Genomic DNA, 70,521 nt, shown 5'->3' with positions numbered 1-70,521 from the left:
TGGAACGTGACAGGGGGGGGGGGGGGTTATGTTCATTAATGTTAAATGTAGAAGTAATGAGGACCTCATGCATTATGTGTGTTCATGCATCTAGGGGGATACCCCTATCCCATCACGAGGGTACGGACGCGTACATCCAATGGTAGGACAACAACCGTTATGTTTTGCATAACGCTCTCGTGACAATTACTAGTTCTAACGGGTTCTGGCATAAGGGGCTCCCAGGTTATGCCCACCACATAAGGAAAGTGGCCTAGCGGTATGCGAACTAGCTAGTGAGCCCATACTCGCATGTATGGGCTGTGTGTAGAGTATATGGTACATGTCCAAAGTTACCCGTTAAGATAGCACCGTAGGAAAAACGAAACGAAAAGATAGGTCCCATCACATCATTGCATGTGTTTTTTGCATAACCCCGATAGGGGGGCACTTACTAAGTATTCTAGAAATACTCAAGCCTTGTGCTACTTTATTTTTTCAGATAAGGGCAAGGCACCCATGTGACATCGAGGTGGCGTCGAACACCCGGGGACCATGGCACATGCATAGAGTAGTTTTTCCATTTCGTAGTCTAGGTTGAATTCGGTTTGCATCATTAGTATAGGTTAGCATAGGTTGAATTGTATTTGCATAATAAACCTTAGGGTAGAGTAAGGCATTCATTTCAGTTTTGTTCCTCTTCCTTTATTTCAATATTGTTCCTTTTCCCTTCTTTCATTATATCCAGTTTCTCTTTCACGAGGTAATAAAGGCGAGTGTAAATCGCATTTATGATCAGGGCCCATTTAATGTAAATTTCGCATTTCAAGGTATAGTAATGACTTAGATTAAATAGGAAAAATTTAGGGTCGTTACCGTTCGAGACCATTCCGGTAAGTTAATTTCCAAATTTACTTTTTGTGAGAATTCATCAATTTTCTTACATATCTCTTGAATTGTGCCGTAAAAGAAATAACAAAATGATGGCTATGTCCTAGAAAAATCATAGTAAATTATATCTTAGATTTTCTTTTAGTTTATCCAAATTTTGTTACAATTATTTAGATTTTAGTTAGAAATTAAATATCAACATATTGGCGAAACCAAGTCCCAGAAGGGGAATTGGACTTTTTTTTATAGGGAATCAGGGTGGTTTTCCTTGGAGGTGGAAAATTCGCCAGCCCGTATTTATCAAGTTGCAAATTCTTCCAGTAAGTTAAAAGAATGAAATTGGCTGATATTACAACAATTCTAGATTGCATGAATATCATTATGGGAGAAGTTGATCTTTAAAATGATAATTGATACATTATAAGTCTAAGATATCAATTTTTTAAAAGCCATTAAAAATAATGGTAAAGAGAGAGGAAAATTCTCTATTTATAATCAAATATCTCTATTTATAATCAAATAAATTACAAGGATATGTTAATAATAATAGAGGGAAAGAACCATATATAGAAAGATACCCCCAGTAATAAGGAAAATATCTAAATAATTGCCTTGAATAAAATATCAAATATGATATAATATGATAAATTATAATTTAGTATTAAATATCCTTAACACCCCCTTGCAAGCTGAGCGTCGGATTTGAACGAACGTGAAACTTGGATCTAAAAAATTCAAAGAGAGGTCAAGAACCACTTTTCGTGAAGATGTCAACAACCTGGTTCGGAGGAGGCACAGAGAAACACTTTCTTGACCATAAAAAACTACAGAGGGATCGCCGCTCAGCGGCGATGCTGCCTTGGCTTCGGCAAGAATATGTCTAATCCATGAAGAGGAATCATCGCTCAGCGACGATGCTACCTTGGCTCCAGTGATAATATTTCTAATCCAAGAAGTAGAAGGGGGAAACTTAGAGTAAGAGCAAGGGACAAAGACAATGTTGAAGCCGATAGAGTCGCCACAGTGGGCAAAGAAGCCAATTTTAGCGAGAAGGGAAGCGGCGACTTGGTTGGCAAAGAGGCCAGTGCGGCGCCCAGATTTCAAAGGTAAATCTCTGCAAAAGATCGATAGGTTTAGGTTAAGATTTCTGTGAAGGATGAAGGGAAGATTGGGAAGAAAATGAGAGAGATTATGTTGGTTGAGGGAAAATTGATTGTGTTGGAGAAGGTGAGATTGTATGTATAGAGTATGATCAAGGGTGATTTGGAGGTCAAAAGGGTGGAGCCGAAGAGTAATCAATCGGCTCCGCTTGCGGCCGCCATGGAGACTGCCCCTGCGGCATCAAAGTCAGCAGAAGTGGTGGAGAAGAAGATGAGTAGGGGATTCAAAAGCCATTGAAAATAAGGGATTATGGTTAAACTGAAAGGCTCTTTTATACCATGCAAATGCTTGCTTAATCCACCCCCACCTAAATGATGTGGGGAAGTTCTTTATTGATAATCAAATAAATTATAAGGATATGGAAATAGTAATAAGGGAAAGAACAATATATATAGAAAGATACTCGTGGTAATAAGACAAATATCTAGATATTTGTCTTTAATAAAATATGAAATATGATATATATGGTAAACTATAATTTATTATTAAATATTCTTTAAAGAAATTATTATTATTTCTACTTACTCAATATAATATTATAACCAACAATATTTGGATTAAATGATTAAGCCTCATCAAATAATATTGACATATTTTTAATTTAAGTTTTACTGTCAAACACAATTTATAAACAATGAAAACGTGGAATTCAATTTTTACTGAGGCCGTTTAGAGCCATATTTCCCATTTTTAGTTGGATTGTTAATAAAATGTGAAATACTAAAAAAAAAAAAAAAAATGTGACGAACGATGCGATAGGAAGCAAACTCCGGCAACCTTTGAAACAGCTCTCGAGGAACGGGAGCTTACGTTTATTAAATTAGGGAGTACTTCGGCTAAGGTCAACCAAGTAAGTGGCCTTACTATAGGATAGACTAGAAATTGTATGAGTTATGATGACGTATGAGCTATATTGTATGATGTCATTTACTAGTATATGATAATCATGAATTGTATTGTATGATGTCGTATACTAGTATATGATGATGTATGAGTTATGATGCTTGATAAATGTGCGTAATCTCCTGCCTTAGAACGATATTGTGGAATCGGTTGAGTGACTAAACGAAAAAAATTTAGTATATGTGAAGAGATAGTTTTTTAGGAATTTTCTCAAAGTTTTTTCAAGAAAAATTCTAGGTTCCTCGATTACTCTATTTATAGAGTCATATTTGTATGCTCGTGCAAATTAAAGATTACCAAATTTTGACACTCAAATCTGTAAGATTATGTGCAAGCATGCAAGTAGAGTTAACTAAATTTTGACACTCAAAATTTCGTTCAAATTTTTTTAGGTTATATGGCAAACATGCAAGATTGGTTAAACCATATATTAACCATCAATATTCCAATTACTCAAATGTGGATTTTTCCTCAAGATTTTGACTTTCTCTATTTTAATTCAACAAATAATTTAAATAATTAATTTTAAATTAAAATAATATTAAATGATTAATTAAACAATTTAATTAATATTTAACATTAAATCAAACGTCAATCTCAATTAATTCCGGCACATATTGATTATGAATCTCTATTCATAATTACAATATTTAAATCTTATTTAAATATTTCCAATTCTCTCTTCTTGTTTAATTCATAATTAAAACAAATGTAGTTAATTACATCGTATATATTTAGCTTATATTCACTAATTTTAATTCGAACATTTCGAATTCACTCATCATGCTATTGTAAGGTTTAGTCCGATATGAGCTAGTAGGGAGACCTAATGGACCTATAGATCATGGGCTCCAAAGATCCGATATTAACCGGCTAAACTCATTAACCTTGTTAACCAACATTCGTTAACTACCGGAACATTCCACTATAGACTAGTAGTTGCACTCCTCTCACTCTAGATCTATTTCTGTTCTTTTGATATAACCATGATTAGTAAGTCGATCCTTCACAGGTTGTTCGTAACCACACCTGGGTCAATTTATCGTTTTACCCCTAAAGTTACTTCTTGTTCCTTAAGTCCCACTGATCCTGTAATGAAAAATTGGTTTGTGGTCCAACCACTAAATTAAATCCCTCTCCGACCAATGAGAGGATGGGGTCCCTTATTCAGGACCTGGTATCAGTACTTAAGGAAACAACCTCTCTACTATCCCCAACTATTCACCTAGTCGTACCCCCTGAAATGGGAGGCTTATTGAGTCTGCGAACTTGGGCCACTCTCACCCATGCAAATCTAAGGATAATCCTAAATAAATAGAAGTTCATAGTTAGCTCAGGATTAAGATCAAATTACCTAGGTTATCGATTGAAAAAATCGGTCTCAATAGTAAATGGCATGCTAAAAGTGAGAGTGACTTTCTTCATGGTCCGATCTTATGCAATACTCATTGCATAGGATGCCCCCACTCACATGTCTCCACATGTACGATTTAGTGATCACATTGTTTATATCATATACAAAAGTGGATCGCATTCATAGTGTCCCTAGAATAAGGCACTCAGCCTTATCCCTGTACTACAGATTCTTTTGACTATATACTTGAATTTGATCCACTCTTATGTTTTCACATATAGTTCAAGTACCCATACTATAGCAAGAGTATTCTTAGTTTATTGGATTTAGATTAATGATCATAAAATTCACTTTATTCAAGAAAAAGTTTTACTGAATAAACGTCAATAATAACTTTGTTGCAAATAGAATATGTTTTTGTTTACAAACTATGAGTTTTAGGACATAAAACCAAACAAACTCCAACTTGGATTAAAACTCTAGTGGGGTTCTTATAATGTTAAGTAGAGATAAAGACGCGAATTGATAACTCTCCAAAAGTAAGGTTATATCAAAGTCTTTTTATAGTTAATTTTGCACTCATACTCACTATTTTCTGATTAATTGCTCCATTTATTCTAATTAGTATACATGAAATAGTCAATTGTGGTTTAATATGAAAAGAAGATTAATTTGCATAAATCGAGCTTAATTGTATACTTAATTGAGTTATTTGGTAAAATTCCAGAACCTTCATGCTAAACCATGATGCTGTAGCAAATCTAGGAACAACACTACTTGCATCTGGAAATAAATTGCTGACTCTAATGCTGAAGCAATTCGAAACGCAAACTTTTCGGGGATGACTTGGAAATTTTAATCCACATCAGCAGTCCACATGGATCATTGGCTACCAAATTAGAAACATCCTAGGTGGACGATTTTATCCTTTCTCAACCCTAAATGAGGAGAAACAAGCATTATAAATGGAAAAGAATACCTAAAATAGGGGGAGCCACACTTTGGGAGAGAAATCAGATTCGTGAGAGCTCAAGGGAAGGGAACTTCCATTGACGAACGACAACAAACCGGGATAACTCTATTTCCTTATTCTCTTTTCTCATTCCATCAATTTTACATTACTGAGATGCGAATTCCTCGGTTTAATTCAGTTTGTATGGAGAGCTAAACTTTATAGGGGAGGCGAGAGAGTTTTATATAGTTTAAGTATGTTGACGGTATAATTTTAGTTTATTAAAGAGTTGTTGTTAATGATTTACATGTATGTTTAATTAGCTACTTTACCTACATAGTTGTTCTTTTATACGGGAGAAGAGAGGGAGCAATGAAATCATCTTTAATACTCTAGTTCCATAGCAAGGAGACTTGAAGGGTAATAGAAAGGTTATGAATAATTCTTCTTCTAGAGCCTTGTTAATAGAAATTAAACGATTATGGAAATAATCACCATTCGTGACCCTCGTAAATGGGCTTGGGAATCTATTAGAAGGAGATAAAATCTACCACAAAACTCAACAACTTATCTATTTAAAATTTCTCTTAGCCGAACCTTCCAACTTATAGTTGATTTTCTCATCATTTTTTTTTTTTTGTTATTCGACATCAGTGGCACTCTATTTAGTTTTATTTAATTAGACAAAATCACCAACCCCCATTTGAATGTTACCCAAAAACTCACTTAATTTCCAGTGATAAAATTAACTAGAGAGATAGGTTCTTTGTGGAATCAATAATTTATTTATTACTTGCTACTTGTGATAGTGTGTACTTGCACTTATTCTTGTAAATTTTACATTGTTTTAATATATACATCCACAAGCGATCATAACTACAATAAACAAGGGCATCACATAATACCCATGTCTTTTCTCCCACTTGACCTGAATTACATAACTTATAATCCTAGACTCACTAGGTGCCCTTCAAACGCTTTAGTCATGAGGGGTTTTTTAAGTGGATAAAAAATGTTGTGCTCTGGAGCTATCTGTGTGACGATCACATCTACTCGTTCCACAATCTCCCTTATGAGATAATATTTGCGCTCAATATGTTTTCCTCGATTATGGCTTCTAGGTTCTTTATAATTTGCAACTGTTCCACTGTTATCACAGTAAAGAGTGATAGGCAGATGCATATTTGGAATAACTTCCAAAGCAGTTAAGAACTTCCTAAGCCATACAGATTCTTTAGCTGCTTCACAAGTAGCAACATACTCAGCCTTCATGATGGAATTAGCAATACAACCTTCCTTTATGCTTCTCCATATTATTGCTCCTCCGTTCAGAGTGAAGACAGATCCCGATGTCGATTTCCTTGAATCTATATTGGTCTGAAAATCTAAGTCAGTGTACCTTGTAAGGATCAGATGAAAATCTAAGTTAGTGTACCCGGTAAGGATCAGATCCTTAGCGCCGTACATTAGCATATAGCCCCTCGTTCTCCCAAGATACTTAAGGAGATTCTTAACGGTAGTCCAATGAGCATGTCATGGATTGGATTGATATCTGCTGACAATTCCCACGACATAGCATATGTCGGGTCGGGTACACAGCATGGTATACATCAAACTACTGACTACTAATGCATAGGGAATATGTCACATATCCTCAAGTTTTTGAGGTGTTTTAGGACTTTTTTCCTTCGACAAATGAACTTCGTGCCTGAAAGGTAATAAACCTTTCTTGGAGTTCTTGCAATTCCGAAAAATTTGGCTTCCAAGAACAAGCTGAGCCTCTCCCAAATCATTCATTTGGAATTGTGTCACTAGCCAATGCTTAATGTCATTCAGAAATCCTACATCATTCTCAATGAGTAGGATATCGTCAACGTATAACACTAGGAAAACTACTGTAGAGTTAACTATCTTCTTGTAAACACAAGATTAGTCAACATTGTTGGGATTTATGCCCTAAAGCCTCGTAATTAATTATTTAGTTTTTAACAATAATTTTTATTATTATATTTGTAATTTAATTTTATCCATCGTATGAAAATCCAAGGTTATTAATGTAATCTTGAACTGTATGTGGTTGACATAAAAGAGAATCATGTTCAAGTAATAACCTAAAGTATCTATAGTATATGGATAAGGTTGGGTGTCTTATCCTGGTAAAACTTTACGAGGGACAGAATTTAACATGAGTACAGCTTTCCACCCCCAGACCGAGGTGGTTAACCTATTGATACTAGGGGTGTACACCCTGTAACGACCCTAAATTTCCACATATCTAGAGTCGCCACTAACGTCTCATGCTCATCTCTAATGCAGAATATAAATCTAAGACTGCTCATCTTTATTAGCCAAAAAATTTAAAGCTTCAAAATACGTTCAAACATTAGAAAACACTGCCGGTCTAACGTGTTTCAAACATCATGCTGGAGTTCAAAAAGATAAAAACAATTACAAATTAAATAATTTAAATGAATGAAATGCAAACGCCTTATCCTAACCAAGACTAAGAATTTTAAATATGCAACTATCCTATGCACGCGCCACAATCTCTAATCACGATGCGATCGTCAACCGTACATGGGAGCCTTGGCTTTACCTGAAAAACAATATGGCACACGGCCTGAGTATTTCGAAGAAATATTCAGTAAGTGACCCCACTATAAGGGCCATGCTAATGCAAACACATGCAATCATGAATTAGGGAACTATCTCTAATCATCTTAGGGGTGGCCTCCAGTCTCAGACAAATTGGATGTATAGTACTTCCCTACACACGACTCATACGTGCGAGTGTGAATCCCCAGGGTGCTCGCACAACCCCATAGTGTGAATCCCCTTGACCCTCTGGTCAAGCTAATCTGTAGCGACGTCTAGAGGTCAGCAGAACCCCATAGTGTCATGTGCCTCATGAACACACTCATCTGTGTGCATTCGCACCTATGCGCATTCGCGCTCATCATATGGTGCTCGTCAGCACTCATCATCTCTAGGGGAAGTAGCCCTATGCTTATGAACATACAAAATGCATGAGGTCTCTCTAAATCCATCATAATGTCTCTTCTGACACAACCCTCTAGTCTCATCTCTTTGTTACTCTAGGTAACACATACTCGTGGATATTTATATTAATATCATTTTCACGTTCTTAGGATTGTGTCCTATGTCGATCTAACGACATGATGCAATATGGCACTCATCATCATATAGCATGCTCAATATGGAAAACATCATCATATTAAGGTAAACGTCATGCAATCATCATACTCATCATATTGCCACAAAGTGCATCAAACATATCAAGTACGTCATTCATCAAAATATATATATACTGCACACAACATCAAGTATCGTAACCCACACATCATCATAACTCATATACCGCATCGTACGACATAGTTCATACATCATCATAACTCATACAATTTTGTAGCCTATCCTATAGTAAGGCCACTTACTTGGTTGGCCTTGGCCGAATTGCTCCCTAAATAGCTAAACGTAAGCTCCCGTTCCGTGAGAGCTGCTTCCTACGTTGCCGGGGTTTGTTTCCTATCACACCGTTCACCATTTTCCGTTAGTATTTCACAATTGATTTACCTATAATTCAATAAATGTGAAATATGGCTCTAAAACGGCCTTGGATACCTTAATCGAGGCTGAAAATAGATTTGGAAGGGTCGAAACAGTGGAAACTGAGCTGAAAATAGGTGAGCCGAGCCGAACAGCCGCTGGGAGCCGCTGAGCGTCACCGGAGGGAGCCCAAGCCGAGGGACCGCCTCCGCCGCTGTGTGACACATGGCAGCAGTAGAGCGAGCCACGTCATGCGGTAGCGTCGGGTCGAAGCGCGGGTCGCAGTCCGGTTTGGGTCATGGTCCGGGTCACGGGCTGCGGAAGGCTACTGGACCACAAGTGTTTGGGTTGCAAGCCGGCTCGATTGGACCGTGGGTCTGGTCTCGGGTTGGTTCAACTGAACCGTAGCTTCTGGGCTGGTTTGAGGTTTGGGCCACTGTAGTTGGGCTAGGCCGAAGGTAGAGGCCGAGGGAAAGAATGGGCTGGCTCTCTCGGGTTTTGGGTTTGGGTTGACCTGGATCCGTGGATCTTGTCTTCCTTACCCGACTTCGGCCGATTTTTTGGCGAGTTTTCTCTCTCCTTCCCGCGGCGTTTCCGTTGCCGATTTCGATCCTCTTTCTTCCTTTTCCTCTTTATTTGTCGTCCTTCTTTCTTTTCTAGGAGTTTTGCGGCCTAAAAGTTCTTAAAACCACAGATCTAAGAACGATTAGGAAAACCCAATTTTCCGACCTCGGTTATCGACGACGGCGCTTACGAAAAAGCACAAAACGCACCTTGAGTTATTGTGCTTTCGTTAGGGATTCTTCTCATGGTGGTAACTGATCGTTTGGTGTCGGTTTTTGGGTGGTTTGGGTGCTCGTCGGAGAAACTGGAAACTCGTCGACGTTTATCCGAAATCTCGCTCTCTCCTATTTTCTTTCTTTTATCTCTTTGCAGATATTCTGACAAGTGCTGGGAGTCGTGGGCTGAAGGCTGGACGTGGTGTGGCCGTCGTTTCGCGTGGGGTCCGCAAAACTCGGTGGTCGCCGGAAAACTCACGAGTTTTCCGACGACTGAGTTTTTTTTTTTTTATCATTTTCTTTTTCTTTTTCTTTTTCTTTCTCGTTTCGTTACACACCCAACCCGACCCAACCCGAAATATAAGGGTTGGGTTGGATTGTGTTGGATTTCGAGTTTGGGTTGGGTCCATTTTTTTGAACTCGATCTGATTTGGGTTCCAAAAGAAAATGATTAGGTCAACCCGACCCAACTCGAAAATATTGGAAAAAAAAAATTGAAGCCCAAGGCCCAAAAGTCAAAGCCAATGACCCATTGCTAACTTCAAACTTGTCTCGTCTTGTCTCTACCACATTTTACAAAGCCCAAGCCCGACCACTTTTTACAAAGCCTAATAATTACTTAAATGGCGTAAACAAATTTAAAATTGGGACAAAAAGCCTCATTTTTGTGTCAGCGGAACATTTTCTCCCCCTCATCCTCAGTCAGCAGAACCTCTCTCTCCCCGTCTCTCTCTCTCCTTTGTTATAATTTTCTCTCGTCTCTCCTCCCTCTCCGCTTTAAGTCAAAATACAAACTTTTGTCTTACTCTCTCAACTTAATCTCTCTCATAGTCAGCCTCTTCTCTCTTGCCTCGAGCCAAAATACAAACCTTTTGTCTTAGTATAATTCTCTCTCAGCCTCTTCTCTCTATCACCCTCATGCCAAAGTAAAAGCTCAGCCAAAATACAAATCTCTCTCTCGACACTTAGTATCTCACAAGAAATTTGATCTCAATAGCATTCTCTCGCATTCTTTGTCTTGTTTCTCTCTTGCGCGCCGTCTTTCTCTCTTAGTCTCCTGGAACGCCATAACAAGTAAACTTTTTCTCTTTTTGAGTTTGTATGGGTGTTGTTAAATAGTCATCTACCATGTATAAGTGTTGATAAATGATAATGAGTCTATTTTATGTGGGTGTTGTTAATAATAACTAGAGAAAGAAAAAAAAAAATAAAAGATCAAAGACAAAGATGGTTCTACCAATTTTGTTTTATTTTATCTTTATTTCATATTGATCTTCATTGCATTCAATCATGATATTATTTATTTTAACTTTGATGCATCCTACGGTAAATGTTCAAATTGGGTTGAATGTTTGAATCATAATAGTTCTATTTTACTTTTTATAGATGAAAAACAACAGTGCAACTGGATGTGCAAGTAGCTTTAGTAATTATAATGTATCGAAGCCACCATGCACAATCTGAATTTAAGAAGGAGAAGCCTGTAAATCAACCCGGTGGGATCATTTTGCTAGATTACAGAACAATAATAAGAGGTGCAAGTGCAACTATTGTTCTAAGGAGTATGCTTGTGATACTAATTCTTGTGAAACTAGCCACAGTTAAAAAATCAGTGTAGAAAGTACACATATAAGGTGGAGGACAAAAGACAAATCACCATAAGTTTTCAACATTTAATAGATGGAAAGGGTGGCAGTAATATTGTTACTTCATTATTGAGTCAAACAAGAGGTAGAGCAACATGTGCGAAGATGATAATTATGGATGAGTTGTCATTTAAATTTATACCGAATGAGGGTTTCAAACTGTTTTGTAGTATTGCATGTCCTAAGTTTGACCCTTCGTCAAGAGTAACCATTGCTAGAGATATATTTCAGCTCTATCTAGAAGAAAAAATAGTTCAAAGATTTTTTAGTTAGTCATTTCAAGAAGGTTTGTCTTACCATTGACACATGGACTTCGTTGCAAAACATTAATTACATGATAATCACCGCACATTTTATTGATTCAGAATGGAATTTGCATAAAAGAATTCTCAACTTTTGTCAAGTTGCTAACTATGAGGGAGAGACTATTGGCAAGATTATTGAGAGTTGTTTATTGGAATGGAGAATCGATAAGGTTTTCTCGTTGATAATGCAAGTTCCAATAATATACCTATTTCATATATTATGAGAGCTTAGAAGTTGGAATTCACTTGTCATAGATGGAGAAATATTACACATGAGGTGGTGTGTTCACATAATTAACTTGATTGCAAATGAAGGGTTTAAAGAAATGCACGACTCCATTTCTAATGTTCGCAATGCCGTGACGTATGTTAGATCATCCCCCAAGAGATTGATAAAATTTAAAGATCGTGTTGAACAGGAAAAAATAAATGTAAAGCATTTGTTTGTTTGGATGTGGCGACTCGATGGAATTCTACTTATTTGATGCTTGATCATGCCTTAACATTTGAAAAAGCTTTCGGAAGAAAAATAAGATTAAGTTGATTACTTCAAAGAAGGATCATGGAAACAAAAGAATAGGGCTACCAACCCTTGATGATTGGAAAAATGTTGCAGTGTTTGTAAAGCTTTTGAAAGTTTTCTATGATTTCACTACGAAGATAAGTGGTTCTTTATATGCGACTTCTAATTCTTAGTTTCATGAACTTTAGGGTATTCGAGAACTTTTAATTCAGTGGAGTACAAATGTGAACTTTGTTTTAAGTAACCTGAGTTCAAATATGAAAGTTAAGTATGACAAATGTTGGGGCTAAGTGGAAAGAATTAATAAGTTGATATTCATAGTAGTGATACTCGATTCTTGTTACAAATTGGATTACATATCACTTTGCTTTTCGAATATTTATGAAGATGCTATGGCTAAAGTGATGATGGATGGCATAAAGAATTATTTAATTCGTTTGTATGATTACTATAGTTTTTTTATAATGCTCTAGTTCATCCTCATTCTGATTCAAGACTCACTTCTAAATCCATGAGTATGGAGATTCTAAATCCATGAGCATGGAGATGGACACAATTGATGAATTGAATTTGAGTGGTTCAATATTAGTATTATCAAGATACAAACGAAGAAGAGAAGAGCAAAATTCACTCGAGTTAAAGAATGATTAAAGAATGATGTGGATTGATATTTATCCGACCCTAGTGAAGAACTTGATAATAATTTTAATGTTTTGGCATGGTGGAAAGTGAATTTAAATATAGAGTTTTATCGAAAATTTCCCAAGATGTTTTGGTCGTTCTAGTATTGACTGTATCTTCTGAATCACATTTAGTACGGGTGGGAGGATTCTCGATTCTTTTAAAAGTTATTTGACACCGAAAAGAGTGGAAGGTTTGATATGTACACAAAATTGTATCATTAGAAAATCAGTATCATTACATCTTACTCAGCAACATGAAGATATGGAGATTTGTTATAAGATTGAGATAGGTAACTTCAAATCTATTTATGATCTATTTATTAAAATGTATTGTACATTGTTATATCACAATTTATATTTTATTTTTTCATGATCTAACACCCTCAAGCTCCAGTAATGTCATGTAAGAATAATTATTTTTTAATATAAGTAAAATATTTGAAGTTAGAATATGCTTTCTCCAAACAATCTTAAAACGGTTTGTAACTAGCTTTTAAGATACTATTTTTCTTTTGCAGGAAATAAGAAGTAAGGAGGGTTGGATAGTTTTAAATTTTTAGGTATTTTGTTGAATGTTTTGTAACTTTGGAATTGATTCATTGAATATTCTTTACATGTTTATAGATGAATTTTTAGGCATTTTGTTGAATGATTATATATTGTGAACGTAGATAATTTAATTAGATGTGGTAACTTTGGAATTGATTCATTGCATATTTTTTTACATATATATAGGTGATAATATGAATGCAATAGAGAGTTTGATACTTTTAATGCAATAGAGAGTTTGATACTTTTAATCTAGAAGCTTACAGGTGGTAATTGTTTTATCATTTTAGGTCATACAAATTAAATTTTTTTAATTTTTTTTGGACCAACCCGAAAATTGAGGATCGGGTTCGGTTGGGTTGGATTGGAATCCAACCAACCCAAACTTTTGGGTTGGGTCAAAAAAATGCTTCAACCCAACCCAACCCGGACCATGTACACCCCTAATTGATACGACCCACTTTGTAATCGTTACAAATGATTTAATTCAAATCGTTCATGTGGAGACATGTAAGAGGGAATATCCTATACAATGAGTTTGTATAAGACTAGACCAAGAAATATTTAATCTCCCCTTATAAATCCGTTAATTGAGAAGATTAATATTTCACATGATAATCATATGCGACTCGATCATAATCTTGAGTGAATTATGAACTCATGCCTATGAGGGCCTGTCCTTTGATTTACATGGGTGAGAATGACTCTTTTAGCCGATTCAATATGCCTACCATTTTGAGGACTTGACCAAATGGGGAGTTGGGAACATAATATCATGAGATGAAATTCACTCCTTTCTATATAAGGAAAGAAGATGAGTTGCTCTCTCAAGTACTGATTTCGAGACTTGAACAATGGGGTCCCACCTTTTCATTGGCCCGAGAGGGACTTGGTTTATGATTGGATCGTAAACAAATTATTCATTAGTGTAACGACCCTAAATTTCCACATACTCAGAGTCGCTACTAACGTCTCGTGGTCATCTATAATGCGGAAATATAACTCTTACATGAACATCATTCATAATGTAAACTTCGAAAAACGTTTAAAAAACTTCTTCTCTGGAAAACACAATCATGGTCTTACGTGTTTAAATACGAAATACTGAAATTTAGAGAAAATAAAAACAAACACAAAATAATTTAAAACAATGAAATACAAAACCTCTTCTAACCTAATACTAGGAATTTAAATATGAGTCTACCCTATGCACGTGTCACAGTCTTTACTCGCGATGTCACCGCCCTCCGTACAAGTGCATCTTTCCTTTACCAAAAAAAATGATGTGGCACTCGGCCTGAGTATTTCGAAGAATACTCAGTAAGTGGCTTCACTATAGGGGGCCATGCAAATGCAAACACATGCAATAATGATTTAGAGACCTATCTCTAATCATCATAGGGTGGCCTCCAGTCTCAGACAAATTGGATGTGTAGTACTTCCCTACACACAATTCACATGTAGCGACACCCTGAATCTTCTGGTCAAGCTAATCTGTAGCGACGTCCGGAGGTTAGTGGAACCTCATAGTGTCATGCGCCTCATGAACACCCTCATCTGTGCGCATTGGCACTCGTACACATTCGCACTCATCATCATATTGTACGCGTTCACTGCATCATCTCGAGGAAAGTAGCCCTATGCTTATGAACATACAATATGTCTGAGGTCCCTCTAAATCCATCGTAATATCTCTTCTGACACAACCCTCTAGTCTCATCTTTTGTTACTCTAGGTAACACATACTCATAGATATTTATATTAATATCATTTTCGGGCTCTTAGGATTGTGTCCCATGTTGATCTAACGACATGATGCAATATGACATTTATCATCATATAGCATGCTCAATATGGAAAACCTCATCATATTAAGGTAAACGTCACGCAACCATCATACTCATCATATTGCCATAAAGTGTATCAAGCATATCAAGTACGTCATTCATCGAAATATATATATATTAGGCACATCATCAAGCATCATAACTCACACATCATCATAACTCGTACATACGACATTGTACGACACAGTTCATACATCATCATATACTAACATACGACATTGTATGATACAGCTCATACATCATCATATACTAACATACGGCATTGTATGACACAGTTCATACATCATCATAACTCATACAATTTTTAGTCTATCCTATAGTAAGGTCACTTACTTGGTTGGCTTTAGCCGGAGTATTCCCTAATTTAATTAATGTAAGCTCCCGTTCCTCGGTAGCTACTCCAATTGTCAAGGTTCGCTTCCTGTCACACCGTTCGTCACCTTTTATTAGTATTTCACATTTTAATTAATAACCCAACTAAACATGTGAAATACGACCCTAAAACGACCTCAATAAAAATTGAATTCTATGTTTTCATTGTTTCTAAATTGTATTAAGTAATAAAACTTAAATTATAAATAAGTCGATATTAATAATATTTCATACGGCTTGGATTATTTAATATTTAATAATTATATACTATAGGTACAAATTATAATAATTTTTCATATCTTCCATTTTCCTTCTCGGTTATATTTTAGTTATTTACAACACTTTTAGCAGTTTAATTAATTCTGATTTTCTTTCTTTTTCCTAAATGAATCATCATTTTTTTTTAATTCGGTTTACATACTTGCCATTTTCAATCATTTTAATTTTCTTTCCTTAAAAGTCTATGCAATTAACCAAAGTCATTTTAGACTAACTCTACTTTTGTTTTCTTAACAAAAAAAAAAAAAAACTTCCTCTCTTCTTTTTTTTTTATCTTCTAAATCTAATTTTTTTTAAGTAAATTAATTCTACTCTCATATCTAAATGGTTTAATTCTTTTGGACAATATTTTCTATTGATTTTATTAATTTAATTCTCCTCTCATATGGTTTAATTCTTTTTGACAGTTTAATTATATTCCCAAATTTTCTATTGGCTTTATTATTTTCAAATCTCATGTTTGGTTCAATATAATTATATTTCCAAATTTTCTTTTATTATATCCAAATCTTCCTCTCTTTAGGTGTATTGCTTTTCTTTCTTTTGATTGGAAGATCCCTCTTTTTTTCTTTATTTCTCCCTTTTTTCTTTTCCTCTTTTTTTATGTTTTTCAAATTTTTGTATTTTTTTATTTGATAGGTTTTCCCAATCTTCCTCTCTCTCTAGTATTTCTTTCTTAATCTTTGTTTCCTTTTTTTTCTCATTTGGATTTCCTCCCTTTCTTATCTATTGTTTCTTTTAGTATTTCACCCATTTTAATGAACTCTTTTGCTACAATTTCTAACTATAATTGCAACAGATTAATATCTTTGGATAAAAAAGAAAAAGTAAATCCGACTGCTAACCTTTTCAAATGACATCTCTTCCCTTATCTGTCTAATCATCTCTCTATTGTTGTCTAACCATCTCTCCATTATTTGTTTTCCTTACTTGGAAATATTTTATTTCTGGTATTTAAGAGAGGGGTGGAGAGATTAGAGGAGAGGTGGTCAGTTACTTTTTTTTTTTAATATATATTTTAATATCTATATATATTAAACCTAAAAAGAACTTTCATCCTCGCAAGTCTCCGACTCTTATACTAACTCGGAGAATTTTTCATTTATTTCGACCTTACGCTCCTACGTGGCCTCTTCGGTGTGGTGATTATGCCACAACACCTTAATGAACACAATGTTTCTGTTGCATAACGCTTTTACTTCTCTTGCTAAGATTTTTATTAGTTTTTCCTCGTAACTCAGATCTTCATTGAGTTGGAGTGATTCATAGTTTATTACGTGGATAAGGTCCGTAATGTACTTCCTCAGCATCGACATGTGAAATACATTGTAAACTCCTGAATGGTCCGATGAATCTAGGACTTTGCTTGCCCTTACGTCCGAACCTCTAGACAACTTCCATGGGTGCTACCTTTAGTAATACTAGATTCCCTATCTCGAACTCTAAGTTTTATGTCTTACATTGGAGTAGCTTTTCTGTCTACTTTGAGCGGCACGAATTCTGCTCGAATTTTCTAGACAACCTCATTGGTGACTCAGACCAGCTCGGGTCCTACTAGCTCTCTCTCACCTACTTTATCCCAACATAGTGGGGACTTGCACCGTTTCCCATACAGGGCCTCAAATGGTGTCATTCCAATAGTGGCTTGAAAGCGCAACTTCCTTAAAGTCTAATACGCAAGTGCGTAGCATGACCTCTAAGATTTGGTTTAGGTGATCCGTTTGTCCATCTGTTTTGGGGTGGAAGGTGGTACTAAAATTGAGGCAGGTACCCAGCGCTTTTTGAAGTTCACGCCAGAACGCTGACGTAAAGCGTGGATCTCGATCCGACACTATAGACACTGGAACTCCATGTAGTCTTAATATTTCTTTCACATACAGTTGTGACCAGTTATCAACTGTATATGTGGCTTTCCCATGTAAGAACTGTGTCGACTTGGTCAACCTAACGACAATTACCCAAATCATTGTATAACCTTTAACCATTTTGGGTAATCCTACTAAGAAGTCATTGTTATGTTTTCCCACTTCCACTCCGGTATAATTAGGGGTTGTAACATCCCCGTTGTCTTTTATCTAGGAGCTTTTACTTGTTGACAAACAAAGCACTTGCTCACAAACTCGGCCACATCCCTCTTCATGCTCTTCCACTAGAAATGTTATTTTAAATCTTGGTACATCTTAGTACCTCCTGGGTGCATGGCAAATGACGAGTTGTGAGCATTCGTCAATATCTCTTTCCTTAACTCCTCTATTGTCGGGACACATGGGCGTACCTAATACAATAATCCTTCATCTGAGAATTTCGAGAATCTATCTATTGGAGTTTCATCTAGCTGGTCTAAGAATTTCTGTAGGTTAGGATCCTCTCGTTGGGAGGTAATAATTCTCTGCCTAAGCGTAGGTTGCATGTGAGTTGGGCCAGTTGTGCTATGACTCTCTCGGTCGCTACAACTATGTTGGCTCACTCGAATTCTCTTTGTACCCTTACTTCCCTCGTAATGAGGGCCGACGAGTGGGTCGTCTTTCTACTAAAAGCGTCTGCGACCACGTTTGCTTTTCCATGGTAGTACTCGATATCTACATCATAATCTTTACCAATTCTAGCCACCTTCTCTGCCTCATATTTAACTCTTTCTAGGTGAAGAAATATTTTAAACTCTGGTAGTTAGTAAAAATTTGAGTTCTCTCCATACCGTTAGTGTCGCCAAATTTTTAAGTGCGAACACTACAATGGCCAACTCCAGGTCGTGGGTAGAGTAGTTCTTTTTGTATTATTTTAGTTGACGGGACGCGATGCAACAACTTTACGCGTTGCATTAATACACATCTCCCTTTTGGCCCGTTTAATTGAGTCTATTTTTTTTTTCTAAATAAATCATCATTTTTTTTAATTATGCATTTTCAATCAAATCTGATTTTCTTTTTTTTTTCTTAAAAATGTTTATGCATTGAAGTGAAGCATTTTGATCAACTCTAATTTTCTTTTCTTAACTAAAAATCTTCCTCTCTTTCGTTTTTTTCTAATTCTAATTCCTCATATCTAAAGGTTTAATAGTTTAATTATATTTTCAGATTTTATATTGGCTCTATTTTTTCCAAATCTTATATCTAAATGGTTTAATTTTATTCCGTCCTTCAATTATATTTTATTATTTCCAAATTTTACTCTCTTGTATTGCTTTTTTTTTTCTTTTGATTTGAAAATCTCCTTATTTCTCTCTCTCCCTCTTCTCTTCCTCTTTTGTTTATGTTTTTTAAATCTTTATATTTTTTTTTATTTGATCTGTTTTTCTAATCTTTCTCTCTTTCTCAGTATTTTTTTTTCTTTTGATTTAAAAATATTTGTATTTCTCTCTCTTTATTTTTTCTTTTATGTTTTCCAAATTTGATTTTTTTTATTTGATCTGGTTCCAATCTTCCTCTCTTTCTCTTGTTTTTTAATATTCTATTTGAATCTCTTTCTTATCTATCTATTTTTTTTTTCTTTTGATTTTGGTGAGAGTATTCGGATAATTTTAATTGACTCTTTTGCTATCTGATAATTTCTAACTCAGATATAAATAATTGCATCATATTAATATTTTATAAACGAAAAAGGAAAAGGTAAATCTCACTACCAACTTTCTCAAATGAGTAAATCAGACTACTAACCTTTTCAAATGACATCTCTTTATCTAACCATCTCTTGATTATCTATTTTTCTTCAATCTCTCCATTGTTGCCGAACTGTCTCTCCATTATCTGTCTTTCTTGTTTCGAGAAAATATTTTCTTCTTGTTTCGGTTTTGTTTGTAGAATTATTGATACCGAATGAAAGAGGTATCTCAAGTATCTTAGGGAATGAGAGAGTTATCTTAGGGAAGGGGTGGAGAGATGAAAGGAGAGGTGGTCAGTTGTTTTTTTTATTTTTTTCTTATATATATATATATTAAACCTAAAGGGACGTTACATTATTATGTAAAGTATGTCATATGGAATGAAACATGCTTAGCCTATGGTGGGATTTTAAATCTATATGCCATACTTTGTGCATATACATTTTCTATTTAATTAAAACATACATTCACAATGCATAATCAATTAAACACACTAAAGTGGATTGGTTTTGGCATTTTAAAGCAAGCAATTAACTAAATTATTACATTAGTAATTAAAAAATAACTTGATCCGCTCCCTGGAGCCTGTCACGAGTCGAGTTAGGTCTGGAAGCAAAAATTCTTCCTTCTTCTTCGGTTAAGCTTGTCATCTCTTCCATTTTTGATCCATTACCACCTAAAATGGACTCTAATGTCTCCATAAAAATTACAGAACTTTCTTCACTCATTAAAGCCCATATACATTAGGCCAATTACAATAATTGTTTCAAATGGAAGCATAAAAAAATGTCAAAACCATAAGCATCCACTTTAGCAACAAAAAATTTTCATTCATAAAATGGTACCCACCATGCTCAAATTAATGTAAATGAAGTGCCTAAAACTTGATCTGATACCAATTGATGGTGTTAATATAACACATCTGGAAGCAATTTGGATATTAGGCACTCTAAGTACATCAATTATAGTAAATTATCCAGCATGTTCAAAAGCATTAAAACACAAGGAGTTTGAATACTGACCTTTTGTAGTTCAAATTCCTTTATCCTCACGAACCAGTTTTGAACCACCACTAGTGTCTCCCATACTATTCTTCGGCCTTAGAACAGAATTGTGGAATACAATGAGTGACTAAACTTGGAAGGGATTTAGTATATGTGATGAGAGAGTTTGTGAGGGACTTTCTCAAAGTTTTTCCAAGAATATTTCCATGTACCTTGATTACTCCATTTATAGAGTCATTTTTGCATATTCATGCAAATTTGAGGTTACCAAATTTTAACACTTAAAATTCCACTCAAATTTGTGGGATTATGTGGCAAACATGCAAGTTTGGTTAAACCATACATTCACACTCAATATTCCACTAACTTGAACATGGATTTTTCGATTAAGTGAAGGCAACATTTTGACTTTCCCTATTTTAATTCAACAACTAATTTAAATAATTAATTTCAAATTAAAATAATATTAAATGATTAATTAATATTTAACATGAAATCAAATGTCAATCCCAATAGATTCCTGCACATACTGATTATGAATCCCTATTCATAATTAAAATATTTAAATCGTATTTAAATATCTTTAATTCTCTCTCTTTGTTTAATTCGTAATTAAAACAAAATGAGGTTAAATATATCGTATATATTTAGCGCATTTTTCTAAATTTGAATTCGAACACTTCGAACTCACTCGTCACACTATTCTAAGGTTTAGTCTGATATGAGCTAGTAGGGAGACCTAATGAACCTACAGATCATGGGCTCCAACGATCCAAGATCAATCGGCTAAATTCATTAACCTTGTTAACAAACATTCGTTAACTACCAGGACTCTCTACTATAGCCTAGTAGTTGCACTTCCTTCACTATAGATATATTTTTCTTCATTTGATATAACCATGATTAGTAAGTCGATCCTTCACAAGTTGTTCGTAACTAGAGCTAGGTCAATTTACCATTTTACCCCTAAAGTTACTTCTTGATCCTTAAGTCCCACAGATCCTCTAATGAACAATTGGTTTGTGGTCCAACCACCAAACCGAATCCCTCTCGAGCCAATGAGAGGGTGGGGCCCCTTGTTCAAGACCTCGAGTCAGTACTTAAGGGAACAACCTCTCTACTATCCTTAAAAACGGGTAGGAGTGAATTTCATTTTGCACCTTATGTCCCCAGCTATTCAACCACTCTTACCCGTGAAATAGGAGGCTTATTGAGTCGGTGAACTCGGGCCACTCTCACTCATGCAAATCTAAGGATAATTTCAAATAAATAGGAGTTCATAGTTAGCTCAGGATTAGGATCGAGTTACCTAGGTCATCGAATGAAAAAATCTGTCTCAATAGTAAACGACATTATAAAGTGAAAGTGATTTTCTTCATGGTCTGATCTTATGCAATACTCATTGCATAGGACGCCCTCACTCACATGTCTCCACATAGACAACTTAGTGATCACATTGTTTATATCATATACAAGAGTGGGTCGCATCCATAAGGTCCCCAATATAAGGTACTCAACCTTATCCATGTACTACAGATCATTTTGACTATATTGTTGAACTTGATCGACTCTTATGTCTCTACATATATTTCAAGTAATCATACTATAGCCAGAGTGTTCTTAGTTTATTGGATTTAGATTAATGATCGTAAAATTCATTTTATTCAACAACAATTTTTACTGAACAAACATCAATAATAAATTTATTGCAAATAGAATATATTTTTTGTTTACAAACTATGAGTTTTAGGACATAAAACCAAGAAATTCCCACTTGGACTAAAACTCTAGTGGAGCTTTATAATATTGAGTAGAGGGAAAGACATAAATACAATAAACTAGGGCATCACATACCCACGTCTTTTCTCCCACTTGCCCTAGATTACATAACTCATAGTCCTAGACTCACTAGGTGCCTTTCAAACACTTTAGCCGTGAGGGGCTTTATAAATAGATCAGCAATGTTGTGCTTTGAAGCTATCTGTGTGACGATCACATCTCCTCATTACACAATCTCCCTTATGAGATGATATTTGCACTCAATATGTTTTCCCGCTTATGGCTTCTTAGGTCTTTATAATTTGCAACTGCTCCACTATTATCACAATAAAGAGTGATAGACAGATGCATATTTGGAACGACTTCCAAATTAGTTAAAAACTTCCTAAGCCATACAAATTCTTTCGCTGCTTCATAAGTAGGAACATTCTAAGCCTAAAAAGTAATGATCCTTTCTTGTAGTCCTGCATCTTATATCATACCAACATTTTATCGATGTACGATGCCTGAGACGGTACTAGTGCTTTGTTCTTGCGATTCTGAACAATTTGGATTTCAAGAACAAACTGAGTCTTTCCCAAATCTTTCATTTGGAATTGTGTCACTAGTCAATGCTTAATGTTATTTAGAAATTCCACCTCATTCCCAATGAGTAGGATATCGTCAGCGTACAACACGAGGAAAACAACTATAGAGTTGACTATTTTCTTGTAAACACAAGGTTTGTCAACATTCTGTTTAAAGTCATAAGATTTGATCGTCGTATCAAACCTTACATTCCAGGATCGAGATGCTTGCTTCAACCCATAAATGGATCTTTTAAGCTTGCAAACCTTTGCTCGTGATTTTGTTCAATGAGCCCCTCTGGTTGAGCCATATAGATACTCTCCTCAAGATTGCCGTTTAGAAAGGCTGTCTTGACATCCATTTGCCAAATTTCATTATGATAAAATATGGCAACGGACAAGAGTATTCTAATTGATTTAAGCAACAGCAACAGGAGAGAAGGTTTCTTCATAGTCCACCCCTACTCTTTGGGTATAACCCTTTGCTACAAGTCAAGCTTTAAAGGTCTGTACCTTATCGGCTTGGTCTCATTTCCTCTTGTAGATCCATTTGCAACCAATAGGTTTTACCCCATCTGGTTGATCTACAAGTTCCTAGATTGAATTGAAGTACATTGACTCAATTTCAAGATTCATGGCTTTGATCCACTGATCTCTATCTTCATCATTCATTGCCTGTTTATAGGTCAATGAATCCTCAATGTCATCATCAGGTATGATGACCTATGTTTCCACCAAACGCAAGTAACGATCGGGTTGTGTTATAACCCTCCCACTACGTTGAGGCTCATGTCTTTTGACTGAGGAAATCAACGTTAGTGAGAGAAAATTGTTGATAGAGGAAAAATAGCGGAATAAAATTTGTTGGAAGAAGAATGAAAACAAAAAACTTAAGAAAATAACAGAGAGAACGAAAGCTTGGGAATGACTTTGTTGAAAAATAATTGTTTCTCATTTAATTAGACTATTTAAAACAAACTAAATCCTAAAAATGGCCGAAGTGGCCAACAAATCTTGCACCTAAAGATTCACAAATGGCCAGCTAAAAATATGCTTTTCCGGATGCGTCAATCGAGATTACCTAAAAACAAGATTCAACAAACTAATTGTTAGGAAAACGTGAATAACCTAAATAAAGAAACCACAGGCTTTTATCTAGCAATCTCCTCATAAAAGTTGTGGTATATCTACCTTATTATTTGAACTCCGATCTTTGAGGAAAGTTCCTCAAATTTTATCCATGTCAAAGACTTGGTGAAAATGTATCCAAGCTGATCCTCTGTACGGATGAAATCAATCTTGATAAGCCCCCAATTTGCACACTCTCGAATGAAATGAAACCTGATCTCTATGTGCTTGCTCTGGTCATGCAAAACTGGATTTTGTATCAAGGAGATCGTAGCTTTGTTGTCCACGTAAAGCATTGGTGGATCGCCTTCTCTTTTGATGAGTTCTTCTATCAGCCGCGCAAGCCAGACCCCCTATGTTGCCACCGTCAAAGCGGTGATCTACTCTGCTTCGCAAGAAAACAAAGTAACTACCTTTTGTTTAGTTGATTGCCAGCAGATCGCGCCGCCTGAGAGGAAGTAAATCATTTCGCTGGTGCTCTTACGATCATCAACGTTAACGGCCATGTCACTATGACTGTAGTCGACCAGCTCAAGCTTCTCCTTTCCTCTCCGTGCACAGTATATCACACCCCAGCCTCTAGTGTCAGCCACATAGCGTAGGATGCGCTTGACAGCTACAAGATGCTCCTCCCTAGGTGCTTCCATGAACCTACTTACGTATCCAACGGAATAAGTGAGGTTAGAGCATGCGTTTACTAGATAGCGTAGGCTCCCGACAATGCTGCGGTAATTGGTGGCGTCGACTGCTGTCGTAGTGCCGGCCTTCCTTAGCTAGAGTCGGGCTTCCATTGGCGTCCTTGTAGGGTTACTATTCGCTAGCCCAGCTGTATCCAGCAGCTTCTTCGCGTACGCACTTTGGCAGATAGTGATGCCGGTAATACTCTGTTGCACTTCGATGCCGAGGTAGTAGCTGAGCACGCCGAGATCGCTCATCTTGAAGTTCTTTGACATCTCCCTCTTGAATCTTTCAAGAACTTTCATATCGCCTCTAGTGATTATGAGGTTGTCGACGTACACTCCCACAATCAGCCGCTGCTCGCCATGGCCGTGCATGTACATGCCATGCTCAGAGGCACAGGGTACTGTCGAGCTTAGCGTTCCAAGCTCATGGTGCTTGCCAAAGCCCATAGAGTGCCTTGTGCAGACGCAGTACCTTACCAGAATTGTCGTTGTCAAGGAAGCCAAGTGATTGACGGACGTAGACGATCTCCTTCAGCTCTTCGTTGAAGAAAGTGGACTTCACGTCCATGTGGTGGACCTCCCAAGCGCAATGTGCGGCGATCGCCAGCAACAAGTGGACTGATTCCAACCTTGCCACCGGCGCAAATATCTCTTCGAAATCTACTCCTTGTTTCTGGACGTAGCCCTTCGCCACTAGACGGGCCTTGTGCTTTACAACTTCTCCCTCTTCATTCTGCCTTAGTTTGAACACCCATTTGAGCCCTTATGGCTTGGTGTCCTAATGACATGTCCTTCAGACTCCACGTCTTGTTCTCAGTGATGGACGCCATCTCTTCCTGCATTATCTTCAGCCAGCATGGGTTCTTTTCTGCTTCGGTGAATGAGTTGAGTTCATCCACGCTGATGGCATGCAGTTCGGCCACCTCTTCTTCAAGCTCGCGTGTCCCAGCCTCAGTGATTCACCTCCTCCTAGTAGGTCTTCAATCCTCCGGTATCTGGCTGCCAAACCATCATCGGGATCAGCATCCAGCATCGAGTCCGTAGTACGTGGTGTTGCGAACTCCACTGGTTCAGGGGGCATAGCAGGATTTGTGGTTGGTGTTGGCGTAGGCGTGCCCGGTGTAGTTGACCAGCAGAAGGAAGAGGGTCTTGCCGCTTGGGGTCGCCGACTTGATGAGCCTGTAGATATTGCCGTGCATGAGCTCCAGCAGCTCACGGCACGGTAAGATGCCTGAGATGAAAAGAGGGTACACTTCTGCTTGTCGATGAGACACCCGTCGCACAGCCTGTTAATGCCTTCATGTACTGGCAAACCGAGCACCATCTCCTCCTTGTGTAGTTTTTGTAGAATAGGAAAACTCAGATGCCCGTACCTTACGTGCCACCTCCAAGCTAATTCTTCGGTCCTGGCCAAGAGACTGACCAGCTGCTTTATCACCAACTCCAGGATGTAGAGGAAATTTGCCGTGCGCAGAACTTGCGTGAGCAGTCGTCGTTAACCATCGCAGATCTTCAGTAGCCCGTGCTCGATGAAAATATAGCAACCAGCCTCATCGAGTTGACCCAGTCTCACAAGGTTAGCCTTGAGCCTTGGGATGAAGTAGATGTCGGTTAGCTTGCAATGCTCGCCTCCCTTGCCGACGAACAGGATGGTGTCATGCCCTTTGATCTCACCGACGAAGCCGTCGCCGAACTTCACCATCCCGCGAATCCTCAAGTTGAGCTCAGAGAACGCAGACTTGGCCCCGATCATATGGTTTGTTACCCCTATGTCAAGGACCCATCGTCGGTGTTGTTGCTCCTCGCCTCTTTCGCTGATTTGAGCGAACACTCTCTCCTCCTTCAGCTAAATCATCTCCTCAGTCGGTGCTTTTGTCATGCCCAGCTGGAGCTCTTCCTCAAGATCTATCGACCCCTCACCGACGACGCTCATTCGAACAGTTACGCCATCAGTTAGTTCCATAGATTTGGAATCGAAATTGGGAACGTTGGATAAGACCAATGCGCTCACCATGAAAAGAGTCGACTCTTCCCTCCTCGAATTTGGATTATGCCACATGAGCCTTCTCCTTGTTCCTAAGCTTACTCTAGCAATGGCCATTCTTCCTGTAGTTCGAGCACTAGATTGGCCTGCCATTAAAGGCATTCTCAACTCTTGAGAAGGATGTGATTGACTAGAAGTGTCATCTCCATTAACAACTCTTGTTGAAGGACCAGCCTGATCAACAACTCTGGTTGTTTTATCAGTAGCTTCTTTAGAAATCTCACTCAATACTAGTTTGCTGCGAGGCTGATGATTTCTTACGTGGTCTTCCTCTAAGAATGTAGCGTTTGTTGATACAAACACTCTATTTTCTTGAGGGTCATAAAACAGACCACCTTTCATCTTTATGGGGTATCCTACGAATTGGCATAATTTTGAACGGCGTTCTAATTTTTTGGGGTTTTGCACCAACACATGTGTTGAGCATCTCCAAATCCTGAAGTGACATAAACTACCTTTATGCCCTCTCCATAACTCATAAGGTTTTTCTAAAACACTCTTAGAAGGAACCATGTTCAAAATATATGTCCCAGTCTTCACTGCATGTTCTCAAAACGAATCAAGTAATTGAGCGAAACTCATTATAGACCGAACCATGTCTAATAGAATTCTATTTCTCCTTTCTGATACACCGTTCTGTTGAGGAATACCAGGGGCTGAGAGTTGAGATGTAATTCCATGTTCTATCATATAGTCATGGAATCTTAAGTCCATATACTCTCCACCTCGATCTGATCGAAGAGTTTTAATAGTTTTAGCTAATAGATTCTCCACCTCAGTCTTATACTCTCTGAAGTTTTCAAGAGCTTCGAACTTTCGATGCATTAGGTAAATATAGTCATACCTTGAATAATCATCAATAAAACTGATGAAATATTCATACTCTCCTCGTGCTTTGACATTTATTGGACCACAGAGGTCCGTATGCACGAGTTCTAAGGGTTCTTTGGCTCTATAACCTTTTTCGAAAAAAGGTCGTTTAGTTATTTTACCCTTAAGAAAGGATTCACATGAGGTAAAGAGTTGTATTCTAACTCATTTAGAAGTACTCTTTTAACCAATCTCACAATCCTATTGAGATTAATGTGACCTAGTCTTAAGTGCCAAAGATAGGTATTAGGAGAAATCGTGTGTCGGTTATTTTGAGTTTCATCTGTTTTAAACATCTCGATATTTAAAATAGTTTTTGTTTCGCTTGGTTTTAACATATATAAGTTGTTTTCTAGTTTTGCAAAACAAATATGATTACCTCTTTTGCAAATGAATACTTCATTGGTTTCAAAAGATATTTTGTACAACTGTTCTAATAAACAAGAGATAGATATTAGATTTCTTTTCATTCCAGGAACAAAGAGTACATTATCTAATATAATGATTTTATCTCCAAAAAACAACTTTAAATTTCCTACGAATCTTGCTGAGACAACCTCTCCTGCTCCAACCCTGAGTGTTATCTCGTCTTCAGCAAGCATTCTCCCGGAACTAGTTTCCTGAAGGAAAAAAAAAAACAAATCTGATTAATGGCCCCTAAATTCAGTATCTAGGTTGAGTTATCAAACTCTACTAAACATATTTCTACAACTAGTAAATCACATTTACCTTGTTGTGCCTTTTCGGCTTTCTCCTCTACAAGGTATTTTGGGCAATTTCTTTTCCAGTGCCCGTTTTCGTTGCAATGGAAACATTTTCTTTATCTGCATTTTGAACCTTGTGTTTGTGGTCAGTAGGAATCTTATATTTCCTCTTACTCTTCTTCTTCTTCATCAAAATAGTTTTAGAAGTTGAAGGACCAGACTTATTTTTGGAGGACGATCTTCGTAGTAGTTTCTTAGAGACAACAACATTTGCTTCTCGTGCTTGTCCCTTGTTCATCAAGAGGGAATGATAAGTTTATAGCTCATTGAGAAGAGTAGTAAAGTTATATTTTATCTTTTTCATCATCACATTCATGCAGAATTGTAGGAAGGTCTTCGGAAGAGACTTCATGATAAAACTGACTTGGCTCTTCTCATCAATGACAACTCCATTTACCTCTGCCATATTGAAATGGACCATCATGTCCATGACATGTTCTCTAACAGAGGTCCCTTCTTTCATACAACAATTGTAAACATATTTTATGGCGTCATGCCTAAGGGAGAAGGACGGTTGTCCAAATATCCCTTCATTAATTTTCTTAAAAGCGAGTAATTGTACAATTGAGCTTGACATGCTGAGATATAAAACAAATTCTACTCGTGAATTGAAATCCTTTTTAATCCAATCAAGTTTAGCAAATGCAATAATGTACCCAATAATTATTAATTTGCAACGATACTTTAGTGAGTCAGAGCAATTGCTACCGAGGGGCAGTCAATCACTCCTTCACTAAACCAAGACATTCTTGACCTAAACACTAATCACATAACTCTTTTTCCTATAGTTTTTTAGTTATCGCTACTTTGGTCAAGAATATACTAGCTCTTAGTAATTCTTCGTAAGTGTGACCCGCCATTTTTAGACCTCAGAGGTCAGCCCCAACAATGCTATCGAATGAAAAAGTCAAAGTTGGGAATGGAACTAAGAACTCCTATCCATTTCTAGAGCTTGCGTTGTTCCGACTCCCATGTTACGACCCTCTGAATGGGTTGTTACTTTAGGGCAACATGCAGGCAGAACATGCGAATTTCAGGATGCAACCTAGTAGTGGAGACCATAGGATGTGTTGATATACTTCCTTCTCCCACTTATTATAAATACTTTCTCTTACCTTGTTAATGGAGGCCGCGCCCAAAGCGACACAAGGCCGAGTATGAATCTCAATTTTCTAGAGAGCGTAAAAAGAAAACGATGTATCACATATATCTTTTTCCTCCCACTATGTATTTTAGACGGTTGGGTATACTTTTTACTTAGGTATATCCTGGCTAATTAAATATAACCTAAGTCTAGGTGATTTTTCCTTTAACAAATCCTTATATCACTCACGCATGCTCATAAAACTGGGCTAGCTAAGCTCAAGTACTGGCCCGATCTCAAAGTATCAGGTGTTTTGTAGAGTGTCAACTTAAGTACCTCCACCCTAGACAAGATCGTGCTAGGTGAGCTTTCTTGTATCTGCAGTTTTAAAAGATATTAACCTATTTTAACTATTAAAATTGATCGTGCTTTGTTTTTAACCCTAAGTGAGCATGCAGTTATCTTTGTTATAGATTTTAACGTCTATTTCGTTTTATGACGTTGAAAATAACCTATAACATGCATCTAACATGCTTTATATAATAATTATATAATCATCCATTTCATGCAATAATATAACAATTTATATCTATCACTCATGGAACCCTAAACATGCATACTATATATTATAACACTTATAACATATTTGTAATGCATGAAACATGCTTAGTGGATGGTGGAATTTTAAATCTATATGGCATACTTTATGCATATACATTTTCTATTTAATTAAAACATATATTCACAATGCATAATTAATTAAACACACTAACGTGGACTTATTTTGGCATTTTAAAACAAGCAATTTACTAAATTATTACATTAATAATTAAAAAATAACTTGAACTGCTCCCGAGGATCACCAATCGGCCGAATCAACCCTAAAAAATGTTGAACCAGACCCTAACCAGCAGAAAAATACCCAAACTGCCACAAACTAGTTGCAGATGAACAACATGATGGTCCAATCTGGAAGAGAGAGCGCTCGGGGGTCGAGCTGGTCGAGTCGGGTCAGGTCTGGAAGCAAAAATTCTTTCTTGTTCTTCTTCGATTCAGCTTGTTATCTCTTCCATTTTTTTTATCAATTACAACCTAAAATGGACTCTAATGACTCTATAAATTATAGACCTTTCTTAAGCCGGCCAATTACAATAATTGTATCCCATGTAAGCATAAAAAAAATGTCAAAATCATAAACGTCCAGATTAGCAATCACAAATTTTCATTATGAAATGGTACCCCACCATGATCAAATTAATGTAAATGAAGTGCCTACAACTTCTCTGATACTAATTGAAAGTGTTAATATCACACCTCCGAAAACAATTTGGTTTTTAGGCACGCTAAGTACATCAATTATAGTAAATTAGCTGGCAGGTTCTAAAACATTAAAATTCAAGGAGTTTGAGTACTAACGTTTTGGTAGTTCAAATTTCCTTCTTGTTTTAATTTTGTTTTCCTCATGAACCGATTTTGAACTACCACTAGTGTCTTCCCTACTATTCTCCGGCCTTAAAATAAAATTGTGGAATCGGGTGAGTGACTAAACTTGAAGAAATTTAGTATATATGAAGAGAGAGTTTTTTAGGAATTTTCTCAAAAGTTCTTTTCCACAAAATTTCATGTACCTTGATTACTCCATTTATAAAGTCACAGTTACATGCTCATGCAAATTTGAGATACCAAATTTGGACACTCAAAATTCTACTTCAATTTCTAGGATTATGTGGCAAACATGTAGTGATAAGATAAGGAATCACTACAAGGGGAAGAAGATTCGGATTACCTTGTCGATCGAATATCTCAAGCCAAGAACACTTTGTTTGAGATTCGAATCACTCCAGAAGCAAGATCGATCATGTCTAGCTTCAATGATTCTTGTTGATCAAATATCTCAAACACTTGTTTGAGATTCGAATCACTCCACAAGCAAGATTGATCATGTCGAGCTTGAATGATTCTACATGCAATCTAAACTACATAGAATTGCAAAGAAACTTAGCCATTGGCTAAAGAAAAGCACAAATGCTTCTTTTGATATATCTTCTAAGTCTTTCTTACAAATACAACAAACATGGCTTTATATAGCCTCAAAATGAAAATTACAAAAGTTGTAACATTCACACTTTATGGCCATAATTAGCCATTATGTAAATGTAACCGAAATTAAATAAAAAGTCTTAAAATACAATAACTCTAAATTATAACCCACCCAAAATTTACAACAATCAAACTTTATTCTTCTTCAATGTAGCATGAATTGAAACATCTTTTGATTATTTTGATAACCTTTTCTCCACATCTTCATTGAAGCATATTGTATGATTGATGTCTCTTGGTTCATATCATTATTTCCTTGTCGATCGAATATCTCAAGGCAAGAATATTGTTTGAGATTCGAATCACTCCAGAAGCAAGATCGATCATGTCTAGCTTCAATGATTCTTGTTGATCAAATATCTCAAGCACTTGTTTGAGATTCGAATCACTCCACAAGCAAGATTGATCATGTCGAGCTTGAATGATTCTACATGCAATCTAAACTACATAGAATTGCAAAGAAACTTAGCCATTGGCTAAAGAAAAGCACAAATGCTTCTTTTGATATATCTTCTAAGTCTTTCTTACAAATACAACAAACATGGCTTTATATAGCCTCAAAATGAAAATTACAAAAGTTGTAACATTCACACTTTATGGCCATAATTAGCCATTATGCAAATGTAACCGAAATTAAATAAAAAGTCATAAAACACAATAACTCTAAATTATAACCCACCCAAAATTTACAACAATCAAACTTTATTCTTCTTCAATGTAGCATGAATTGAAACATCTTTTGATAATTTTGATAACCTTTTCTCCACATCTTCATTGAAGCATATTGTATGATTGATGTCTCTTGGTTCATATCATTCTCCACTTCTTCAAGAGGATTCGTCCTCGAATCTATTTGTGAAACTTTGCTGCAAAAAATAAGTTATGGAAATACGAAGGACCTCACAACACTCTCTCACGTGTATACACTCAAGGAATTTTAGGCCACTCTGTTTGCACTCATTTACACAAATGAAGCTCTCATTCTCACCTCTCGAAATTTTAAATAGAGCAAAGATTGAATTTTGAACTTTGGGTCGATTAAAAACTAAAAAGATAAAAAAAAAAAAAAACAAATTGAAAAGAAACGCAAAGGAAACATATATCCGATCTTGAGCCTGAAGCTCTGATACCAAATGATAAGATAAGGAATCACTACAAGGGGAAGAAGATTCGGATTACCTTGTCGATCGAATATCTCAAGCCAAGAACACTTTGTTTGAGATTCGAATCACTCCAGAAGCAAGATCGATCATGTCTAGCTTCAATGATTCTTGTTGATCAAATATCTCAAACACTTGTTTGAGATTCGAATCACTCCACAAGCAAGATTGATCATGTCGAGCTTGAATGATTCTACATGCAATCTAAACTACATAGAATTGCAAAGAAACTTAGCCATTGGCTAAAGAAAAGCACAAATGCTTCTTTTGATATATCTTCTAAGTCTTATTACAAATACAACATAGATGGCTTTATATAGCCTCAAAATGAAACTATTAAAGGCATTCCAAAAGTTGTAACATTCACACTTTATGGCCATAATTAGCCATTATGCAAATGTAACCGAAATTAAATAAAAAGTCATAAAACACAATAACTCTAAATTATAACCCACCCAAAATTTACAACAATCAAACTTTATTCTTCTTCAATGTAGCATGAATTGAAACATCTTTTGATTATTTTGATAACCTTTTCTCCACATCTTCATTGAAGCATATTGTATGATTGATGTCTCTTGGTTCATATCATGTAGTTAAACCATATATTAACAATCAATATTCCATTCACTCAACACATGGATTTTTCTATGAAGTAAAGTCAACATTTTGACTTTTTCTATTTTAATTCAACAATTAATTTTAAATTAAAATAATATTAAAGGATTAATTAAACAATTTAATTAATATTTAACGTTAAATCAGATGCTAATCTCAATCAATTCTGGCACATATTGATTATGAATCCCTATTCATAATTACAATATTTAAATCTTACTCGTCGAATTCATAATTAAAACAAAATGCGGTTAAATATATTGTATATATTTAGCTCATATTTTCTAATTTTAATTCAAACATTTGAACTCACTCATCGTGCTATTCTAAGGTTTAGTCCGATATGAGCTAGGAGAGGAACTTAATAAACCTAGATCATGGGATCCAACGATCTGAGATTAATAGGCTAAACTCATTAACCTTGTTAACCAACATTCGTTAACTACCAGGACACTCCACTATAGTCTAGTAGTTGCACTCCCCTCACTATAGATCTGTTTATGTCAATTTAATATAACCATGATTACTAAGTCGATCCTTCACAGGTTGTTCGTAACTAGAGCTGGGTCAATTTACTGTTTTACCCTTGAAGTTACTTCTTGTTTCTGAAGTCCCACCAATCCTCTAATGAACAATTGGTTTGTGGTTCAACCACTAAACCAAATCCTCTCGGGCCAATGAGAGGGCGGTGTCACTTTTTCAAGACTTGGAGTCAATACTTAAGGGAACAACCTCTCTACTATTCTTAAAAGCGGGTATGAGAGAATTCCATCTTGCACCGCAAGTCCCCAGTTATTCAACCAGTCTTATCCTGGAATGTGAGGCTTATTGAGTTGGCGAACTTGGGCCACTCTCACCTGTGCAAATCTAAGGATAATTCTGAATAAACAGAAGTTCATAGTTAGCTGAGAATTAAGATCAGTTACCTAGGTCATTGATTGAAAAAATCAATCTCAATAGTAAACGCATGCTAAAGTGAGAGTAACTTTCTTCATGGTCCAATCTTATGCAATACTCATTGCATAGGATGCCCCCACTCACATGTCTCCACATGTACGATTAGTGATCACATTTTTTATATCATATAAAAAAGTGGGTCGCATCCATAGTGTCCCCAGAATAAGGTACTCAGTGTCACAAACTAACTATGAAGAGAGTAGGTTGTGACCCTCACGTTGTGACAAGAGAAGCAGCGACCCTCAAGTGGCGCCCATCAAGCGGCCTAAGTGAGCTACCCTGTGGCACATATGTGTGTCACAGCGTGGGAAAGCGTGCTGAGACAAGTGTCTTGGGCGACTTCCTTTGAAATGAGTTTTTTAAGGACAGTATCGGGCGGCGCGGGTGTGTCGGTATTGTGCCCCAGCCCGCATGTTGGAGGTTGCTACATACATCTGCTATTCGGCACGGTATACGTAAATGACATGGCATGGGCACAAGAAGGCCAATGCCTCGATGGAACTCAAATTGATGAATGTTCGGGAAGTCACGATGAGATGAGCGACACGTGGGCCCATTCTCAATGGCATGACCGAGCGAGTTGTGATGGCCGATGACACCTTAAGACTCGGGATGGCGTCAAGACATATGGGCCATGTCGATGGAGATTGAGATGACAAGATGAGACTCGATGGTGCATTGGGAGACCTTGGCCCTAAGCAGAGGCAAGGTCGAGCCGAATGACTTGGCCTAGTGTAGAGGCAAGTCGGTTATGTCGCAGACGATTGAATATGCATGCGCAGGTGGCATGTGTGGTCGAACAAGCTTGGATTCCGTACAAGCAATGTTCAATTGGCGAAGACAAATCTTGCCTAAGGTCGAAAAAAAAAATATATATATATATAGGGCTTAATTCCCCTTAAGGCTGGTCGTGAACGTGTCAAGATCACGATGTCGCGCGATCACAAAAGTAGGATTGTGACAGTTGGTATCAGAGTCAAGCGTCTAGTCGGACAAGATAGTCAAGAGAAATGATCCCGAGAGTACCAGAGTAGACAGGACAGTTGTATGTCAAAATGAGAAGCCAAGACTACTCGAAGTTCATTAGTGTCGTGTGCTGACACTTCAATGTGGGGAGATTACTCATCTAAAACCAAGCTCATTTGACAAGAGCTTGTAGTTCCAAATTGGACAGACAAAACAGAAAGTGCACTCGACAACCTCTTATATAGATTTTGATGAACTTTTGTACCAAACTAACTTTGTACAAAATTATTAGGTTTAATTTAAACTTAATTGTGACCTCTCGAGAGAATTGATGACTGTATCAAAGATGCACTTGCTAGTACGAGTACATTTGAGAATTCTTAATTGGTTAGTTGTAAATAGACCCAGACGTGGAACAAAGGATTATCCCGGACCTACACCGAGGTATTGACGGTGATAGAATGCAATAGAAACAAAGACACAAGAAACGGAACAGGAAAACCGTCTTTCCATTGGATTGTTTGGTGTTTTGACGATCCCTTATTGACACTTCCGTATTTATTATTGTCTTCGTTGCTGCTTTTTTTTTTCTAGCTTTTTATGATCCTGACCTCCCCGGACCTCCCACTGCAGTAGAGTTTAACCACCTACAATATCGTCACGTGGTAAGTTTAACCACCAAATTCGGGATGGATTGGTGTGGTTCCTCTATGCGAACACTAAATACCGAACCATGAACGAAGAAAGGCATGAGAGAAAAGCATATTGGCTAGTGATTGTGAGGTCCCAATTCTTGACGAGAGGGGACACCAAAGGTAGGCCCTTTAGCAAGTTGATGATCATTACCCTTTGTGCAGTGCATACGACTCCACAATGGATTGACAAGCTTTCGATAAGATTTTTAATAACTAGTTATAAGATCAGATCATACACCTGGAGTGAATAATGGTGTATATAACATCACATATGTCATCCAAGTCAATTTTTATTTAATTCTAATGATTTCTAAACACATCGATCTTAAAATTGAAGAAGAACAACGAAAATCTGAAAACTAATAAATAAAAATTAAAAAAAAAAAAAAGGCGAAATCCAAAATTAAACCTAAGAAATGAAATCTAAGATTTATTGTGCGGAGGAAAAAAAATAATTAATTGGAGGGAGGGAAGAAGATTGCATCAGAAGCCCTTTTGGAAGAGAATCGCTTCACCAAATCAGCATCCACGTTGAACGCGGCCTCCATCACTTCCGGCGACAGAGCTTTCCACACCCCAATGCTTCCGGCCAAGTGAGTGAACACAGGATTGGGAGTGCTGATAATGGAGAACCACTCCATCCCTTCCGGATCTCCGATCTTCGACACCACGAAGAATCTCGGCACTATGAACAGATTCCCCGCCTTCACTCTCGTCTCCAATACCTTCTTCCCGTCCACTCCCACAACCTCTGCTCTTCCGCTCCCTTTCACTATGTACGTCACTTGCAGAGCAGAGTCGCACGAGAATCCTGGCGAGCACATCGCGCTCCCGTCCAATCGCACCAGATCCGCCCCTAGGCCTACCTCCCCTACTAGCGGCAGGTTTTTCGTGTTCAGAACCACCACTCGTCCCCCGTTCTTCACGTCCACGTCTAGCGGCGCCTCCTCGCAGTTCAGCGCCATTCCGTCTCGGTGCTCCTTTTTCGGCTCTGCCATTTTTGCTCCCTCCTTCAATTTTACGATTCCGGTTCCGGTTTGGCTTTTTACCAGAGATTTCACGGACGCTTCATCCAGATCCCAGGCTCGGCAAACGAACTCGGTGCAGAATCCGTTGAAGATTCCGTTGGCGCCGGTTAGGAAGAGATCGGTGAACTCGCCGGATTTGTGAGCTTTGGAAGTGTCGCCTAAGAAGAGAACCACCAGATCGGTGGCTTCCTTGTTGAACCACCATGTGACGACGCCGAATGGAAGAGCGATTGCATCTCCTTTCCTGATTGCTATGACTTTCTCCTCTTTCTCTGGTAGAACGATTCCGGCGACTCCATTGCCTGAAACAGAGCAAGAACAAGAGAAACGTTGGGTACCGAAATTTGAGTTTGAAACAGAGTAGAAAAGAAGAATGAAAATGTACCTTGAAGAACGTAAGCGACCTTGGCGGAATCGGAGTAGCGAGGGAGAGCGAAGCCATTCTTCTCGAGGGCAAGCTTGGCAGCGCCGATGTTTCCATGACGGAGCATGGGAAGCTCGGCGGGAGACCAGGAGTAATAGGAGCCTCCATCGCCGCCGTAGAGCTTCTTGGGCAATTGAGGGGTCAAATCGATATCCATAGCAAACAAATGAAATAAAAAAAAAAGAAATAAAGAGGAGATTGAAGAGAGTAGAGAGGAGATTGAGGAGAGCAGAGAATTGAAGAAGACTGGGAGGAGTTTGTGAAGAGTGAGCAAAGCGTGATGAATTTATAGAGAAGAGAATGGGAAGATTATTAGGAAATCTGTTGAATCGGTTGAGATTCATTTTTATGTGAGCGAATATTACGAATCAGTTTTAAAAATTTTAAAAAAAAAAAAAAAAAATCTAATAGCAAATCCTTCCAATTTAGAAGTTTAAAAATTTTCATCTAATTTAAAAAAAAGCGTTTAAAAAGAATAGTTTTATCCTAAATCTATACGGAAAAGTTTGAGTTTTATTAATATTCGCATTTTCAATATAATTTAATCCTACCTATAATATTAGGTTGTGACCAGAAATCAGACCGGCAAATAATAAAGAAAGTTCAACAATTAACAACAATCCAGCAAATAATAAAGAAAGTTCAACAATTAACAACAATTAGACGCGCAAACATAATTAAATTACACATTTTATAATATATAAGGAGTAAAACTCACTGTATCATATATGAGATTTGTATTTTTTTTTATTATAGCATAAATAATTTCTAGTATGGTTAATCATTTGATCAACCTATTTACCCAATTAATCAACGTATAATCATCATATTAAGTTAATATTAAGTGCCTTAGGTTAGATCATCCAACTTGTACTCAACACAATTATTAGGATTTATGTAATTAATTAATTATTTTTTATAATAATTTTATTATTTTATTTTTAGATTAAGACTCTTCATATTATTTTATTTTCAAATTAATCATATCCATATAATAGTATGTATTAACATAAATAAAAAATAAATAAAAAAAAATAAAAAAAATTATTTTTAAATAATAATCTAAAGGTTTGTATGAATAAGGATGGATGTATTATGTTGTTAATATGACCCACTTGTTATTCTTTATTAAGGATATCTATATATATATATATTTAGCTTTCTCAATATAACTCACCCTATAATTCTTTGTAATTTTGTCTAACTCTTGTACGAGAATTTGTTTTTTTTTACTAGCTTATCTTTCTTTGCTTGATTCAATAGGAATATTTTTTACTCGATTCAATATCGATTTTTTTTTACTTGATTCAATATCGATTGACTTAGTCGATTCAATATCGATTATCTCTCTTACTTAATTTAAGATGGATTATTTTTATTTATTCATTTTGAGACCTGACCGACCATAATTTGGAACCTAACTAAATATAGAAAACATAATCATATACGATTGAATTTGTTCATTCTAGTAGTTCCTTAAATAATAGTTTTGATGGTGGATGATAGTTCCTTAAATAATAGTTTTGAGAGACCGTCCCTCAAAACTATTAAAGGAACCGACGTCCCACATCCCCTTAATTATTCATAGGTGATAATATAGTTTAGAGGAGGAATGAATTTATAGAGAGGAGGGAAGGATTAATAGGAAATCTGTTGAATCTGTTGGATTCATTTGATTGGGAGTATCCTTCCCATTCTAACGAATATAAAAATACCTAATAACCTTTAAAAATAATAATTATTTTGGACCAAAAAACAAGTTTTAAAATTCAAAAGTTTAAAATGCCATCCAATTTTAAAAAATTAAAAAAAATACTTCTTCTATTAAATTTTTAATAAAAATGGTAAATTCATGACATTTTAAATACATCTCTATTTCAATTTATAAATGCAAACCCTACCATACACCGTATAGTTACAACAATTAGCCAGTTAATTTGTAACCAAACTAAATAAAATCACATATTTTATAAAAGGAACCATAAATAATTTTAGGGTACTAAGGTATGATATGTATTTTTTTTATTCGAGCACAAATCGAGTGTGTAACAACGTACCACTTTGTGCCTATTTATCAAATCAACCAACTCGAAAAAAAAGGAGAAGGTTGTCTGTCTTTATTGAGGAAAGAGTCAGTCGCAACTAGGTTTTTTTAAAGGAAGAATCCACAACGAAACCCATTCAACAGATTTCGTGACTGAGTCTATCCTATATAATGGGTTTGTATAAAACATATTTAGCTCTCTAACTAAATTTGTTAATATAGAAGATGAATACTTCAAAAGCCTATTTTATACTTCCCAATCAAAATGATTTTTTTTATTTGCAGGGGTGAAAATACTTTTACTTCTATTATTTTGGCCTATTATTTTATTTTGGTTTTTTTATTTGCATGGGTGAGAATACTTTTACTTTGCCTATTATTTTGGGGAAAGCAATGATGTCTCACCCTCTAAGAAATTTGTAGAATCGTTAACAAATTAACAAATTATTTAGTAAAGAAGGATTCGAGGACAATTTCAAACTTGCAGTTACTTTTATTTATTTTGTTTGTTCATGTAATTATTTCTTTACTTCCAAAATTTGGGTTACACAAGTGTACGAAGAGAAGACGAAGTGATGATGGTGATCCAAGATCTATTTCCTCCCAATCTTCATCAATCATTTTGGACTTTCTACTATTCTGTGTTTCTATGATTGCGTTTGTTTCAAGCCTGGGATATGTTGTTCCTTTGACAAACCACTTAAAAACGAATTATTTGGAAGAAAATCACTACTTAATCTATCTACCTCGCGTCAAAATTGCATTCTGCTATTATTGCTCAATAACATGTCCTTAACCACACGGTTTAAACTAGTTTAAGCAGAAACTAAATAGACATGGCATTCAAAGTACCCACACCTTGAGAAGAATGGTCAAACGAACAGAGAAAGGTCTGTCTGCTAATATACTTGAAATGCTCAATCAATCAGAGATGCCCACTGTCAAACCTTCATGCTGCCATTGTGTTACATTTCTGGCACACCTTCCCAATTTCAGCATCGAATTCCTGAGACTAATCAATTCCAGAAAACCAGAGATGGGGTGGAAAAACAAAACAAAACCAAACAAATTAATGATAACCCAAGTAGATGCTACAACTTTCTAACTTCGCATTCCGAGTACCTACCTATTCATTAGAGCCCTATAAGCTTCTCATCCGTTTCGAGTTCATACTTCTTAGTGGCTCTAAACCTGCAAATTAGTCATCTAAAATGGTGAACACATAATTGTCAAATCAAGGTGGGCGTATACCAAAAATAAGAATTCTCACTAAATCTGTTGACACTCTCTGATAGATCAGAACAATCTATCTGCAATACTGTACTGTACTTGGAGTTGGTACAAATCCAAGAGAGAACAAGCCCATGCTGCCTTTTTATCTTCATTTGCAAGTCTATGCCACCCCTCCTATCATAGAAGATTGACCTGATTCCATTCTATCAATGATGCCTATGGCGTTCTTTATCGCGGGAAGAATATGATGAGCCATGGTAATCAAGATCTGAAAAGGATCAAAGGATTGCCATCTTGTTAATAATAGTGACGAACAAAGTATTTTTCTTTTCATTCACTACCATTCAGGAAGCAGTAAATTTTCATTAACATGGAAAGGAAGCACCCTAACGATGTATCAAGGAAAAATAAACTAACCAATACCTCGCGATGAGTGGTGCCTTGATTTCTCCAAATGCCCTCCTGCATTTATTATTGCAAATACTATTATTTAAATTCAACTCCATGTATTCTGTTTGTCTCGAAGTGCAGCAAATAATCATATTCAGAACTTACCCAATTCCTTGCTCCTATCCTTCGAGCGATGAGCTCGATCCTTGACTTTCTCTCTGTCTGCATCCTCTCTCTCACGTTCTCTGTCAGATTCTCGTCCCCTATCCCGATCTCGAGACTTGGTTCTGTCTCTTTCCCTCTCTCTTTCCCTATCCCTATCTCTTTCTCTCTCCTTGTTCTTTTCACCATTCTCAGCTCTTCGGTCAGGTTTCGATCTAGGCACAAGCTCCTCCCTAGTAGTGGCTTCAAGCAGAACGCTCTTGGACTCATCATCACACTTCTTAGATTCCTTGAGCTTGTGTAAGGATGACTTAACCATCTCATCTTTGGATCCACCTGATTCAGGATTAGTTCCTGGGATGGATTTTGCAATAGAAGCATCATCGATAGCTGTCGGGCTGCTCCGTGGAACTTCCTGAAAAATGAAAGATGCAAAATTCAACTTATACAGCCATAAAAGATCAGACAGCAAGGCTAGACAATGAAATATATATAAAATAAGCATAGCAATAAATTAAAACACCTTGGAGACCGGAAGGGATTGTGAATCCAGTGACTTATTAGAAAATGTAAATGTGTCTCCATCCTTGCAGACTGGGATATATTGTGCCTTAGGAAGGGTATACAAGTGGGCCAAAACTCGACAGACTTCATCAATTCCCAACTTCTCTGCATCAAATGCCTTCCACCAAGGTGGATTTTCAGGAAGGGGGACTTGAAATCTTCGAGCAGCAGCATATACAACCCCACAAGCAACAACCTCACTCTTGAATCGAACGCACAATGTTGTACGTAAACTGCTCCATAAAAAAAAAAAATTAACAAATTCTCAGAATATGTAAGAAGATTTACATAAAATCTAGACATTTTGTTAACAGTGCTATCCATGTAACAGCATCAGGTACATACAGTACATGTATGCCATATTACCTAACCTAGGTCCTATTCCAATGGTTAAATGATGGGATCAATAATCAACTGAACGGCTGATAGAAGCAAGCCAAATAAAGCTAAAATAAGAAATCACATCTCACAGAAAGGTGGATGAAAAAGGGACTCCCATCACACAAAATTATCGATCTACAACCTGGAAGCGGATCTCCTAAAAGAAACTGACCAACATCGAACTAGCAAAAATACAGCTCCCATATAGATGGTCAAAATCCTCAGTCGCGCCTCTGCAAAGAACAAACACTGCAGACTGATCAAGTAGGCAAAAACCTCATAACACGATCTAGCGTATTAATTTTTCCGTGCAAGACTTGCACCATCTTTAGAATTTTAACCCTCCACAACAGGGAGAAAACCGAAGCGAGACAACAGAGGGGTTCACCAAATGCTCAAAAGAATTTTACAAGAGAATCCTCAGAAATGCTAGGACTCCAAAGTCAAAGATCCCCTCTCCCAAGATTAACAGAAGCCCCCTACAGGGACAATAATACAATATAGAATTTTTGTTTTTAAGTATTAAAAGAACTTCAATTTTCTAGACGTTCATATTTTTTTTTATATATCCATCCTAGAATTAAGCATAGGAAAACCTCCAAAGTTAAATGCCATCCAATGCTACCTTTGCAAAGAAAATTAAGAATCTCATCGCCATGTCTTCTTCACACCTCTTTCATCTTGGAATTTCGCAAGCCTATATCTACCACCTTTGAATGGGCTACTCCTCTTCAAGGCAACAACAAAGATATGCTTACTCCTATTCTGTAGGTTTCTCTTCAAAAAAAAGTCAAAACCCTCTAGCTCATGAGAAATTTGAAGTTATCAGAAAGAGTGAAGAGAAGACCGAGATTTAATTGATTGATGCCAAATCCAATTCAGGCTCTATTTCTACACAAGATTTGAGTCTTCCATCTTTGGAGGAAGGAGAATTAATGAAACTTTACTTAGTCCAAGAAAGAAATATGATTAAAAAAGAAGTATATACTTCAATGCCTTTGTGAGGGGGATGAGAATACTTATGTTTCACAGAGTTTTTGCTGCAAAAAGGAGAACTTTTCTTTGTTCTTCTTCCATCGTGATTATATACAGTAACTTCTAGTAGGTCCTTTGTTGGCGTTCAAGTCGAATCGTTGTGGTTAAATGGGGCTAAAACTATAATTTCGAAATTTCAGTTGGAAAGGAATCTGAAAATCTTTGAAGATAAGCATTCACTTGGTAGAATCGGTTCGAATTAGCAAGACTTGAGGCTTCTTCACTCCAAACCTTTCGTCAACTTTTCTTTTAGTGATTTATGTTTAAATAGGGATGCCTTTCGATTTCCTTTGTAATACTTCCTTTTCTTTTTTCACTCTTCCGTGGGGTTCGTCTCTTTTGACCATTAGTTTTTTTTCCATTTTTTATTTTAAAAAAAAAAAAAAAAGCTTATCTAGAATACAATAATGATCTCGCAAATCTATCTGACTTTGTCTTGAAGCTACTAAGAAAAAGAAATTCATGAACATACTTTTCTATCTTGAACAAGATAAAAAACCCTCAAACGTGAAATCTGAGAAGAGAATCATTCGGGAGTTGTTAAAGGAAATGTTAAAAAGTTCATCCAAGGACCCTGATGGTTGGTCACAAGAGACTTAATCGAAATTAGGTTCTCAAGGAAAAAACTTGGTGGAAGACAATGAAATGGCAGGGTTCTACTTACTCCTGCAACATGTTCATAATAGACATGAAATTTTTTTAAGCTCTGGAGGACCTAAAAGTCACGGGCAACTTTGGTCACGTAGCAACTTGCCTAAAAGATTGATGGAGAACTGTAGGAAGGTTGGACAATTGTCCATTTAATGTGGATTGGATACAAGGCATAAAACAAAGTTTTGTTAGTTATGGGTTTGTATGAATAAGTGAATGCACCAGCTACATTGTATGTTCATTTATCATAATGGAAGAAGGATTTTCACCAAAAACAAAAAGCTTTCCTGATCAAGGAAACAACTGGCAACAAGAGAGTCCCCGTGTATTAATCCCTTTTGGCTTATGTTTCTAAGGCTTTTTAAATTATCCTTTAGGCTTTATTCCTCATGGATTGAACCCCTTTTCATATAGCTAGTTGCGGGTTTGAGCATTCCTTCTTGGGCCTTCTTTTTTTCTTTTTTTTTTTCTGTATGTCCTATATGAAAGCAAGTGTTCTTGTTGGGATTAAAATAGGTGGCCAATGGTCCAGAAGTAGGTTCAAAGTTAAAAAAATACCTGTTTCCACCATGACCCAATTGAAGACCTAAAAAATTCAACAAGAAAATTATATTTCAGTTCACCAAATTACTACCTCCCAGTGTAATGTATCTATGTAGATAGACAACATGTACACGAACATATAAAAGCATTTGAAATAAACAAGGCAGTCATTAAGATACAATCCAGACGATAAGATTCAAAAGTCAAGGCAACAAAACTTTTGATTATTAAACCTGTCATTGGCTAGATTCCAAGCTTCTTGCCTCAGTTCTGGAGGTGTTCCAAGCGTTGCAAGGTAGTTAGATATGAATTTATGCGGATGTTCAACATGACAAATGAAACCCATCTCTTTCAATATATGTCTCTCTGTTCTACTTAACTCCGTTTTCAAGTCTGCATATTTCTGCAAAATATTACAAAAAATAAACTAGGAGGTCATTTCCGTGAAAAAATATAAAGAGTAATGAAATAGCTAGAACATAGCCCAGAAGGGGACAGAATCAATACATTACATTAGCAAAGCTAGACTGCAAATTATTTCTATGACGAAAGATCAATGATTGAAAACCTTTTTTACTTGGCAACTGATAAACAACCCTCTGCTTAACAAAAGAAGAAAGTAAGGATCCTAAGATTCAAAACTGGAACCTGAAGTTCAAACCTTGAGAGTAGGGTCCAAGAACTCAATGGGTAAGTTCTCTCTCCTACATTCCATTCTATGAAAAACAATAATTACTTGTCTGGCTTTCCTAGGGTTTTCCTCCAACTTCGAGGCAAGCCACACGCAACTAGCAGCAACTTTCTGCAGGAATTATCATAGCCAAAAAAGCATCACATCAGAAAAAAAAAATCAAAAGAAATTTTAAGAAGAAGAGCAATCAAATTGTAGAAACTTATCATTTTTTTGTAATGAAAAAACCAAAAGACCATACTTTCATAGGTGAAATCCTTAGCTTTTTTATGAGCTTATTACAACAAGTAGAGTTAATTAAGTTGCAAGTATTCTAAAAAAATTAAAGATCATAAACAAGCACAACAAATGATTTTTTTTAGACGATTGACCCATTCTTGAACAAATGGAAGGTTTAGAGAGAAAGGAAGAGAGAGGTATAAGAAGGAAACAACCAAAGGATGACCAAAAAAAGAGACATCAAGCAGGCTAGAATAGCTATGAGAGACCGTCCAAGTAGAATTTAAATTTTTAAGATAGCATTTCTTTGCCATTCAATTTAGAAAAATAAATTGATGTGCTCACAGAAAAACTAATAATTGTAACAACAATAACCTTGACATTGAAGCGGGCAAATGATTTCTTGCTATAGAAACGATGGAATAGAACTTGCCCAGTAGCCATGACTGCTTGAGGCCTGAAAGAAGAAATGTATTATATATATATATACATACAGTCTTGCTCGCATGTGGTAAATGAAACCCATGAAATAGTTATGAAATTACAATTTAAGCAATATGCCAGCCTCCTGGATGAGATCGCAACCATAGATTCTCAGGGAGGTTTCAGTAGCTTCATCAATCCCATCCTTTCTCGAAGGTGAGTTCGTTAACTGCTCATCAGTGAGATAAAAGGTGTCGATGGCTGTGTAAATCATCAGACCTGTGAATAAAGAAATAACTAACAGACATCAAGACAACCTCAATAAGAAATCACCAGGTACGACTGATGGAGAACAACATTTTTTCAGATTAGTTTTCATAATTAAACTATTCACAGAAGGTCACTAAGCTAATAATATTAATTGATTTTGAAAGGTTCTAAGCAGATCTTTACCACCTATATCTTACCGAAACGAACTGGAACGCTTGCCTCGATTCTGCCAATGCAAACCTAACAGGATTTGGGTGAACCGATTTGAAGATGTCCGGCCTGTGGGTGTTCGAATCTGACGTCGATTAGAGCATGGAGATTGTCTAACTCCCAAGAAGCACTCAACTGTTGTGCAGATGAACACGCCGCCACGAATCACGTCGCTCGCTGGGTCGTGGGTCAGAACCACCGGAGGCTGAATACGGCGGCGCTACTAGAGCAGTTTCCGTAGCGCGAAGGACGGGAAGAAGAAGAGAGCGAACGGAAACCAGCGTTTTTGTCTCACTTTCAGTAAGAGGGAACGCAAAATGATACCAAATTTAGCGCCAATTAAAACCACGGTTTGAGTTCTACAGAGCCCGTTCGGTCGGTTCGGTTTGGTTCGATTTAGTTTGGTTTGGTTTGAGGAATATAATTTAAAACTCGTGCTTGGTATTAAGTTTTGTAAATATGACAATCTAATTTTGTATCACTAACCCAACCAGATCAAGCCCAATAATTGTATGAGCACATATTCATTTTAGTAAAATGATTTAAGTATTTTAGAAATAGATATTTTAGAAAAAAATATTGAGATATTTTTAAAATAGATTGTCATAGTTTTTATTATAAATACCTTTCCACCCTCCCTAACTTTTCATCCCAAAAAAATACAAAGCACAAAGTGAAGTAGTTTCTATAGAGTATTTTGTAATTTCTTCTCGATTGGTGTTAATAAAAAGTGATAATGTTTTTCACAAAATGTTGTGTTCAACAATCTCGTATTAGAGCGAGGTCAGTGTAGGTTGTCTGATCTCTTGTAATTTATAGTATGCTCTATAGTTGGTGCTATGTTTGATACTCCAAATTAGAAACAATTTCTTGAAATTATGAGTGAGTGAGTTTCTTTGTGTCATGAGTAGTCTGTGACTCTACAAGTTTTCATCGAAAGAACTTGTTTAGCATTACTGAGGTATAGCCAACACGATGGGTGATTTTCAAATCATTGGAAGGAATAAAAAAGCTTAACAACAACTACTACACGTGGACAATATGCATGATGTCCTATTTACAAGAACATGACCTTTGGGAGGTCGTTGGCGGGAGTGAAACTACACCGCCATAGAGAATTTTAACGGTGTCTTGCGCAAATGGTGAATCAAAGGCAGGTAAATCAATGTTTGCCTTGAAGACCACAACCAGATAAGAGCATTTTTGGGGTGACAAGGCACCAAAAGAAGCATGGGATACGTTCGTGATGTTGTTCTCAAAGAAGAACAATGCGAGGCTACAACTTCTAGAGAACGAATTGTTATCAAATTCACAATGTAACATGACAATTGCTCAATACTTTCACAAGGTTAAGTCGATCTGCTAAGAGATTACTAAACTATACTCAAAGTCCGCCATTGAAGAAGCTTGAATGAAGAGAATCATTATCCACAAATTGTTAGGATCGTTCAACAACGCACACACTCGATCAATATGAACACAAAGAACAGGAGAGAGAAATTTAAAGGAGAAATATTGACTAAAAGTTTTATTGATGACTTTAGGTATGTACAACATAAGAGAGTATAGAAGGAAGGAAAGTATATTTTGGAAGCACTACATAATTGGGATACATAGGTTTCAATTTACTAAATATAGCTTTTAAAGATTTAACCAATATGTACCAAATATATCTCTATCAGATCTTTTACTTGAAGACTCGTCCAGTCAATCCAACAATCTCCCTCTAGAGACTGATCCAATCAACCAAAGATTTCATTTTCAATCTGTACCATACCACTTGAGGCATTGCATAACCTCAATGTTCCAACACCAACACAAAATGTTTGCTGGATTCCATACACCCTCTATCTTCTCCAAATACATTACCATCTTCCACTATTATCCGAGTGAAATGGTATCACTTTTTGTGTTCCTCGCCAACCCTAATTCTTCTAGATAGTTTGTCATCCAATATCATCTCCTTTCCAGCTGCAGCTATTGCCACGTACTCAGCCTCAACAGATGAAAGAGTAACGCATTTTTGAAGCCTAGACATCCCATCATTCATGACTTGCTCCCACTTAGTTGTATCCTAACTGTAGGGCCTCATCAAGGGGCTCTTGTTCACCTTCATCAGTCACCAACCGATAGTGTAAAGAAGGTACGTACCTATCTGGTACTTTGATAGCTTTGAATGATATTTTCAACACCTGCTTAGGTGTCACTTGCTTCGCTTCTGGTTCCTCAGCAACAGTCTCAAGAGTTTCTTGAGTATCCGCTACAACATCATTAGGTGAATCTTTCAGCAACTCAACCTCAACTCCCACTTGCTTCCTTGTCCCAGTACTTTTCTTCAATTCTCTAATCGTCTTTGTAAAGCTAACTCGTTTCTGTTTACTCATAACGTAGTTCTCACAAGGACTCATGTCAACAGATTTCAGACCTTCCAAAACTTCTTCCGCAACCGACATCTTCATTCCTTTAATGCTCATATGTCCAAGTCTATTGTGTCATATACTTGAATTTGAAGTACTCTCAACAACAACAGTCATGTTCATACACCCTGCGATGGTGTATATAGTCCCAGATTTTGTGCCACGTGCTATCACCATAGCACTCTTCACAATTTTCTACGAACTCTTCCCAAACTCTGTTGCATAACCTATGCTATCCCACTGACCAATAGAGATTAGGTTCTTCTTAAGACTAGGAATGTATCTGACATCCTTTAATGTCCACTGATTTTCTATCGGAGTTTTTATGCAGACATCCCCTTTTCCTTTGATCTCCAAATCTTTATTGTTGGCAAGATACAGACTTGAAGTTTTGAAACAACTCTTTATTTGGAGACAAATGAAAAGATGCACCTAAATCTAAAATCCAGGATTCAATTGGACTGTTCACATTGAGGATTAAAGCATCTCCAATGTCTTCTGTTGAATTTACTGAATCATCGTTATCCTTTGATTTGTGATTATGCTTCCGCTTTGTACGATCTGTCCGAAAGTGACATTTTTCTCCACAACTCCAACACTTTGCATTTTGTTTGTTTGGAGATTTTCCTCAGTTCCTTGATTTTGATCGCCCATTGTTTGAGCCCTTCAATTTACTTCTTCCCCTTCGATCAACACTGAGAGCATTTCCTAATGAATCTATGATTTCCCGTTTGCGAATACTTTCACTAAGAACTACATCTCGAATTTCATCGAACTTTAGTTTATCAGATCTTCGTGAACTGTTGATTGCGGCAACAACAATATCCCACGACTCGGATAAAGATGACATCAAAATCAATGCTTTAATTTCATCTTCGAAATTAATTTCCACCGAACTTAGTTGACTTACATCTTATTGAATTCGTTTATATGATCAGCAACATATCCACCTTCAAACATTTGTAGATTGAATAACCTACGCATCAAATACACCTTGTTCATAGCCGATGATTTCTCGTACATATTTGACAGTGCCTTCAATAGATCTGATGTTGTCTTCTCCTTGATGATATTGAATGTCACCTTTCTGGATAGCGTTAATCGGATCAACCCTATGGCCTGACAATCCTTGAGCTTCCACTGCTCCGTGGTCATAATATTTGGCTTCACCCTCAGCAAGGGTTTGTGAAGATCTTTCTAGTACAGATAATTTTCAATCTGCATATTCCAGAAACTGAAATCGAATCCATCAAACTTTTCAATTCCAATCTTTGAAATTTCTATCTTCATAGATTGTGATGAATTTTGCCTCGCTCTGATACCAGCTGTTAGGATCGCTCAACAATGCACACACTCGATCAAGATGAACATAAAGAACAGGAGAGAGAAAATTCAAGGAATAATATTGGCTAAAAGGACTTTAGTACGTACAACAAAAAAGGAATAAAAGTACATTCTAGAGAGTACTGTCTAATGGACATATATAGGGTTTCAATTTACTACATACTTTCAAAGATTTAACCGAGATAATCTACCAAATATATCTCTATCATCTTTACCAAATATCTATTGTATATATCTTATTCAGTGTGATGTCCCACATTGGTTGGGGAGGAGAACAAACCACAATTTATAAGGGTGTGGAAACCTTCCCCTAGCAGACGTGTTTTAAAGCCTTGAGGGGAAGCCCGAAAGGGAAAGCCCAAAGAGGACAATATCTACTAACGATAGATCTAGGCCGTTACAGTTGGTGTCAGATCTCTAGGTTATAGATCTTGTAGGCTTGACATGTTCCACGGTCCAATTGTCGATGCTCCGTCGTTGTCAGGTACAACTTGCGTTGGATGAGGGAAGGACGAATATTTTTTTTTTGTAATATATTTAATGTGATTGACTTTAAAAATTGAATGTCATGATACTATATGATTTTATGCTATGATGTGATTTTGTATCAATGCATGTCTTTATGTTACGACATTTATATTTTCTTTTCCTTGAATTATATAGTAGAATGTAAGTAATATTATAAGTAAATCATAGACTTAGATAGAATCATTTTCTTGGTTTCTAGAACCATGCCGCACAGTGGGCGTAGAAGAGGTAGGAGAGGGAGAGGACGACATCCCATTAGAAGATGGGGAAGAAGAGAAGCCGAAAGAAGCTCTTCCCAAGAAGGGTCAACTACTGAACCCTATGTGTTCGAACTACCTCCTGAATACAAACCTCCCCCATAAGCTACATCCCCTCCTAAATACGCACCTCCCCCACAATCTGCACCCCCTCCGAAAAACACACTGCCCCCTCAAGTTGCACCACAGGCTAGGTTAGACCCTACCACAAGATTGATGTTGGAGTCACTCTAAACGACAATGCAAACAATGCTGGCCACACAACAGACCACATTGTTAGCTACCCAACAAGTCGCAGCAATGGCCACGCAACCAGCCAACGCGATGACCACGCAACCGTAGCCACACAACCGACCAAAAACCCACAACCAGACAGGGGGGCGAGTTGGTTAAAAGACTTCAAACGATATAACCCCCGTCCATTCGTCGGTTCAAAGGAAGATCCCACAGTGGCTCAAATGTGGATCACAACCATGGAAACGACCTTTGAATCAATGAGATGCCCTGATGACCATAAAGTAGCATGCACGGCATATGTACTGCAAAAAGACACAGAAGTGTGGTGGGCAGATAATAAACCGAATATGAACCTAGGAGAGGGGATCACAACATGGGAAACCTTTAAGGAAGCCTTCCTGAAATATTACTATCCAAAGAAAACCCGTATAAAGAAACAACAAGAATTTAACCACCTGACCCAAGACAAACGCACGGTGGATCAGTATGATCAGGAATTCATGAGATTAAGAAGGTTCGCACCGTCACTAGCAGACACTAAAGAGAAACAGACGGAGAAATTTGTGTTGGGGTTGAACCCGAAGGTCCGCTGCATGTTGGAGGCATTTAACCCAAAAACTTACAAAGAGACCTTGAGAATAGCCAAAGCTCTGGAGGAACCTCTGGAGGAATAAAACCCGGAGCCAACGGTTGTCATAGGAAAGAAACACCCTGTCGAGGTCGGACCCACGGAATTCCAACCGCCTCTCCAGAGACCTCGACATCAGAATAGGCCACCTACTCCGCCCCCAATAGCCCGATACCTAGTACCGGAAAAACCCCTGTGCCGCAATTGTGGAAAACAACATGGTGGTAGATGTTTGGTAGGCTCCAGTGTGTGTTATAAATGCAGTCGTGCAAGTCACGTGCCCAGAGCTTGCCCTACAAGGGACACGGGAAATCCAAGGGAACCCCTTAGGGGTCTAGTCATTCGAGAACTCACCATGCAAACCTGTGCATAGACCAGGGCATATGAAACGACCAGTAAAGAGGCAGGAACGTCTAGCACCGTGGTGACAGGTAAGCTTTCTATACTAGACACTTTGCATTGACATTGTTTGATTCGGGTTCTACCCATTCGTTTGTTTCTTTGCCATTTGTTAGTCAAGTAGGGTTCGTAGTAGAACCCTTAATGAATGTATTGTCGGTCGGTACCCCAGCAGGGGTAGACCTAGTTACAAAAAATAGAGTAAAAAACGGACAAGTGGTAATAGCTGGACGAACCATCATGTAGACCTAAAAGTAGTAGATATGACGGATTTTGACGTCATACTAGGAATGGACTGGCTAGCCGAAAACTTTGCTAGCATAGACTGCCATAAGAAAGAAGTGGTATTCACACCTCCAAATGGACTTACCTTTAAGTTTAAAGGAACCTTCATAGGCACCACCCAAAAATAATATCGATGATGAAAGTTAGACGCCTGGTACAACAAGGGGGTTGGCGATTCTAGCCTGTGCAGTAAACACAAAAGGAAAGGAGAAAACAATAGATACGGTACCCATAGTAAACGAATTCACAGATGTCTTCCTGGAGGACCTCCCGAGAATCCATCCATCACGAGCGGTAGACTTTGGAATAGAACTGGAACCAGGAACGGGACCCATCTCTAAAGCCCCATACTGCATGGCCCCAGCAGAACTAAAAGAACTTAAATCACAACTACAAAATCTATTAGATAAAGACTTCATTCGACCTAGCATACCCCCTTGGGGTGCGCTAGTGTTGTTTGTTAAAAAGAAAGATGGCTGTATGCGTCTATGCATTGATTACAAAGAATTAAACAAGAGGACGGTAAAGAACAAATATCCATTACCCTGCATCGAGGACCTATTTGACCAACTTCGAGAGGCAACAGTGTTTTCCAAAATAGACCTTCGATCATGATACCATCAAATTAAGATTAAAAACGAAGATATACTAAAAATAGCCTTCCAATCTAGATATGGCCACTATGAGTTTGTGGTTATGATCTTTGGCCTCACCAACGCCCCAGCAGTGTTCATGGAATTAATGAACCGAGTATTTAAGGAGTGCTTAGACACGTTTGTGATCGTGTTCATAGACGACATCCTGATATACTCGAAAATGAACTTAGAACACCAAGAGCACCTCCGAAAAGCCCCAACTATCTTAAGGGAGAACAAGTTGTATGCCAAATTCTCCAAATACGAATTGTGGCTACGACAGGTTTCGTTTTTGGGACACGTAGTGTCCAAAGACGAAATTTTAGTAGATCCCACCAAGATTGCCGTCACGAAATGGAAATGCCCAACTACGGTCACCGAGATACAAAGTTTTTTGGGATTGGTGGGTTACTATCGAAGGTTCGTCCAAGACTTTGCTAGAATAGGCTCGCCTCTCACCCAATTGACAAAAAAGGGCATACCTTTCGTATGGAATGATACTTATGAGGTCAGCTTTCATGAACTAAAACAAAAACTAGTGTCCGCCCCAATGCTCTCGGTCCCAGAAAGCTCTGCGGGATATGTGATTTACAATGATGCATAAAAAAAGGGGCTGGGTTGTGTACTTATGCAACATGGCAAGGTTGTTGTGTATGCGTCATGCCAATTAAAAGATTACGAGAAAAAACTATCCTACATATGATTTGGAGTCGGCGGTAGTGGTGTTCGCGTTAAAAATTTTGCGACACTACCTGTATGGCGAAAAGACCCAAATTTACATGGACCATAAAAGTCTAAAATACTTGTTCACACAAAAAGAATTGAACATGAGACAGCATAGATGGCTAGAGCTGGAAAAAGATTACGACATAGATATCTAGTACCACCTTGGAAAAACAAACGTAGTCGCTGACGCACTAAGTCGAAAAAATAGTACACTCGTCGGCCCTCATCACAAGGGAGTCACGAGTGCGAGCTAATTTCGAACGAGCTGACATAGTGGTAGTAACCAAGGAAGTTATAGCCAAAATAGCCCGACTAACAGTGCGTCTCACGCTCAGATAGAGGATCATAGACTCACAACGTAAGGACCCAAGCCTAAACAAAATCCTAGATTAGTTGACAGTAGGCCTAGTGGACGGTTTTTCTAAGTCAACAGATGATGGACTATTATATCAAGGACGTTTATGTGTCCCAACTGTGAGTGAAATAATGAACAAAATCCTAACTGAAGCACACAACTCACCCTTCTCGATACATCCAGGTGGTACAAAGATGTATCAAGACTTGAAACAACACTTCTAGTGGTGAAGTATGAAAAAGGATATCGTGGAATACGTGAGTAAATGTCTGGTGTGCCAACAAATAAAAGCCCCTAGGCAGAAAATGTTAAATAAAAGCTATGGTTTCCTTAGATTTCGTTAGTTGTTTTTAACTTTTGATAAATCTAAATTAATGCTCCTTGCTTGAGTGGAAGACTTAATTTTTGCTAGCCATTTTGGCCAGCCCAAGTTTTTGGGCACTACTTCCCATTTTTAGGCTTAAAGTTGTTATTTAGAGTATTCAACTAAATAGAAATAATCCTCGGGTCTTCAGTAACTATCTCTCTCTCTCCTTTTACTTTCTGTTATTTTTTTCCTCGAACAAATTTTCGCTAGTTTTTTTCGTCGACGTTTTCCTCCCAATTGCTAGAAGTCAACAAGTGGTATCAGAGCCTGGTTTAAGTCATCGGTGGTATATCATTGCGGAGGAGCCAATTTTATCAACAGTCCAGTTGAATAGCTCAAGTGGTTAAAGCGTCAACTTAACAACACACAGGTCTCAGGTTTGAGTAGAATAAAATGCAAAGCGTGAAAATACACACATCGTGGGGTCCATCCCAAGCAGGCCCACTCACTCCTCCACGCTGCCGCCGAGTGCTGGCGCAAGGGTTATGGCAAGCTATCGGGCTAGAGGGGAGGATAAACGGCCGAGTACCCCGGGGTTGTGCAGCGAGTGCTGCGGGGGAGTCCAACATCGAGTAGCTTGTAGGAAGGAGCTCTCAGAGATCCACTTTAAGGACTGGCAAATTCATCGATAATTTTTCAATGCGGGTCACGGAGCTCGCCAACAGCATCACCACTCTCGGTGGGAGCATCAACGAGACAAAAATCGTGAAGAAGATGCTGTAGGTCGTCCCCGATCACCTCGAGCAAGTCGAAGTTTCAATCGAGACATTACTTGATGTGAACGACCTAACGATGGAAGAGGTGATCGGAAGACTGTGTAACGTCACATCGAGCAGCGGAAGAAGAATACCGCTTCAGCTCTGTCGACAAGGAGTGTCGTCTACTCCTCACTGAGGAGGAATGGCTTGCACGCTTAAAGCTTCGCAACAACACCAGCGAGAGTAACAGACCCTCCAGCCGCAAAGGTGGTAAGAAGCCACGAAAATCTCGCGGGCGCACGCACGGGAAAGATGAGGATCAAAAGGAGTCGACCGATGGCGAGCCAATCTAGTGCTCGAACTGTGGGAAGAGACGTCACCTGAGCAAGAATTGCTGGAACAAGGAGAAGGCCGAGAAGGCCCATATGGCTCAATCTGAGGAGGACGAGCCAACTCTCTTCATGGTAAGTGCATCGATCTTATCCGACGTCCCCAATCCATAGAGGTGGAGGTAATCAACAACGGCATAACTGCTCCTCTAGTGAGCGTCGAACCCAAGAAAAAGCTCCAGCTAGGCGTAGCAAAGGTAGCACCAGCTAGGGAGCCAATTCAACTGAAGGAGGAGTGAGTGTTCACTTAGATCGGCTAGAGGGACGAGCAGCATGAGCACCGGCGATGGGTCCTCCACACAGGGACAACAAACCATATGACCGGGGCTAGATCTGCGTTCTTCGAGCTCGATTCGAGGATTCGCGAGGCGATGGGTCCTCGACACAGGGGCAACAAACCATATGACCAGGGATAGATCTGCGTTCTCCGAGCTCGATTCGGGGATTTGCGAGGCAATGGGTCCTCGACACAGGGGCAACAAACCATATGACCAGGGATAGATCTGCGTTCTCCGAGCTCGATTCGGGGATTCGCGGGGCGATGGGTCCTCGACACAGGGGCAACAAACCATATGACCGGGGCTAGATCTGCGTTCTCCGAGCTCGATTCGGGGATTCGCGGGATGGTAAAATTTGGCGACAGCTCCGTCGTCGAGATTAAAGGGCGCGGCACCATCCTGTTCATCAACAAGGGAGGTGAGCACCACAAGCTGACCGGCGTCTACTTCATCCCGAGGCTCAAGGCTAACCTTGTGAGCCTCGATCAACTCGATGAGGTCGGCTGCTTCATTTCCATCGAGCGCAAGCTACACAAAATTTGCAATGATTGACAACGGCTGCTCACGCAAGTTCGGCGCACGAAAAACCGTCTTTACATCCTAGAGTTGGAGATAGAGCAACTCGTCAGCCTCTCGGCCAAGACCGAAGAGGTATCTTGGAGGTGACACGCAAGATACGGGCACTTAAAATATCCTGCTCTACAAAAATTACACAAGAAGAAGATGGTGCACGGTTTGCTAGTAATCAAAGGCGTGAACAAGCTGTGCGACGGGTGCCTCATCGGCAAAGAGAGGCACACCCCCTTTCTATCTTAAGCATCCTACCGCGCCAGTGAGCCATTGGAGCTTGTGCACGGTGATATCTGCGGGCCCATCAAGCCAGTGACCCCAGACGGTGAGACCCTCTTCCTTCTACTGGTCGATGACAAAAGCTGCTTCATGTGGCTGATCCTGCTGCAAGCGAAAAGTGAGGAGGCAGAGGCGGTTAAGCGCATTCAAGCGTAAGCGGAGATCAAATGCGGGAAGAAGATGTGAGTGCTGCGCACAGACCGAGGTAGAGAATTCATCTTGACAAGTTTTGGTAAGTACTGCGATGAGTTCGGCATACAACGGCACCTAACGGCACCCTACTCCCCCCAACAGAACGGAGTGAAGCGCCAAAATCAGACCATCGTCGGGACAGCAAGGTCATTGCTGATGCGGCCGGGATGCCTGGGAGATTCTGGGGAGAGGCAGTAATGACAACAGTCTACCTCCTCAATCGTTCACCAACGCGAGAAGAGTCAAGTCAAGTCAGTTTTATAATGATGTCTCTTCCGAAGAGCTTCTTCCAGTTCCGCACAAATGTGGTGATGAACAAAATAGAATATAACTTGACTGCTCTTCTCAATGAGCTAAAGACTTGTTAGTCCCTCTTAACGAACAAGGGACAAACAGGAGAAACAAATGTTGCCATCTCCAAGAAATTACTACGAGGATCGTCCTTCAAAAATAAGTTTGGACCTTTAACTTCTAAAAAAGTTTTGATGAAGAAGAAGGGTAAAGGGAAAAATAAGATTCCTACTAACCGCAAGGTTCAAAAAGCAGATAAAGGAAAATGTTTCCATTGCAACGGAAATGGGCACTGGAAGAGAAACTGCCCAAAATGCCTTGCAGAGAAGAAAGCCGAAAAGACACAAAAAGGTAAATATGATTTACTCGTTGTAGAAATATGTTTAGTAGAGTATGATAACTCAACTTGGATACTAGATTCAGGGGCCACTAATCATATTTGTTATTTTTACTAGGAAACTAGCTCCTAGAGAATGCTTGCGGACGGCGAGATAACACTCAGGGTTGGAAAAGGAGAGGTTGTCTCAGCAAGATCAGTAGGAAATTTTAAGTTGTTTTTTTGGAGATAGATTCATTATATTAGATAATGTACTTTTTGTTCCAGGAATGAAAAGAAATCTAGTATCTATCTCTTGTTTATTAGAACAATTGTATAAAGTATCTTTTGAAATCAATGAAGTGTTCATTTGCAAAAGAGGTATTCATATTTGTTCTGCAAAACTAGAAAACAACTTATATATGCTAAAATCGAGCAAAATAAAAGCTATTTTAAATACCGAGATGTTTAAAACAACTGAAACTCAAAATAAACGACAAAAGATTTCTCCTAATACCTACCTTTGGCACTTAAGACTAGGTCACATTAATCTCAATAGGATTGAGAGATTGGTTAAAAGAGGACTCCTAAATGAGTTAGAAAACAACTCTTTACCTCCATGTGAGTCTTGTCTTGAGGGTAAAATGACTAAACGATCGTTTTCCGAAAAAGGTTTTAGAGCCAAAGAAACCTTAGAACTCGTGCATACAGATCTTTGTGGTCCAATGAATGTCAAAGCACGAGGAGGGTATGAATATTTCATCAGTTTTATTGATGATTATTCAAGGTATGGCTATCTTTACCTAATGCGTCACAAGTTCGAAGCTCTTGAAAAATTCAGAGAGTATAAGACTGAGGTTGAGAATCTATTAGGGTAAACTATTAAAACACTTCGATCAGATCGAGGAGGAGAGTACATGGACTTAAGATTTCAGGACTATATGATAGAACATGGAATAAGGTCTCAACTCTCAGCCCTGGTATGCCTCAACAAAATGATGTATCAGAAAGGAGAAATAGAACTCTGTTAGACATGGTTCGGTCTATGATAAGTTTCGCTCAATTACCCGATCCGTTTTGGGGATATGCAATGGAGACTGCTACATATATTTTGAACATGGTTCCTACTAAGAGTGTTTCAGAAACACCTTATGAGTTATGGAAAGGGCGTAAAGGTAGTTTATGTCACTTCAGAATTTGGGGATGTCCAACACATGTGTTGTTGTAAAATCCCAAGAAATTAGAACGACGTTCAAAATTATGTCTATTCGTAGGATACCCCAAAGAGACGAAAGGTGGTTTGTTTTATGACCCTCGAGAAAATAGAGTGTTTGTATCAACAAACGCTACATTCTTAAAGGAAGACCACGTAAGAAATCATCAACCTCACAGTAAACTAGTATTAAGTGAGATTTCTAAAGAAGTTACTGATAAAACAACAAGAGTTGTTGATCAAGCTCGTCCTTCAACAAGAGTTGTTGATGGACCTAATACTTCTAGTCAATCACATCCTTCTCAAGAGTTGAGAATGCCTCGACGTAGTGGGAGGGTTATAACTCAACCCGATCGTTACTTGGGTTTCGCAGAAACCCAAGTCTTCATACCTGATGATGGTATTGAGGATCCATTGACCTATAAACAGGCAATGAATAATGAAGATAAAGATCAGTGGATCAAAGCCATGAATCTTGAAATAGAGTCAATGTACTTCAATCCAGTCTAGGAACTTGTAGATCAACCAGATGGGGTAAAACCTATTGGTTGCAAATGGATCTATAAGAGGAAACGAGACCAAACCGGTAAGGTACAGACCTTTAAAGCTCGACTTGTAGCAAAGGGTTATACCCAAAGAGAGGGGGTGGACTATGAAGAAACCTTCTCTCCTGTTGCTATGCTTAAATTGATAAGAATACTCTTGTCTATTGCCACATTTTATGATTATGAAATTTGGCAAATGGATGTTAAGACAGCTTTTCTAAACGGCAATCTTGAAGAGAGTATCTATATGGCTCAACTAGAGGGGTTCATTGAACAGGATCACAAGCAAAGGGTTTGCAAGCTTAAAAGATCCATTTATGGGTTGAAGCAAGCATCCCGATCCTGGAATATAAAGTTTGATACTGCGATCAAATCTTATGGCTTTAAACAGAATGTTGACGAACCTTGTCTTTATAAAAGGATAGTCAACTCTACAATAGCTTTCCTGGTGTTGTACGTTGACGATATTCTACTCATTGGGAATGATGTGGGATTTCTGACTGACATTAAGCATTGACTAGAGACACAATTTCAAATGAAAGATTTGGGAGAGGCTCAGTTTGTTCTTGGAATCCAAATTGTTCGGAATCGTAAGAACAAAACACTAGCATTGTCTCACGCATCGTACCTCGACAAAATGTTAATTCGATATAAGATGCAGGACTCCAAGAAAGGATTATTACCTTTTAGACATGGAGTTCATTTGTCGAAGGAACAAAGTCCCAAGACACCTCAAGAAGTTGAGGATATGAGACACATTCCCTATGCATCAGCAGTCGGTAGTCTGATGTATGCCATGCTATGTACCCAACCCGACATATGCTATGCTGTGGGAATTGTCAGCAGATATCAGTCCAATCCAGGATGTGCTCATTGGACTGCCGTTAAGAATATCCTCAAGTATCTTAGGAGAACAAGGGACTATATGCTAATGTACGGTGCTAAGGATCTGATCCTTACAGAGTACACTGACTCAGATTTTCAAATCGATGTAGATTCGAGGAAATCGACATTAGGATCTGTCTTCACTCTAAACGGAGGAGCAATAATATTGAGAAGCATAAAGCAAGGTTGCATTGTTGATTCCACCATGGAGGCTGAGTATGTTGCTGCTTGTGAAACAGCGAAAGAATCTGTATGGCTTAAGAAGTTCTTAACTGATTTGGAAGTCATTCCAAATATGCATCTTCCCGTTACTCTTTATTGTGATAACAGTGGAGCAGTTGCAAATTCAAAAGAACCAAGAAGCCATAAGCGAGGAAAACATATTGAGCGCAAATATCATCTCATAAGGGAGATTGTGCAACGAGGAGATGTGATCGTCACACAGATAGCTTTAGAGCACAACATTGCTGATCCATTTACAAAACCCCTCACAGCTAAAGTGTTTGAAGGGCACCTAATGAGTCTAGGACTACGAGTTATGTAATCTAGGGCAAGTGGGAGAAAATGCATGAGTATGTGATGCCCTAGTTTATTGTATTTATGTCTTTATCTCTACTCAACGTTATAAAACCCCACTAGAGTTTTAGTCCAAGTGGGAGTTTGTTGGGTTTTATGTCCTAAAGCTCATAGTTTGTAAACAAAAACTTATTCTATTTTCAATAAAGTTATTATTGTTGTTTATTTAGTAAAGATTATTATTGAATAAAGTGAACTTTACGATCATTACAATAAACTAAGAACACTATGGCTATAGTATGATTACTTGAACTATATGTAAAGACATAAGAGTGGATCAATTTCAAGTATATAGTCAAAATGATCTATAGTATAAGGATAAGGCTGAGTACCTTATTCTAGGGACACTATGGATGCAGCCCACTTTTGTATATGATATAAATAATGTGATCACTAAATTGTACATGTGGAGACATGTGAGTGGGGGCATCCTATGCAATGAGTATTGCATAAGATCGGACCATGAAGAAAATCACTCTCACTTTATAATGTCGTTTACTGTTGAGACTGATTTTCTTTTCATTCGATGACCTAGGTAACTCGATCTTAATCCTGAGATAACCATGAACTCCTGTTTATTCGAAATTATCCTTAGATTTGCATGGGTGAGAGTGGCTCGAGTTTGCCGACTCAATAGGCTTCCCATTTCAGGGGTAAGACTGGGTGAATAGCTGGGGACGTGGGGTGCAAGATGGAATTCGTTCCTACTCACTTTTAGGGATAGAAGAGAGGTAGTTCCCTTAAGCACGGACTCCAAGTCTTGAACAAGGGGCCCCACCCTCTCATTGGCTTGAGAGGGATTCGGTTTACTGGTTGGACCACAAACCAATTGTTCATAAGAGGATCAATGGGACATAAGGAACAAGAAGTAATTTCAGGGGTAAAACGGTAAATTGACCCAGCTCTAGTTACGAACAACTTATGAAGGATCGACTTACTAATCATGGTTATATCAAATGGACAGAAATATATCTATAGTGAGGGGAGTGCAACTACTAGGCTATAGTGAAGTGTCCTAGTAGTTAACGAATGTTGGTTAACAAGGTTGATGAGTTTAACCAGTTAATCTTGGATCATTGGAGTCCATGATCTATAGGTCCATTAGGTCCCTGTGCTAGCTCATATCGGACTAACTTCAGGGGTAAAATGGTAAATTGGTCCAGCTCTAGTTACGAACAAACTGTGAAGGATCGACTTACTAATTATGGTTATATCAAATGGATAGAAATATATCTATAGTGAGGGGAGTGCAACTACTAGGCTATAGTAGAGTGTCCTATTAGTTAACGAATTTTGGTTAACAAGGTTAATGAGTTTAACCGATTAATCTTGGATCGTTGGAGCCAATGATCTATAGATCCATTAGGTCCCTCTGCTAGCTCATATCAGACTAAACCATATAATAGTGTGACGAGTGAGTTCAAAGTGTTCGAATTCAAATTAGGGAATATGCACTACATATATACGATATATTTAACAGCATTTTTGTTTTATTTACGAATTAAACAAAAAGAGAGAATCTAAGATATTTAAATAATATTTAAATATCTTAATCAAATATGTGTCGGAATTGATTGGGATTGACATTTGAATTAATATTAAATATTAATTAAATAGTTTAATTAATCATTTAATATTACTTTAATTTGAAATTAATTATTCAAATTAATTGTTGAATTAAGAAAGTCAAAATGTTGACTTCATTTAATGGAAAAATCCATGTTAGTGGAATTTTGAGGTGTCAAAATTTGGTTTAACCAAACTTGCATGCTTGCCACATAATCCGAAACATTTGAGTGGAATTTTGAGTGTCAAAATTTGGTGATCTCAAATTTGCATGAACATGCAAACATAACCACTCACCGGATTCCACAATCCCGTTCTAAGGTTGGAGGATAGTGGAGAAGACACTAGTGGTGGTTCGAAACCGGTTCGTTAGGAAAAAGGAATTTGAACTACAAAAGGTTAGTATTCAAACTCATTAAGTTTTAATACTTATGAACATGCTAGTTATTTACTATAGTTGATGTTTTAAAAGTGCCTAAGATCCAAATTGCTTCCGCATGTGTTATATTAACACCATCAACGTGGAGTCTGGATTATATGCTGCCGGGTCACCGAGCCATATGGCTCAAATGGGTCTTCAAACTGAAGCGTAATGAAAAGGGAGAAGTTGTGAAGCACAAGGCCCGTCTGGTGGCGAACAGCTACGTCCAAAAGCAAGGAATGGATTTCGAAGAGGTATTTGCGCCGGTGGCAAGGTTAGAATCCATCCGCCTTTTGCTGGCAATCGCGGCACATTGCTCTTGGAAGGTCCACCACATGGACGTGAAGTCCACTTTCCTTAACGAAGAGCTGAAGGAGACTGTCTACGTTCGACAACCACCTAGCTTCCTGGACAACAACAACTCGGATAAGGTACTACACCTACACAAGGCACTCTACGGGCTTCGGCAAGCACCAAGAGCCTGGAATGTGAAGCTCGACAGTACCCTACTGTCACTGAAGTTCAAGTGTTGTGCCTCTGAGCATGACATGTACACGTACGGCCACGACGAGCAGCGACTGATTGTGGGAGTGTACATCGATGACCTCATAATCACTGGAGGCGACATGGAATCCTTGAAAGGTTCAAGAGGGAGATGTCAAAGAACTTTAAGATGAGCGATATCGGCATACTCAGCTATTACCTCGGCATTGAAGTGCAATAGAGTACTACTGGCATCACCATCTGCCAAAGTGCGTACGTGAAGAAGCAGCTGGACACAACTGGGCTTGTGGATAGTAACCCTACAAGGACGCCAATGGAGGCCCGGCTCTAGATAAGGAAGGCTGGCACTACGACGACAGTCGACGCCACTAATTACTGCAGCATTGTTGGGAGCCTGTGCTATCTAGTAAACACACGCCCTGACCTTGCTTACTCAATTGGATATGTGAGTAGATTCATGGAAGCATCTCTGGAGGAGTATCTTGTGGCTGTCAAGCGCATCTTGCGCTATGTGGCTGGAACTAGAGATTAGGGTGTGAGATACAGCGTAGGTAAAGGAAAGAAGAAGCTTGAGCTGGTTGGCTACAGTGATGGTGACATGGCCGTGACGTTGATAATCGTAAGAGCACCAGTGGGATGATCTACTTCCTCTCAGGTGGCGCGTATGCTGACAATCAACAAAACAAAAGGTAGTTGCTTTGTCTTCCTGCGAAGCAAAATACATCGCCGCTTTGACGGCGGCAACACAGGGGGTCTGGCTTGCGCGACTGATGGAAGAACTCATCGGAAGAGAAAGCGATCCACCAATGCTATACGTGGACAACAAAGCTATGATCTCCCTATTAAAAAATCTAGTTTTGCACGATCGGAGCAAGCACCTAGAAATCAGATTCCACTACATCCGAGAATGTGCAGATCGAGGGCTTATCAAGATTGATTTCATCCGAATAGAGGAACAACTTGGAGACATTTTCATCAAGTCCCTGGCGCAGGTAAAATTTGAAGAATTACGTTCAAAGATCGGAGTTCAAATAATAAGGTAGATATACCACAGCTTTTAGGAGGAGATTGTTAAATAGAAGCTATGGTTTCCTTCGATTTCGTTAGTTGTTTTTTACATTTAAAAAATCTGAAATTAACCTCCTAGTTGGATGGAAGAGCCTAATCTTTCTTGGGCCCAAGTTTTTGCCCACTACTACTGATATGAACCAAGAGACATCAATCATAACATATGCTTCAATGAAGATGTGAAGAAAATATTGTTGAAATCATCAAAAGATATTTCAATTCATGCAACATTGAAGAAGAATAAAGTTTCATATGATAAATTTTGGGTGGATTACAATTTAGAGTTATTGTATTTCATTAATGTATTTTAAGACTATTTAATTACTTTAGGTTACAATTACATAATGGCTAATTATGGCCATAAAGTGTGAATGTTACAACTTTTGGAATGCCTTTAATAGTTTCATTTTGAGGCTATATAAAGCCATCTATGTTGTATTTGTATTAAGACTTGGAAAATATAGTAAAGAAGCATTTGTGCTTTTCTTTAGCCAATGGCTAAGTTTCTTTGCAACTCTATGTAGTTTAGGTTGCATGTAGAATCATTCAAGCTTGACATGATCAATCTTGCTTGTGGAGTGATTCGAATCTCAAACAAGTGTTTGAGATATTTGATCAACAAGAATCATTCAAGCTAGACATGATCGATCTTGCTTGTGGAGTGATTCGAATCTCAATCAAGTGTTCTTGCCTTGAGATATTCGATCGACAAGGTAATCCGAATCTTATTCCCCTTGTATTGATTCCTTATCGTATCATTTAGTATCAGAGCTTCAGGCTCAAGATCGGATATATGTTTCCTTTGCGTTTCTTTTCAATTTGTTTTTATCTTTTTCATTTTTAATCGACCCAAAATAAAAGATCCAATCTGGGCTCTACTAAAAAAATTGAGAGGTGAGAATGAGAGCTTCATTTGTGTAAATGAGTGCAAACAGAGTGGCCTAAAATTTCTTGAGTGTATACACATGAGAGATTGTTGTGAGGGCCTTTGTATTTTCATATCTTATGTTTTGCAGCAAAGTTTCACAAATAGATTCGAGGACGAATCCTCTTGAAGAAGTGGAGAATGATATGAACCAAGAGACATCAATCATACAATATGCTTCAATGAAGATGTGAAGAAAAGGTTGTCAAAATTATCAAAAGATGTTTCAATTCATGCTACATTGAAGAAGAATAAAGTTTGATTGTTGTAAATTTTGGGTGGGTTATAATTTAGAGTTATTGTGTTTTAAGACTTTTTATTTAATTTCGGTTACAATTACATAATGGCTAATTATGGCCATAAAGTGTGAATGTTACAACTCTTGGAATGCCTTTAGTAGTTTCATTTTTGAGGCTATATAAAGCCTTGTATGTTGTATTTGTAATAAGACTTAGAAGATATATCAAAAGAAGCATTTGTGCTTTTCTTTAGCCAATGGCTAAGTTTCTTTGCAACTCTATGTAGTTTAGGTTGCATGTAGAATCATTCAAGCTCGACATGATCAATCTTGCTTGTGGAGTGATTCGAATCTCAAACAAGTGTTTGAGATATTTGATCAACAAGAATCATTGAAGCTAGACATGATCGATCTTGCTTCTGGAGTGATTCGAATCTCAAACAAGTGTTCTTGCCTTGAGATATTCGATCGACAAGGTAATCCGAATCTTATTCCCCTTGTATTGATTCCTTATCGTATCATTTGGTATCAGAGCTTCAGGCTCAAGATCGGATATATGTTTCCTTTGCGTTTCTTCTCAATTTGATTTTTATTTATTTTCATATTTTTAGTTTTTAATCGACCCAAAGTTCAAAATTCAATTTTTGCTCTATTTACAATTTTGAGAGGTGAGAATGAGAGCTTCATTTGTGTAAACGTGTGTAAAAAGAGTGGCCTAAAATTCCTTGAGCATATACTCGTGAAAGAGTGTTGTGAGGTCCTACGTATTTCCATAACTTATTTTTTTGCAGCAAAGTTACACAAATAGATTCGAGGACGAATCCTCTTGAAGAAGTGGAGAATGATATGAACCAAGAGACATCAATCATAACATATGCTTCAATGAAGATGTGAAGAAAATATTGTTGAAATCATCAAAAGATATTTCAATTCATGCAACATTGAAGAAGAATAAAGTTTCATATGATAAATTTTGGGTGGATTACAATTTAGAGTTATTGTATTTCATTAATGTATTTTAAGACTATTTAATTACTTTAGGTTACAATTACATAATGGCTAATTATGGCCGAATGTTACAACTTTTGGAATGCCTTTAATAGTTTCATTTTGAGGCTATATAAAGCCATCTATGTTGTATTTGTATTAAGACTTGGAAAATACAGTAAAGAAGCATTTGTGCTTTTATCAACTACTTTCCATTTTTAGGATTAAAGTTGTTATTTAAAGTATTCAACTGAATGTAAATAATGTCTTCAGTAAATATCTCTCTCTCTTCTCTCCTTTCACTTTCCGTTATTTTTTTTCCTCGAAGAAATTTTCCTTGGGCCGATTTTTTTCGTCGACGTTTTCCTCCCAATAGCCAGAAGTCAACAGAAAACCGTCAGACTACTACAACCTCTAAGTACACAGGAATGAAAATGGGAAAATATTGCTATGGAATTCATAGTAGGCCTACCCAAGACACTAAAGGGTTGCACGATAATTTGGGTAATTGTCGATCGTCTGACAAAATCAGCATACTTCCTTTCAGGTAAGGCAACATATATAGTAGACAACTGGGCTAAACTGTATGTGAAAGAAATTGTGAGGTTGCATGGAGTCCCGGTATCAATAGTGTCGAATTGGGACCTGCGTTTTACATCAGCCTTTTAGCGCGGACTCCAAAAAGCGTTGGGTACCCGACACGACTTTAGCACTACCTTCCACCCACAAATGGATGGCCAAACGGAGCGATTAAACTAAATCCTGGAAGACATGCTTCAGGCATCTGTTATGGATTTCACAGGGAGTTGGGACACTAAACTACACTTAATGGAAGTCTCGTACAACAACAGTTTCCAAGCAACCATCGGGATGACTCCGTTTGAAGTTATATGGAAAATGGTGTAGATCCCTATTGTGCTGAGACGAAGTAGGAGAACGAGAACTGGTAGGACCCGAGTTGGTCCACATCACCAATGAGGCGGTACATAAAATTAGAGCAAGGATGCGCACCGCACAAAGTAGGCAAAAGAGCTACGCCGACGTTAGGCGTAGGAACTTAGAGTTCGAAGAGGGGGGACCCAGTGGTCCTAAAAGTAGCTACTATGAAATGCGTTCTAAGATTCGGACGTAAGGGGAAGCTAAGCCCCCGCTTTATCAGACCGTTCAAAATTCTAGAAAGAATAGGTTTAGTAGCATACAAACTAACCTTACCACTTTCACTCTCTAGCGTACACGATGTATTTCATGTGTCCATGTTGAGGAAATATATTACAGACCCTATGCGCATGATAGACTACAAACCCCTCGAGATCAAGGAAAACTTAAGTTATCAGGAGAAACCGATTGAAATCCTAGCTCGAGAAGTGAAAGCAGCGTTATAGAAACATAGGTTTCGTCAAAGTATTGTGGCGAAACTACCCAATCGAAGAAGCGACGTGGGAACAAGAGGAGGAAATAAAGGAAAAATATCCCGAATTGATCCAGGAGTTTGAAACTTTCGAGGACGAAAGTTATTTTTAGGAGTAGATAATGTAACGGATCAGATTAAAAAAAAAAATCAAGACCGAAAATTCCGGCGAATGCTGGAGTTTTCGTTCGCACACAACCCACAAAGCGCGCCCAACGTCGGGGTCACCACGAAAACCAAACCCGACCTTTAGCCACCTCCAAGACACTTGCAAGAAAGAAAAATAGTGAGAAAAACGAGAAAGATAGTGAGAAAACCGACGAAGCTCTCGCAAAGCCAAACCCTACGAAATCGACGTCGAAACCTCCGATTTATGCAACGAAAATAATCCCATAAACCTTTACACACACCAGGGGTAGATTTCGACATTGCTTACACATCATATGCCGTCGGGTAAGGGAGACAGAACGTCGAATTTTCGAATCCTCTCAGATCTGAGAGAATTAGGCCTTTACGAACCAAACAAATATCATAAACGGGATTAGGGGGAGGAGGGGACTTGGAAACGAAGGAAAAAGGAGGAAAAAGGACGTCGGAATGACGTGACCAAGGAGAGAGAGAGTGTCGCCAAAAAAATTCGCTAGTAATTGGGCGAGGAAGACGAAGTCCGACACGATCTTCGACCCGCAATCCAAAACATCTCGGCCCAACGATTCAACCCTCGGCCCACCGAAACAAACTGCGACCCAATAGTGAAGTTCACCCAGCCCACCGCAACCAAAACCCTGCAGCCTGTCACAATTAGAACCCGCGTCTAGAGTCCGACCCGCCCGACAACCCGCGTGCTTGACCCGACGATCCGCACCTCAACCCAAGACCGCTGCACACGTGTCACCCTCTAGTTGTGCCACGTGGCATGTCTATAGCACGACACCCCCTCGACTCCAACGGTTTGATCGGCTCAGCGACGGCTTATTCGACTCGAGAAACCTGTTTGGCAACGTTCCAACCCTCTCGGACTCGGCTTCAACCTCATTTAAGGTAAAATAGACCATTTTAAGGTCGTATTTCACAAATTCAAGTTGGAAATTAATTATGTTTGTGAAATACTAACGAAGGTGTTGAATGATCCAATAGGAACCAACCACCAACGGAAGCGTAGGACGTATACGAGGAGCTAGGAGCTTACGTTTATATTTTAGGGAGTACTTCGGCTAAGGCCTACCAAGTAAGTGACTCACCCGTCGTAGGTTATGCGTTGTATGTTGTATGTTGTATGTTGGCACGTGCCCGTGGGTTCGCATGTGTCATTAAATTGTATGCTAGCCTGTTATACTCGATTAAGTACGCTTGTGAAATGTGAATGTATGCTGTTTAAAGTGATATGATGTGCTATGTTTATGATGTTTATGATGTGTCTGGATTATTCTGGCGTGAATGGTACTATAATTCTGAATGTAAACAACATGTAATGATGACATGAAATCACGATAAATTGCATGAAATGTAACCCCGTTAGGATTATGTATGATACGTAGACTGAAAAATGAGAAATGACATGTTAAGCATGAAGGATGATAGCGGGGTTATATTCATTAATGATAAAAGTAGAAATATTGGGGACCTCATGCATTATGTGTGCTCATGCATTGGGGGGATACCCCTATTCCATCACGAGGGTACGAACGCGTACATCTAATGGCAGGACAACGATCGTTATGTTTTGCATAGCGCTGCCGCGTTTACTAGTTCTAACGGGTGTCCAGCCTAAGGAGCTCCGAGAGTATGCTCACCCGACAAGAAAAGTGGCCCAGTGCTGTGCGACTGACTGGTGAGCACATACTTGCACGTATGAGCTATGTGTAGAGTATATGGTACACGTCCAAATTACCTATTAAGACAGCACCATAGGAAGATAGATTGAAAGATAGGTCCTATCATTTCATTTGCATGTGATTGTTGCATAACCCCGATAGGGGGTCACTTACTGAGTATTTCCTCATGCTACTATATTTTTCAGATAAAGGCAAGACACCCATGTGAGATCAACGACAACATCACACATCCCGGGATCGTGGCACATGCATAGGATAGCTGTTTTCCATTTCGTAGTATAGGTTAGTATATGTTGAATTTCATTTGCATTCATAGTATAGGTTAGTTTAGGTTGAATTCCCGTTTGCATCATTAGTATAGGTTAGTATAGGTTGAATTTGAATTGTAATTGCATAATAAATCATAGGGTAGTATAAGACATTTATTTTAGCGTTGTTCTTTTTCCTTTCTTTCCCTTGTATTCGTTATTCATGAGAAAAAAAAGGCAAACTTATGTCACATTTATGATAAGAGCCCGCATTTAAAATGTGATAATGACCCTAGATTAAATAGGTAAAATTTAGGGTAGTTACATTCACATTTTACCAACGATCTACTAGATATATCTCAACAAGATGTTTACTGTAAATAGGCATTAGACTCCATATCTTGCGACCAAAAATAGAAACTTCATGTTATTGTTGTAGAAGAATGACCAACTCATTGATCACTTGTATAGTCAGAGAATTTGCACGTGTAGAGTTCGAGAATTTGAGAATTTGTTAGTTAGTCAAGAACTAAGCAAATGGGAGACATACATTAAAGGATGAAGAATAAACACTCTATACAAGTGAAAGTTGGAGCAACAATAAACCGTCTCCCAAATATGAATACAAAAATAGTGACAAAGGAAGAAAAAATTGTTTTTTTTATAAAAAAATTAATAATAAATTTGATTGGTTGGACCAATCAAGTTTTGGTAAATTATGAACCAATCCAATTCATAAGTTTTTTATTTGAACACCCCAAACTTTTAACCTTAAATATTTCAAAACTTAAAAAAAAAAAAAAAAAAAAAAAAAAAAAAAAAAAAAAAAAAAAAAAA

At 37.9% G+C, this 70,521-nt stretch overlaps 3 protein-coding genes across 11 annotated transcripts; 1 reads left to right on the top strand and 2 right to left on the bottom strand.

The window, feature by feature from the left end:
* Positions 1-36,201: 36,201 nt before the first annotated feature.
* On the bottom strand, positions 36,202-37,484 carry LOC111438408 (glutelin type-D 1-like). Its single transcript, XM_023076319.1, has 2 exons — positions 37,220-37,484; positions 36,202-37,136 (listed from the first exon to the last, which is right to left on the bottom strand). Exons 1-2 carry the CDS (start codon positions 37,413-37,415, stop codon positions 36,262-36,264), a joined length of 1,071 nt encoding a protein of 356 aa, XP_022932087.1. The 5' UTR covers positions 37,416-37,484; the 3' UTR covers positions 36,202-36,261.
* Positions 37,485-40,045: 2,561 nt separating this feature from the next.
* LOC111438419 (cyclin-L1-1-like) lies at positions 40,046-46,371 on the bottom strand. 9 transcript variants are annotated; one of them, XR_002709663.1, is made up of 11 exons: positions 46,062-46,371; positions 45,717-45,873; positions 45,547-45,628; positions 44,923-45,063; positions 44,495-44,664; positions 41,611-41,884; positions 41,091-41,502; positions 40,953-40,997; positions 40,573-40,803; positions 40,429-40,493; positions 40,046-40,314 (listed from the first exon to the last, which is right to left on the bottom strand). XR_002709663.1 is itself a non-coding variant. In XM_023076338.1 (10 exons), the coding sequence occupies exons 2-10, from the start codon at positions 45,866-45,868 to the stop codon at positions 40,742-40,744; spliced, it is 1,299 nt and encodes a 432-aa protein (XP_022932106.1). In that variant the 5' UTR covers positions 45,869-45,873; positions 46,062-46,371; the 3' UTR covers positions 40,046-40,741. The 9 variants fall into 9 exon arrangements, 6 of the variants coding, with proteins under 6 accessions (XP_022932106.1, XP_022932103.1, XP_022932104.1 ...); XR_002709662.1 differs by having other exon boundaries at positions 40,429-40,803; XR_002709661.1 differs by having other exon boundaries at positions 40,046-40,493.
* Positions 46,372-51,093: 4,722 nt separating this feature from the next.
* Positions 51,094-51,531, top strand: LOC111438392. The gene has a single exon (XM_023076298.1). The coding sequence runs from the start codon at positions 51,094-51,096 to the stop codon at positions 51,529-51,531; it is 438 nt and encodes a 145-aa protein (XP_022932066.1).
* The last annotated feature ends 18,990 nt before the right edge of the window (positions 51,532-70,521 follow it).

The sequence above is a fragment of the Cucurbita moschata genome, unplaced genomic scaffold (genome assembly GCF_002738365.1).
Source record: "Cucurbita moschata cultivar Rifu unplaced genomic scaffold, Cmos_1.0 Cmo_Scf00074, whole genome shotgun sequence".
In the NCBI taxonomy this organism is placed as follows: Eukaryota; Viridiplantae; Streptophyta; class Magnoliopsida; order Cucurbitales; family Cucurbitaceae; genus Cucurbita; species Cucurbita moschata.
This window is presented reverse-complemented; position numbering and strand designations above follow the sequence as displayed.

Coding starts and splice junctions, on each gene's coding strand:
- LOC111438408 (XM_023076319.1), bottom strand. CDS start 37,415: ATGGATATCGATTTGACCCCTCAATTGCCCAAGAAGCTCTACGGCGGC. Junction 37,137..37,219: donor GGTCGCTTACGTTCTTCAAG/GTACATTTTCAT, acceptor GCTCTGTTTCAG/GCAATGGAGTCGCCGGAATC.
- LOC111438419 (XM_023076335.1), bottom strand. CDS start 45,868: ATGATTTACACAGCCATCGACACCTTTTATCTCACTGATGAGCAGTTA. Junction 45,629..45,716: donor GCTGGCATATTGCTTAAATT/GTAATTTCATAA, acceptor TTCTTCTTTCAG/GCCTCAAGCAGTCATGGCTA. Junction 41,503..41,610: donor AATCCCTTCCGGTCTCCAAG/GTGTTTTAATTT, acceptor TTCATTTTTCAG/GAAGTTCCACGGAGCAGCCC.
- LOC111438392 (XM_023076298.1), top strand. CDS start 51,094: ATGGAAACGACCTTTGAATCAATGAGATGCCCTGATGACCATAAAGTA.